This window comes from Henckelia pumila, chromosome 4 (assembly GCF_033568475.1).
Source record: "Henckelia pumila isolate YLH828 chromosome 4, ASM3356847v2, whole genome shotgun sequence".
In the NCBI taxonomy this organism is placed as follows: domain Eukaryota; kingdom Viridiplantae; phylum Streptophyta; class Magnoliopsida; order Lamiales; family Gesneriaceae; genus Henckelia; species Henckelia pumila.
This window is the reverse complement of record NC_133123.1, coordinates 109,168,397-109,240,485: the sequence shown is the minus strand read 5'-3', so window position 1 is coordinate 109,240,485 and position 72,089 is coordinate 109,168,397. Positions and strand designations below refer to the sequence as shown.

General features: G+C 38.9%; 2 protein-coding genes and 2 long non-coding RNA genes across 8 annotated transcripts; 2 read left to right on the top strand and 2 right to left on the bottom strand.

The window, feature by feature from the left end:
• Positions 1–25,151: 25,151 nt before the first annotated feature.
• On the bottom strand, positions 25,152–28,227 carry LOC140867113 (uncharacterized). Of its 2 annotated transcripts, XR_012145045.1 has the most exons (5): positions 27,894–28,227; positions 27,166–27,258; positions 26,260–26,367; positions 25,660–25,782; positions 25,152–25,409 (listed from the first exon to the last, which is right to left on the bottom strand). It is a non-coding gene; the product is annotated as an uncharacterized lncRNA (long non-coding RNA). The 2 variants fall into 2 exon arrangements; XR_012145044.1 differs by having other exon boundaries at positions 25,152–25,782.
• Positions 28,228–58,976: 30,749 nt separating this feature from the next.
• Positions 58,977–60,212, top strand: LOC140865226 (uncharacterized). Its single transcript, XR_012144513.1, has 3 exons — positions 58,977–59,077; positions 59,195–60,007; positions 60,103–60,212. It is a non-coding gene; the product is annotated as an uncharacterized lncRNA (long non-coding RNA).
• Positions 60,213–60,464: 252 nt separating this feature from the next.
• Positions 60,465–63,506, top strand: LOC140866966 (uncharacterized). Of its 2 annotated transcripts, XM_073272032.1 has the most exons (6): positions 60,465–60,549; positions 61,107–61,181; positions 61,276–61,473; positions 61,555–61,656; positions 62,482–62,516; positions 62,891–63,506. In XM_073272032.1, the coding sequence occupies exons 2-6, from the start codon at positions 61,179–61,181 to the stop codon at positions 63,189–63,191; spliced, it is 639 nt and encodes a 212-aa protein (XP_073128133.1). In that variant the 5' UTR covers positions 60,465–60,549; positions 61,107–61,178; the 3' UTR covers positions 63,192–63,506. The 2 variants fall into 2 exon arrangements, with proteins under 2 accessions (XP_073128133.1, XP_073128134.1); XM_073272033.1 differs by lacking the exon at positions 62,482–62,516 and having other exon boundaries at positions 61,555–61,640.
• A 5,158-nt stretch (positions 63,507–68,664) lies between these two features.
• On the bottom strand, positions 68,665–71,671 carry LOC140866842 (uncharacterized). Of its 3 annotated transcripts, none has more exons than XM_073271896.1 (6): positions 71,570–71,671; positions 70,938–71,012; positions 70,646–70,843; positions 70,467–70,564; positions 69,604–69,642; positions 68,665–69,229 (listed from the first exon to the last, which is right to left on the bottom strand). In XM_073271896.1, the coding sequence occupies exons 2-6, from the start codon at positions 70,938–70,940 to the stop codon at positions 68,929–68,931; spliced, it is 639 nt and encodes a 212-aa protein (XP_073127997.1). In that variant the 5' UTR covers positions 70,941–71,012; positions 71,570–71,671; the 3' UTR covers positions 68,665–68,928. The 3 variants fall into 3 exon arrangements, with proteins under 3 accessions (XP_073127997.1, XP_073127999.1, XP_073127998.1); XM_073271898.1 differs by having other exon boundaries at positions 70,646–70,818; XM_073271897.1 differs by lacking the exon at positions 69,604–69,642 and having other exon boundaries at positions 70,479–70,564.
• Positions 71,672–72,089: the final 418 nt, after the last annotated feature.

The following is a 72,089-nucleotide window of genomic DNA, read 5'->3' as shown; positions in this document are numbered from 1 at the left end:
TAGCGATTCCAAAGGGCTAACTACGGACGAAGGTATGGTCCGAGAATCTATTTAAGTTTTGGGAGTACTTATTAGCTTAGTTAAGGCTTATAGAATTTATGTAGTGATACGGTGAACTTTTGAATATAGACTTGGAACCTAGGATCCTACTTTACTTGAACTAGCCTAGAGGTACGTACACATTGACTGAGATTGCCAGCGAGTATACATGTTTATATGTTGCATTTATTTGGCATTATTATATGGCATGATGTATGCTTTACCGTCTTCTATACTCATATGTCATGTGCATATACACGTTGAGCCTATACCTTATTATACCTGAATATAGAGCCGCTCAGCTCTATACTCGATAGTCTGTCACTGAGAGTACCGCGACGGCGGGGGCATTTATGTCTGTCTACTCTGGTGTACTGGACGAGTGTGGTTGCACCCAGAGGTTGATCCGTGCGGTGGCAGCACTCATGTGGCGCCGGTTCTGAGCATGACTTTTCAGATGACCCTGTACCAGTCATCATGTTGCATGCATTATATACATATGTTTACTCATGTCTCTGTACTGGGCGTTAGCGCTCACGTCCTAGTTGTTATCTTGGACATCCTATTTCATGGGGCAGGTCGCAGGATGGACGGAGCTGGTAGTTCAAGGCAAGACTAGGGAGTAGGAGCCTTGAGGATTTTATTATACAGGATTCGATATAGCTGTATAATGTTTAAGTTTTCGATTTGGTTGTATCACTACAGTATTTAAGCCTGGATTTTATTACTAAGCTGATATGTAAATTATGGTTTTATTTCCGCATGTTTTACTCTGTTAAGTTATTTTGCTGTATTAAGTTTAATGCATGCTATTAGTTGCCAGTTAGTAGGTGATACCATGCAGGGTCACTACACTTCACATACACTTCCTCATTTAAAACACCATTTAGAAACGCACTCTTCACATCCATTTTGTAAAGTTTATACCCATGTGACATGCAATTTCTAGCAATAGTCGGACTGACTCAATGCGGGCAACAGGAGCGAAGGTCTCATCAAAATCAACCCCCTCAACCTGCGCATACCCTTGAGCAACCAACCTTGCTTTGTTCCTAATAATGTTTCCTGATGCATCGGTTTTATTTTTGAAAATCCATTTTGTACCAATGACATTACCATGATCAGGAGGTCGAAATAAAAACCAAACATCATTTCGGACAAATTGTTTGTAGTAACCCGTATCCAAAATTAACGATTTACAAGTAATTAATAATATGATCATGTTTAGATGTAATAAAACATGATTAAGGGAGTCCCAGATGGATTAACAAAGTTCGGAAATGGATTCAGAATGCTCGATAATGGTTAGAGGGTCGTCGGGTTCGGAGGCTCCGTTGGTGAGTTCGGACGGTCCGAAGTCAGGGTTCGGACGATCCGAAGTGTGGTTCGGACGCTAATCGAGCAAATACTACCACGAAAAATCAACGTAAATATATCTATCAATTAAGCTCGAATAAATCGCAAGTGCACGAGTCAAGTAATAATATAGTGTACAAAGTACGAGTATCGTCCCACAGAGATTGATTTATGACAAGATTACCTCAAATATGATTCTTTAATTAATTAAAATGAGAGAGAGAATAAATTAATAAACTAAAATAAAAAGATAAATTAAAAGCAAAACAATAAATTAAGTTCAGAAAATAAATAAACGATTGTTAGGATCTCGGTTCACCTACCCCTTTTCTCCTCTAATGATTGAATTTTAATTCTCAAGTCATGCTTTTGACGGAATTCCCTAATCTATCAATATACTCTCTCGAGCTATATTAATCTAATTAACGAATTGTAATAACCAAGTCTCCTTGTGTTATTTAACAACTGCAATTGCATTAACGATTTTTGGAATCCTCTAGCTTTCACCCTGGTGGACTATGACTATCAACATGTATCCAACCTCATATCTCTATGTAAGTTGTAGATCCATGGATTATATTACCCTATCATGTCATAAAATCTCCTCTCGGTATCAATTATAACACATAAAATCAATAATAAGTTGATCAATCTCCAAAATTGCAATAAACACAATAATATAATCAAGAATCCTTAAAAACTAATTTCAATCTTCAAGAAGAAATCAAAACATAAGTTTTGGGGGTAGGATCCCCTAAATCCCAACAAATAAAAGAAAAGGAAAAGAGAAAACTAGTTTGTGGTTCTTGAGTTCTTCACGTGCTTCTCCCTCTTTTCGTTCTTCTCCTTGGATGGCCGCCTTTCTCCTACGTTTCTGATGTGTGGAACCCTTAAAACGTCAGATTTTTATCTATTTATAGTGCCCAAGAGTTCTTCACTGGTTGTTCAGCTGGAGCTTCGTTTATGTTTTTATTCTGTTGTTTTGGGGTTTATACAGCTATTCGATTTGGTTGTATATTTTAAATATTTACAGATTCTTTTTCTTGGGATTGTATAAATGTTATGGTTTCTGCAGGTTTATTCTGATTTCTGTCTAATTAAGTTAATTGTATGTCTAAGTTCTGTTTAGTATGTGATCCGGGTAAGGGTCACTACATTTATGGTATCAGAGCATGCATAGTATTCTTGGGAAATTAGATTCTGCATAAGATAATCGTGAGGTACTTTTGTAGATGGCGAACTATGATGACCAGAGTAGCCATGGTAGTGGAGGTGGACGCTGGGGAGATGACGATCGTGAGCGTCGTCGGGACCGTCATCATCATCGTCGTGATGAGGACCGTTTTAGCGTGCGCCGATTCTTGCAGATGGGTCCTAAGCCCTTGGTTGGAGGTGAGTCTCCGGAGGATGCGGAGAACTGGTTAGACCGTATGGAGACGGCTTTTCAGACTTTCCATTGCACCGAGGAGTAGAAGATGGATACCCTTGGCTATCTTCTGGATGGGCGAGCCCGTAGGTGGTGGAGGTTTACTTCTGCACCCTTTGTTACGGCGAGAGGAGTGTCCACCTAGGCAGAGTTCCGCACAGCTTTTCAAAAGCTGTATTTTCCTTCTGCACTCCGTCAGTCGAAGGCGGGTGAGCTACTGAGTCTGCGACAGGGAGCCATGTCTATTGACGAGTATCAGCAGAAGTTCTTTGATCTGCTATCCTATTGCCCCGAGATTGTTGACAGATCTGGGATGAAGTATAATCTGTTTCTTCAGGGCCTTAACCCTGAGATCCACGAGTGTGTGGCGGTCGGCGATGACATGTCCTACGACGGTTTGGTGAGCCGTTGTCACCAGGCAGAGGACAGCATTCGGCGGAACAGGTCTTTCTCTCAGTCGAGGCCTGCTAGTTCTTTGGGTCCCCATGCCCAATCATTCAAGAAGTCTGGATCTACTTCTTCCTCTGGTTCTGGAGGTGTTGTTTGCTTTGGGAAGAAGGACAAGTCCGACCATTGCGGGAAGAACCATCCGTCATACAAGTTCCGTAGAGCTTCTGGAGCTTGTTTTCGATGTGGAGAGGTTGGTCATATCCGGAGGAATTGTCCACTATCTGGGAGAGGCGGTCCTGGTTCAGGATCAGGTTCTCAGGCCACCGTTCAGCAGAGGTCGCAGGGACAGTCTGCTGGGAGTTCTCATTTGAGGCCGCGGGCTTTTGGTCAGGTGTTTGTCTTGAGGCATGATCAGGCTGTGGAGGAGAATGAGAAGGTCATCGCAGATACATTTCCACTTTATGGTATACCTGCTATCGTACTTATTGACACTGGTGCATCTCATTCCTTCATTTCTGCACGTTTTGTTAAGAGGCATAAGTTACCATGCATTGTACTAGACGTAGTAGTTTCTGTTTCTACTCCGACGGGTCAATCTGCTTTGGCCAAGCGTCTAGTGATGGGTTGCCCTTTAGAGTTCGAAGGGAACATTCTGTTGGCGAATCTCATGGTCCTTGCGATGGACGATTTCGATTGTATTATGGGGATAGACATGCTGACTACCTATCGAGCTTCAGTGGACTGCTATCAGAGATTAGTACGCTTTCATCCGGATGGGAGTGATAGCTGGTTTTTCTATGGTGAGGGAGCGCGACCCCCAATGCCTTTGGTATTAGCTTTGAGAGCCTGTCGAGCTCTAGAGTCTGGCGGGAAAGGCTACCTTATCTATGCAGTTGATTTGTCCGCTGAGAGTATTGGGATAGAGAGTATTCCTGTTGTGGATGAATTCCCAGATGTATTTCCAGATGAGATTCCGGATTTTCCTCCTGCTAGGGAAGTTGAGTTTGGCATAGAGTTGATGCCGGATACTTCGCCTATTTCTCGAGCACCATATCGTCTGGCTCCGTCAGAGATGCGAGAGTTGAAGAATCAGTTACAGGATATTTTGGACAAGGGGTACATCCGTCCTAGTGTATCTCCTTGGGGAGCTCCTGTTCTTTTTGTGAAGAAGAAGGATGGGTCAATGCGGTTGTGCATTGACTATCGGCAGCTGAATCGAGTTACTGTGAAGAACAAGTATCCGTTGCCTCGTATTGATGAATTATTTGATCAGCTGCAGGGTACTTCGGTTTACTCCAAGATTGACTTGAGATCTGGGTATCATCAGTTGAGAGTCCAAGATCAGGACGTAGCCAAAACTGCATTCCGTACTCGCTATGGGCATTACGAGTTTCTATTGATGCCATTTGGTTTGACTAACGCGCCGGCTATATTTATGGATCTGATGAACCGTGTCTTCAGGGAGTATTTAGACAAGTTTGTCGTGGTCTTCATTGATGACATCTTGGTATATTCGCGTAATGCGGAGGAGCATATTTCTCACTTGCGAGTGGTACTGCAGACTCTTCGGGACGAGCAGTTGTACGCCAAACTGAGAAAGTGTGAGTTCTGGATGGATCGAATGGTCTTTCTTGGCCATATCATATCCAGGGAAGGGATTTATGTTGATCCGAGCAAGATTGAGGCTGTGCTGAATTGGTCGCGTCCAACGACGGTTGCTGAGATTCATAGTTTTCTGGGTCTAGCAGGATATTATCGACGCTTCCTTCTGAACTTCTCTCAGCTAGCTTGACCATTGACGCAGCTTACCCGCAAGGGTCTTGATTTTGAGTGGTCCTCCGAGTGCGAGGAGAATTTCTGTGAGCTTCGACGTCAGTTGACTTCTGCGCCGGTGTTGGCATTACTGTCAGGATCTGGAGGGTATGTGGTATACACTGATGCTTCTCTTCAAGGGTTAGGTTGTGTCCTGACTCAGAATGTGCATGTGATTGCATACGCTTCTAGACAGCTGAAGCTTCATGAGGACAACTATCCAGTCCATGATTTGGAATTGGCAGCCATTGTGTTCGCTTTAAAGATCTGGCATCATTATCTGTATGGCGAGAAATTTGAGATCTTCACCAACCACAAGAGTCTCAAGTATTTGTTCACTCAGGCGGAGTTGAACATGAGGCAGAGACGTTGGATGGACTTGCTTAAGGACTATGATTGCAAGATTAAGTACCATCCGGGAGCTGCTAATCTCACCGCTGATGCTTTGAGTCGCAAGGTACGACTATCCGCGTTGCAGACTTGTTCGATGTCTAGTGCGATCAGTGACTGTTGTACTTCAGGGTATACCTTCAAGCATAAGAAGGGTATGCAGAGTATCCAGATGTTTGCGATACTATCTGAGCCAGCTTTGTATTCGAGGATTCGGGATGATCAGATGTCTGATTCGAAGACCCAGCGTTTAGCTCGCCTAGCTAACGAGGGTAGCTCGTCTGGATTTCACTATCAGTCAGATGGTTTTCTGTGTTTGTCTGGTAGACTTGTGATTCCGCAGGATGAAGAGTTGCGAGAGGAGATCTTGTCTCAGGCACATCGCACCAAGTTGAGTATTCATCCGGGAAGTAACAAGATGTACAAAGATCTACGTACTCGGTTTTGGTGGAAGGGAATGAAACGCAGCGTGTATCAGTATGTCTCGAGATGTTTGGTGTGTCAGCAGGTCTAGGCAGAACACCGACGACCCGGAGGTTTGCTTCACAGTTTGCCTATTCCTGAGTGGAAATGGGAGTTTATCATGATGGATTTTGTGACCCATTTGCCGATGTGCTCGAGGAATTGTGATGCTATCTGGGTTGTGGTGGACCGACTCACCAAGTCAGCGCATTTCATCGCCTATAGTCGAGAGTACTCTGTGGATCGCATGGCACGTTTGTATGTTCAGGAGATCGTTCGACTTCATGGAGTGCCTGTGAGCATTGTCAGCGATCGAGACCCCAGGTTCACTTCTAGGTTCTGAGGGAGTGTTCAGCGTGCGATGGGTGCTACTCTCAGTTTGAGTACTGCCTATCATCCGGAGACAGATGGTCAGTCAGAGCGCACTATCCGTACTTTGGAGGATATGTTTCGAGCTTGCACTATGGATTTTGGTTCAGCCTGGCAGGATCATTTGCCATTGATCGAGTTCGCGTACAACAACAGCTATCATACTAGCATTGGGATGGCACCTTTTGAGGCGTTGTACGGGCGACGTTGTCATACTCCACTCTTCTGGAAGAAGTGGGGGAGAGACAGGCTGAGGGACCGGAGTTTATCCAGCAGGCAGTAGATATTGTTGATCAGATCAAGAAGCGGATTAAGACTGCACAGGATCGTCAGGCCAGCTATGCTAACACTAAGCGTAGGCCTTTGCAGTTTGATGTCAGGGAGAAAGTGTTTCTGAGAGTATCATCTTTCCGCAAGATTCTAAGATTTGGCCTTAAGGGCAAGTTGTCTCCCAGGTTTATCGGTCCGTTTGAGATCTTGGAGAATATTGGCAATTTGGCTTATCGTTTGGCTTTGCCACCATATCTATCCAGTATTCACAACGTATTCCACGTATCTCTGTTGCGACAGTATGTGGCAGATCCGTCTCATATTCTACAGCGGTCTGAAGTTCAAGTGGATAAGGATTTGACCTATGTTGAAAGACCTATTCGTATCCTGGATCATAAGGATAAGGTCTTGCGGAACAAGGCCATTCCTTTGGTTTTAGTACAGTGGCAGCGCCGAGGCGCTGAGGAAGCTACTTGGGAGCTCGAAAGCAGGATGCGTAAAGAACATCCTGAGTTGTTTTGATTTCATTTTGAGTTGTAATCAGTTGTGAACTCTGTAATCGTTTAGTTGAATGAAGAATGTTTTGGATTGTTGTTTTACATTCAGTACTTAAGATCGGATTTCGAGGACGAAATATCTTAAGTGGGGGAGAATGTAGTAACCCGTATCCAGAATTAACGATTTACAAGTAATTAATAATACGATCATGTTTAGATGTAATAAAACATGGTTAAGGGAGTCCCAGATGGATTAACAGAGTTCGGAAATGGATTCAGAACGGTCGATAATGGTTAGAGGGTCGTCGGGTTCGGAGGCTCCGTTGGTGAGTTCGGACGGTCCGAAGTCAGAGTTCGAATGATCCGAGGAGTGGTTCGGACGCTCCGAACGTGCTGCCGACAATCGTCATGGATGATGTCATTATGATGACATAAGCAATGACGTAATATTGGGTTCGAACGATCCGAACGTGTTCGGAGGCTCCGAAGTCCAGTTCGGACGATCCGAACTCCGTCTATAAATAGGGGGTGCCGAGCTCACATTTGAGTGCACCAATTTCTCTTCTCTCTCGATTTCTTAGCCTTCCAGCTCAGATCTAGGGAATTCTAGGCGTCCCGTTGGGAATCCGGAAGTGGAATAGCAGTCCAGGCATTGTAGCGAAGCTGTGGCCTAGTTTTGAGGCATTCGACAGCAAAGGGCTAACGACGGATGAAGGTGTAGCTTTTGCTTCCTAAAAATATTTAGGACTATGCTTTAGCTTAGTTAAGGCTTTTAGAGCGCTATAATGATAGTAGTATCATTTGACAGTGTAGCGCAGATTATAGGCATGGACCTAGGGCTGATAGCACTTGCCTAGTATTTGAGGTACGAAAGTACTGTTCGAGATATCCTGACTGAGTATGCATGTATTATGTGACTGCATGATTTATATGTCATTGATTTATGCTGCATTCATTTGCATATTGAGCTATCTCGTTTGAGATGTCTGTTAGTAGGGTTTTTCCCTATCCTGTTAGTGGTTGGACTTCCATCGATTTGGGTCCGGCATATCCACTGGTATTTTGGTATGGGAGCCACCTCCTGCAGCGATGACACAGCATGCTACATACCAGGGCCCGGTCTATCTCTGTTATCTGATCCTTGACCTCGAGTTTATAGGGAGTTCACTTTACATGCATGTATACTCATACTATCGTGCTGAGCGTTTTATGCTCACGTCTCGTACTCTGTGTTTCTGGACACCCTATTCCATGGGGCAGGTTTGCGATTAGACGAGGCGGGTGGATCCAAGAGGGGCTAGGCAGTGGTTGTTCAACTAGAGCTTAGTTTAGGTTTTATTCTATTGTTTTGGGGTTTACACAACTATTCGATTTGGTTGTATATTTTGGATATTTACAGATTCCTTTTCTTGGGATTGTATAAATGTTATGGTTTCCGCAGTTGTATTCTGATTTCTGTTTAATTGAGTTAATTGCATGCCTAAGTTCTGTTTAGTAGGTGATCCGGATAAGGGTCACTACATTGTTCAAGTTCTTCATGCATGATATTTACCCAAAATTCATCATTCAAATCATTATTGACATTCTTAGGTTCAATATTGGAGACAAAACAGGAATGCATTACCTGTGAGTACACAGAGCTCATGCATACTAACCCAACCATCTTGCGGTAGTCAACTTTGTCCTTACCTCGGGTTTGCCTTGTTCCATGAACATCTGCAATAATATGTGATGATGGATGATTCTTTTGTATCTTGCTTGAAATGTCCTTTTCAGTAGATACCTCAGTTTCCTCATTATTTTGAGATATTTTTTGAGCTCATCATCATCCTAGCCATCTCCTGCAACGTCCTATTCTTCCTTTTGGAAATTCCATTCTGTTTAGGAGTTTTTGGAGCCGAGAACTCTTGTGAGATGCCCTTCTTATCACACAAAGAAGAAAAAGATGAGTTCTCAAATTCCTTTTCATGATCAGTTCTGATCCTTGCTACTGTCAAAGTATGTAGGTTAGTAATCTTGGTAAACAACTTCTTAAAAACATCAAAAGTGTCTGATTTTTCTCTAAGAAATCTCACCCATGTAAAACGAGAAAAATCATCAACACAAACCAAAGAGTATTTTTTACCTCCATAACTTTCGACTTCCATAGGACCCATCAAATCCATATGTAAAAGTTCAAGACACCGTGTTGTCCCACAGTATTGAAACACGGGGTGCAAAACACGGGTTTGCTTACCTTTTTGGCATGCACCACAAACATATGGAACACCAGACTTTAGATTTGGAAGACCTCTGATAGCTTCAAACTTACTCAAATTATTTAAAGTCTTGAAATTCACATGTCCAAGCTTTTGGTGCCATAGACTAAACTCATAAACCTTTGAGTGTCTACATGCCAATTTCTCACCAAGTTGGTAGCAATTATCAACTGATCTTGTCCCTGTCATAACACAATGATTAGTATTATCAAAAACTTCACAAGTATTTTTATCAAACTTCACATGTAAGTCATCATCACACAGTTGACTAATTGAAATTAAATTTGCATTAAGTCCTTCAACGCGTAAGACGTTATGAAGTTTTGGAAACCCTTCCACATTGAGTGTTCCTTTGCCAACGATTTTTCCTTTTGCACCACTTCCATAAGTCACTCTACCACCATTTTGTTCAATGTAGTCCGTGAGGTGATCTTTCAAACCAGTCATGTGCCGAGAGCTTCCACTATGAAAGTACCAATTACCTGCAGCGTTAGCTTTCAAGGAAGTATAAATAACAAAACTTTTAACATCAGATTTTTGTGTCCATACTTTCTTCACAGTGGGTCCTTTTCTGCCAGTGTTGCGCTTGGTGTTGGGCAACACGGGAGGCAACACATGCTTAGATTTCCACAAAATATATTCATTTTTAAGCTTATGACAAAAAGTCCTGATTTGATCAGGTTTGAGACAATAATGACATACAAAAGGACGCTTTCATTGTTTTGCCTTTGGGACAGAAACATTCTTCTCAACAATGAGTTTCTTACCTTTATAAGCGGTTGAAGGATGGTTCAAGGAATCACTACCTTCCTTACAAACACTGGTGTTTTGGAAGATTCACAAGTTTCAAAAACGCTTTCTTTAAAACCAAGACCAAACTTATCATTCTTACCCATAGTCAAAAGAGAATCAAGTTTGCTTGAACTGGAATTAAATTTAGCAAGTGTTGTTTTTGCTCTTTCAAGTTCCGAATTCAGCAATCCTAATTCCAGATCTTTCTTACTCATGAGAACTTTCAGCCTAGCCACAATAGCTTTTAATTCAGTATTCTCTTTGGTGAGAGTTGTGTTCAACTGATTTCTCTTGATCCAATCACAGTACAACTCCTCATAGAGTTTCTGTATTCCTTCCAGAGTGTAAGCATCAGCTACATGTTCTTCATGATCATTTCCATCAAGGTAGTAAAGGATATAAGATCTGCCTGCTCAGCCTTTTCCTGTTCTCCTTCAGAATCATCATCGCTCAGAAAAACATTCATACCTTTTCGAAGGCGATTGGCACACTCATATGCATAGTGTCCATATCCCTTACATTCCCTGCATTGAACATTATCAAAAATTTTACTTGAGAACTGACTCTTACCTTCATACCTTTGACGAGGTCCTCGAGTATTAGCAGGCTTTTGAGGTATCTCTGAGGTATGCAATTTAGGAAAATTCGAAGGTTGTGAACCTTTCACATCCTTATTTTCTTTCATTACCTTGAGATAATCAGTGAATTTCTTCGAAATCAGGGCAATAGAATTTTCTTCAAGATCAGAATCCTTCACTTCCTGTTGAACTTCAAAAAAATCATTGTAAACATCATTATATACTTGAAAGGCAATAGACTTACCTTTAGTGTCATCTTAGGCTTCCATCTCTATCTCATATGTTTGAAGAGAACTTATCAACTCATCCAAACCCATTATAGATGTATCTTTAGATTCATCTATAACACAAACCTTGGTGTGAAATTTTTTAGGAACATAACGAAGAACTTTGGATACAAGTCTCTCGTTCGAAATAGGATCACCAAGAATATATGCTTTATTTGCAAGACTCTTAAATCTTCCATTATATTTCATGATGGTCTCTGATTCCTCCATTCTCAATTTCTCAAATTTTGAAGTTATGAGACGCATCCTTGTCTTCTTGACACTTGCCGAGCCTTCACAGTGGGTTTGTAGTTTCTCCCAAGCATCTCTTGCATAAGTACATGTACCAATTAGATTAAACATATTCATATAAACAGAAACAAACATAGCATTAAGAGCTTTTGCATTATAAATAGCCGCAGTATTTTCATCGGCTGTCCATTGTGCTCTTGGCTTTGGTCCAAGCACATCATCATCTCTCATAGGTGGTGTCCAACCATCAAGAAGACGTTGCCAAGCCCTGGATTCAATGGATTGAATGTACATGCTCATCTTCAATTTCCAAGGGCCGTAATTTGTTCCATCCAAAATAGGTGGACGAATTGCACTTGTGTACGGAGTATCCATAACTAACCTGTAACACAAACCAGGAACTCACTTAGTAAAGTCAAGTGGTGGCTCTGATGCTACGTGAAAGAAACAGTGTACGTGGTTGGTTAAATAAAATAGGCCGTGTTATACTTCGTGTTATAATACCACATACAACACAGTACAGTGGAAATTTAAAGCGTAAATAAAACATAAGTGATTAATTTTGCACGAGTATAAAAACTCGTGCGGGTGCCTTAGGACTAAATATCACTAGTAAACGTAAGATCAGTCTTACAAAGATAATCCTAGTGATTTTACGAAAAGTCAGTAAATCCTAAATTTCTCAACAAGTTGAGAAATCAAACTTGCATCCTAAATAATCAGGGTATAAAAGAAATCAGATGCAACTCCCGTAGCCTAAATTGAAGAAGTAAAGATCTTCAACAACACAGTTCCCATAGTGTTGTCTCTGATATCTTCAATACGAACGGCAACACGGGGACATGCAACAACGAAGGTTGCAAACCTTGCTTCAGAATTCTTCAAATTCTTCAACAGAATTCTTCAATGGTTACGCAGCGGTTTGTACGTCTGAAGCCTTGTTAATCTTGTGCGTGAAAACCCCCTTTTATAGATTAGCATCCAAGTCTTGAAGGTTTCCTTAGATAGAGTTCTACATGAATAAGAAAACATGTTTAAGTAGGAATAAAACTCTATCAAATCTATTAAATCAAATCTTGATAATATCGAATAATATTATATCAAATAATCATCTTATCAAGACAAGATTTTAACATGACAAATATATATCTTAACATATTCGAGATATACACAAGATATTTATCAAATATTTGTTCTTGTCTAGAAAGCATAATCTTATAATATTCAATTTATAAAGGGCCGAAATATTCAAGGAATAATATTCCTTTCAAATAATATAACATGCATTCTCCAATTATATTGTCGAAAATCTCTTGCATTACATATAGTCATTAAAACGCAATAGGATCTAAACATATGTATATAATGGATTAGAGGCATTCAGAAATAATCCAAAATGAGTAGGATTGTTTTGTTCTTATATTACGTGCCTTTAATATATATATATATATATATATATATATATATATATATATATATATATATATAGAGGAATGTTCCCCTGCACCCTAGGGGTACAGGAAAACTGGGCTGGCAGCCCAACTGGCGCCCACATAATTTTTTTTTTGATTTATTTTAAATTTTTTATTAAAAAAAACTGGGCCCCATTTTTTAATATTCAATCGTCTTCTTCCCTTCTTATTCCCTTTTTCAAATCCCCCACCGCCATCACCTCAACCCACGGTCACCCCGGGCACCACCACGACCACCACCTCCACCTCCACCCAATCTTCCACCAGCACCACCGTCCACCTCCACCAGCACCACCAACACCACAACTGAGACCAGCACCTCCAACAGCACCACCTCACCCCCACCCGGCCAACCCTAACCACCATCATCTCTGCCCACCCGTCACTCCTGGCCAACCCTCACCACCACCGCGGCGCTGATATCACCGCCACCAAGTCCACTACCGTGACCAATTCCACCACCTCTTAATACACCGCCAGCACCACCACCGAGACCTCCACCTCAGCTGTTGCCCAAGCCCGACCACCCACGCTAGTCCGACCACCATCACCACCACAAATCATCCCGGGCAGCCACCCCTATCCCCTATCACCACAAATCTCCCGATCTCAGATCGCGCCTTGACAAAAGAGAGAAATGGATTTTCTGAAAATGAAAAATGGCCATATGAAAAGAAGAAAAAGGATTCTTCATAAATTGGGCCCAAAATTTGGGCTCAATTTTAGTTTTAAAAAAAATTAAAAAAAAATATAATACACAAAGTGCGCCGGCTAAGTTGGTGCATAAATTCCCCTGCACACTGGTGTGTAGGCAGGGGCGGATGGAGGGGGTGGCAGTCTTGGGCTGTAGCGCAGGCCTGCTTTGGCCCATGTAGATATATATCTTATTTTTTCAACCAAATTTTTTTATGTCTTTAGCCCAAATTGATTATAGTCCAACCCATATTAATTTATTATTTTTGATATATTATATAAATTTTATAAATACATTGATATTTCAAAAAATTTAGTCACCCCTTACTTTATTTCTGGCTTTGTCCCTGTGTGCAGGGGAAATATATATATATATATATATATATATATATATAGATAGATAGATTATTTCATGTGCCCAACTATTCATTCAAAGTAGCACGACTGCACGAGGTGCATGATCAACAGAGAAAGATATATACAAAAACGATATGTAAAATTTAAAAATCATGCATAAAATTCAAGTTAAAATTAATTCGTAGTTAAAAAGATATGTAATTACCGTTTTGAAGAAAAATACAAACTACATTGCAAGTTAAGAGCCTTATGAGATTCTTCTTGTCTCAAGTATTTCCAAACATGGAAAATATTGTGTAGGAAATGATACAATATATAAAAATGAGAAATATTTTGACCTCATATCCTACTCTTTCATCTAGTTTCACAAAATTAAACTCATGCAAGTATTTCAAATTAAAATTGTAACTTTTTAATGTATATATAATATTATTAAAATATATATACATTTGAATTTGATAAGAAATGGAAACTTGTCGCTGTTCTGTTATTTATAAACGATGATTGGGCTATTTGAGGAGTTATATTGTCTCATTAATCAAGTATTCAAGTCGTCTATGTCTTCCCATCAACAATTAAACACAACTTTTCTATAAACTCACTATTTCAGATTATATAAATAATTTAATTTCTGGAATATGAGAGTAAAAAAGGGCTCTTGCGGCCAAAAAATTTAGTCCAAGACTTCTAACGTGATAAAAAAAAAGAGATTTGTAGTGACCCTTACCGAGATCACCTACTAAACAGAACTTATGCATGCAATTAACTTAATCAAATAGTAAATCAGAATTGAGCTGCGGAAACAATAAACAATATACAATCCCAAGAAAAGGAATCTGTAAATACCCAAATATTTATACAACCAAATCGAACAGCTGTATCAACCCAAATACAACAGAATAAAAACCTAGACGAAGCTCCAGCTGGCCAACCACTGCCTAGCCCCTCTTGGATCCACTCGCCTCATCCAATCGCAAACCTGCCCCATGAAATAGGGTGTCCAGAAATACAGAGTACAAGACGTGAGCATAAAATGCTCAGCACGAGAGTATGAGTATACATGAATGCAAGTGAACCGCCTACTGACTAGAGATCAAGAATCAGATAACAAAGACAGATCGGGCCCTGGTATGTAGCACGTTGTCCCGTCGCTTCAAGAGGTGGCTCACATACCGAAATACCAGTGGATACGCCGGACCAAATTCGATGGAAGTCCACCCACTAACAGGATAGGGTAAAACCCTACTAACAGACTGATGTGATGGTATTTTCCTATGTTTTATTGAGTTAATTTGTGATGATTAGGTGATTTTGATTGATTAAATTCATGTTATAGTTCCTAATAATGGTATGTGATTTGATATAGGAAAAAAGAAGAAATGGAGCTAAAGATGGAGGAAAGAGCCGAGATAAGAGAAGAATTTCAAAGCAGCAATGATCAGAAAATCATATTTAATTTTAGAAAAGTTAGAATCCGATCCTTACTATCCAGAATGAAGTTCAAGATGTTTTGAAGTATCTGTCCAAATTTCAGCTAAATCCGACGGCTAGATATCCGGATATGAATTTTTCTGAATCGCTGCTTGCTGGAAAAAAGTCGTGCTCAATCCTGTGAACTCGTGCGCCCTAGCGCGCCTATTGAAAAATCGGGATAGTAAGTTAGAGTTTTTTTGTGCACTTGATCCGCCCAACTCGTCAGATCGATCATGCGAGACAAAAAGTCGGGAATTTATATTTTAAATCGAAAAATGTCTTGGGAATGACTCTATACTTTAAATATCATCTAGATATCAAAAATATGAGAGATTTGACGGCTTGGAACGCGAAGAACGCTCTGGCGGCTAGGTTTTATCTTTCCAATTCTTAGATTTAGTTTCTTTATCAACTCTTTCTTAGTTTTTGTACTTGGTTAAGGAAGACGAAACTCTTGATTTTATTATATTTGTGAGATTCAGGTTTTTAGTGTTTAATTCAATTTGAGTATCAAGAGTTGTTCTGATTTATTTCATTCTTGTGTGTTTGATTATTAGATTGATCACCTGATAATTCTTTCGTACAATCTACCACTAAATTATAATTCAAATTCGTAATTGTTTGAATCAACAAAAAATATTAAACGCAGTTGCTTCACAAATTATAATTCAAATTCGTAATTGTTTGAATCATCTAATTTGTGAAGCAACTGCGTTTAATATTTTTTGTTGTTGAATTTGTTAAATCGTAGGAACAACAATTGACTAGGCTAAATACAATCGCTGGTATTGTGTTGTCTAGATTCATCAGTTTTACTCATATGAATGCTACCATAGATTTAAATCTAGATCGCTGGTATCTGGGTTGATTTATTGGTAAAGGGTTAATCTAGAACGCTGGTGTCTAATTAACTAGGATTAAGGTAAAATATGAATTAAATTTCCAATGGTGAATATTCAATGAGAATTAATTATTTTTAGGAAATCGATGATCGAATGAATAATTTAAAGGGTGTAGTCGACCGATACCAAGTCTCGTTAATTTATTTGATCTTTCTTATTTTAATTCTTATATAGTAGTTTTTGAAATCCCAAAATTCCCTTTTAATTATTTTCAGTATTTTTAAGAACACAAATAAATTTTATTTTCTTCGTGGAAACGATCCCTACTCTCGCTACTACATGTTTATTTAGTTAATCTGAGTTGGGTTAATTTGGGCGCGACACGACTAAGCGTTAACAAATTTTGGCGCCGTTGCTGGGGGAAGACGTTTAATTTATTTGTGTTTTTGTTTTTATTTATTTTATTTTATTATTCCTCCTAGTGCTACTTTGGTTTGTTCGTGCGTGCAGGTGAATCTTTGGAAGAATAAGAATTTCCATACGACCCAGAGATAGAAAGAATTTGGCATATGCGAAGGGGGATTCTTGCGGTGTGATACTTCGAGATGTCAAATCGACAAGTATTAGTAAGTTTTATCCAGCAACACGGAGAGCCATTCTACGCAGCATGGAAGAGATTCAAAGATTTGGAAACCATCTTCCGGTATCATTATTTTTCTAATTATTATCTCCTTACATATTTTCTTAATGGTTTGGATGCAGTGACAAGAAGATGGGTAATTGATGGAGCTTTCACAACCGGTATTTCAATATTTTTCCGAGATGATGATACCATGAGACATCTGTTGGATGATATGGCAGAGTTTGACTATTACCGGTATTCGCAATCTCAATACCCGAATTTTACAGACCAACCATTTGAGCTTCAAAAGGAGGAGGGAAGTTGTTCGCAATTGATCTTACATCCGCTGGAGGATATCATGAGCAAGCTTGTGGCATCGATTGTGGAAACTGTAGAAGATCTAAAAAATTCTAGATGTCACCTTGTGGAGCACATGGAGAATATCAAGAGATCAATTCCCCAGGAACACCAAGAACAAGAAGTGAAGCAAGATACTCAAGCAGTGACCAACCCGATTTGGTTCGATGATGATGACTCAGAGAACCAGGATTGGGAGTGTAAATCAAATCATGATTAATATTTAGAGTTGCTTGAGTCTTCTCTTCTTATTGAACCTCAGTCGAAAGATGTTATGGAAGAAATAAGGTATGATGGAAATATTTTGCCACTCAAGTTTGAGGATGACGGAGTTCAAGAGTCTATCGATATGAGCTCATCGATAGTATTATCATACAAACATCCCCAAGATCCTTCTTTTCCATTAGTACCAGTTTCAAAAGATGTTAGCTTCCGAGAGCCCGCAGAGATGTTCTTTTCCCATGTTTATCAGCTACTTTGGAGTGTTGTTGAGGTGACGAGCTTAAACTGTTTACATCTAGCCAAGCTTGAGGGCACATGGAACAAAGACCCATTTGTGGTGTCATATGACACTTATTTTGGGCGTCAGCCGTTCTTTGAGGAGTGCTTTTGAGGGTCAAGCTGAAGACTGAAAATCAAGCGCTTCTTGGGAGGCAACCCAAGGGGAGTATTTTCTTCCATATATTTTATTTGTTTTTCTTTAGTTTTTGTTTTTATTTTGCATTTTTACTTACATTTGGGACAATGTAAGATTTTAAGTATGGGGGAGAGGACTTAGCCAGTCAGTTAGAGTCTTTAGCCGTATTTTTGAAAATTTTTAGAGCTTATAGTTAGGAATGAATATAACTGTTGAAATTCACTAGCCTATGATGATGAAGTTTTGTAAAATTATTTTTGATGAAAATTTGCTCTTGATTGGATATGAGAAACTTGAGGTTGAGTAGTGAATAATTTTAAGCACACATGTTTGACCAGTGAACTGAAGCGATGTATTAGATGATATTTGTGTCTGTTGGACCATTGCACGACAATAGGTATTTGTGGAGCCTGATAGTGTGTTTTGAACCCTGATGATTTTTTTTGACTTGACATAAAAGATCTTGGGCGCACCTAGAAAAAAAAATTTACAACTCCATCCGGGCCTAGAAAGGATTGAAATCCTAATCCTCAAAGATTAAATTCAAGGCTAAGTATGCGGATTAAATGGGGTTGATGCTCCATCTGGGCTATAGACGAGGGGATTGAAATTCTAATCCTTTCTTAGTTATAGCTAAGTTAGCGGGTAATTATTGGGGCTAAAGCAATATCGGGTGCAAAATCCGAAGGTGCGTAATTTTATCTCAAGAGAGTTGTGTTTTTGTTTGAAGATTGTTGGGAGGAAAGAGCTCTTGATGGGGATACTGACACTGATTTGTCATAGGTCGGCGAACAGTCTTAAAACTGACTCTTTTGAAGTTACATGTAGCTGGAATAACATGACACACACACACGTTTACGCTTGACTGATAGTGTATTATGGAAAATCGAAAGTATTCATAATTTTGTTTTGTATGTGAAAACTTCTTTGAGGCTGTGATTTCATTATTTTGTGTTTATGTTTTGTGTTGCTCGAGGGCGAGCAAGGTTTAAGTAGGGGGGAGTTTAATGTGATGGTATTTTCCTATGTTTTATTGAGTTAATTTGTGATGATTAGGTGTATTTTGATTGATTAAATTCATGTTATAGTTCCTAATCATGGTATGTGATTTGATATATGAAAAGAAAATAAATGGAGCTAAAGATGGAGGAAAGATACGAGATAAGAGAAGAATTTTGAAGCAGCAATGATCAGAAAATCATATTTAATTTTATAGAAGTTAAAATCCGATCTCACTGTCCAGAATGAAGTTCAAGATATTTTGAAGCAGCTGTCCAAATTTCAGCTCAATCCGACGGTTAGATCTTCGGATATGAATTTTTCAAAAATTTCTGCTCGCTGGAAAAAAGTCGTGCTCGATCCTACGAACTCGTGCGCCCTAGCGCGCCTATTGAAAAATCGGGACAGTAAGTTGGAGTTTTTTTGTGTGCTCGATCCGCCCAACTCGTCAGATCGAGCGCGCGAGACGAAAAGTCGGGAATTTATATTTTAAATAGGAAACTTTCTTGGGAAGGACTCTATACTTTAAATATCATCTAGAAATAAAAAATATGAGAGATTTGACGGATTGGAACGCGAAGAACGCTCTGGCGGCTAGGTTTTATCTTTCCAATTCTTAGATTTAGTTTCTTCTTCAACTCTTTCTTAGTTTTAGTACTTGGTTAAGGAAGACGAAACCCTTGATTTTATTATATTTGTGAGATTCAGTTTTTTAGTGTTTAATTCAATTTGAGTATCAAGAGTTGTTCTGATTTATTTCATGCTTGTGTGTTTGATTATTAGATTGATCACCTGATAATTCTTTCGTACAATCTACCGCTAAATTAGAATTCAAATCCGTAATTGTTTGAATCATCTAATTTTTGAAGTAACTGCGTTTAATATTTTCTGCTGTTGAATTTGTTAAATCGTTGTAACAACAATTAACTAGGCTAAATACAATCGCTGGTATTGTGTTGTCTAGATTCATCAGTTTTACTCATATGAATGCTACCATAGATTTAAATCTAGATCGCTGGTATCTGGGTTGATTTATTGGTAAGGGTTAATCTAGAACGCTGGTGTCTAATTAACTAGGATTAAGGTGAAAAAGGAATTAAATTTCCAATGGTGAATATTCAATGAGAATTAATTATTTTTTGGGAATCGATGATCGAATGAATAATTTCAAGGGTGTAGTCGACCGATACCAAGTCTCGTTAATTTATTTGATCTTTCTTATGTTAATTCTTGCATAGTAGTTTTTGAAATCCCAAAATTCCCTTTTAATTATTTTTAGTATTTTTAGAACACAAATAAATTTCACTTTCCTCATGGGAACGATTCCTACTCTCGCTACTACATGTTTATTTAGTTAATCTGAGTTGGGTTAATTTGGGCGCGACACGACTATTACCACAGACATCTTAAAAGAGATAGCTCAATATGCAAATGTATGCAACATATAATCATGTCATATAAATCATGCAGTCACATAATACATGCATACTCAGTCAGGATATCTCGAACAGTACTTTCGTACCTCAAATACTAGGCAAGCTCTACCAGCTCTAGGTCCATGCCTATAGTCCGCACTACACTGCGAAATGATACTATTATCATTAAAGTGCTCTAAAAGCCTTAACTAAGCTATTGCATACTCCTAAATATTTTTAGGAAGCAAAATCTATACATTCGTCCGTCGTTAGCCCTTTGTTGTCGATTGCCTCAAAAATAGGCCACAGCTCCGCTACGACGCCTGGATCGCTACGCCACTTCCGGATTCCCAATGGGACGCCTAGAATTCCCTAGATCTAAGCTAGAAGACTAAGGAATCGAGAGAGAAGAGGTGATTGGTGCATCTGAAACTGAGGCTCGGCACCTCTATTTATAGACAACGAATGGAACGTCTGTTCCTCATCGTCCATTTGTCCGACGAACGTTGCGTCCGTTCCCCTTCGTTGCTTCTGATGTCACATCAAGTGCGTAAGCAATGACGCATTCTGATGGCACGAACGTTGCGTCCGATCCCCGAACGTTGAGTCTGTTCCGCCTGACCCTCTGGACCATTTCTGATCATTCTAGGTCTATTCCCGGACCCCGTTAATCCATTAGAAGTCTCTAAATCACGTTTAATCTAAAATAACATGATTTGTTGGATTAATAACAATTACTCACTAATTCTGGGTACGGGCTACTACATTCTCCCCCACTTAAGATATTTCGTCCTCAAAATCAGATCTTAAGTACTAAATGTAAAACAACATGCAGAAACATTCTTTATTCAAATTAAACGTTTACAAGGTACAGCTGTACAATACTGAAATAACAATTAGAATAACTCGGGATGTTCTGAACACATCCTGCTCTCAAGCTCCCAAGTGGCTTCTTCAGTGCCTCGACGCTGCCACTGAACTAAAACCAGAGGAATGACTTCATTCCGCAAGACCTTATCCTTATGATCCAGGATACGAATAGGTCTCTCAACATAGGTCAAACCCGAATCCACCTGAACTTCAGACGGCTGCAGAATATGATACTGATCTACCACATATCATCGCAATAGAGATACGTGGAACACGTCATGAATACTGGATAGATACGGTGGCAAAGCTAGCCGATAAGCCAAATCGCCGATGCTCTCCAAGATCTCAAACGGACCGATAAATCTGGGAGACAACTTGCCCTTAAGGCCAAATCTGAGAATCCTGCGGAAAGGTGAAACTCTCAGAAACACTTTCTCCCCAACATCAAACTGCAAAGGTCTACGCTTGGTATTAGAATAGATGGTCTGACGATACTGTGCAGTCTTAATCCATTTTTTGATCTGATCAACAACATCTGCTGCCTGCTGGATTAACTCCGGTCCCTCAGCCTGTCTCTCCCCCACTTCTTTCCAAAAGAGTGGAGTGCGACAAAGTCGTCCGTACAACGCCTCAAAAGGTTCCATACCAATGCTACAATGATAGCTGTTGTTGTACGCGAACTCAATCAATGACAAATGATCCTGCTAGGCTGAACCAAAATCCATAATGCGCGCTCGAAGCACATCCTCCAAAGTACGGATAGTGCGCTCTGACTGACCATCTGTCTCCGGATGATAGACAGTACTCAAACTGAGAGTAGTTCCCATCGCATGCTGAACACTCCCCCAGAACCTAGAAGTAAACCTGGGATCTCGATCACTGACAATGCTCATAGGCACTCCATGAAATCGAACGATCTCCTGAATGTACAACCGAGCCATACGATCCACATTGTATGCTTGGCTGTAGGAAATGAAATGAGCTGACTTGGTGAGTCGGTCCACCACAACCCAAATTGCATCACAGTTCCTCGAGGATACCGGCAATTGGGTCACAAAATCCATCGTGATAAACTCCCATTTCCACTCAGGAATAGGCAGACTGTGAAGCAATCCTCCAGGTCGTCGATGCTCTGACTTGACCTGCTGACACACCAAACATCTCGAAACAAACTGATAAACATTGCGTTTCATTCCCTTCCACCAAAACCGATTACGTAGATCCTTGTATATCTTGTTGCTCCCCGGATGAATACTCAACTTAGTGTGATGTGCCTGAGACAAGATCTCCTCTCGCAACTCTTCATCCTCCGGAATCACAAGCCTACCAGACAAACACAGAAATCCATCTGACTGATAGTGAAATCCAGACGTGCTACCCTCGTTATCTAGACGAGCCAAACGTTGGGTCTTCGATTCAGACATCTGAGCATTCCGAATTCGCGAATACAAAGCTGGCTCAAATAATATCGCAAACATCTGGATACTTTGCATACCTTTCTTGTGATTGAAGGTATACCCTGATGAACAACAGTCACCGATCGCACTAGACATCGAACAAATCTGAAGTGCGGATAGTCGCACCTTGCGACTCAATGCATCAGCAGTGAGATTAGCAGCTCCCGAATGGTACTTTATCTCGCAATCATAGTTCTTAAGCAAATCCAACCAACGTATCTGCCTCATGTTCAACTCCGCCTGAGTGAACAAATACTTGAGACTCTTGTGGTCGGTAAAGATCTCAAATTTCTCGCCATACAGATAATGACGCCAGATCTTCAAAGCAAACACAATGGCTGCCAACTCCAAGTCATTAACTGGATAATTGTCTTCATGCAACTTCAACTGTCTAGAAGCGTATGCGATCACATGCCCATTCTGAGTCAGGACACAACCTAAACCCTGAAGAGAAGCATCTGTGTAAACCACATACCCTCCAGATCCTGACGGTAATGCCAACACCGACGCAGAAGTCAACCACCGTCGAAGTTCACAAAAATTCTCCTCACACTCGGAGGACCACTCGAAATCAACACCCTTGCGGGTAAGCTGCGTCAACGGTCGAGCTAACTGAGAGAAGTTCAAAATGAAGCGACTATAATATCCTTCTAGACCCAGAAAACTACGGATCTCAGCAACCGTTGTCGGGCGCGACCAATTAAGCACAACCTCAATCTTGCTTGGATCAACATAAATTCCCTCCCTGGATATGATATGGCCAAGAAAGACCACTCGATCCATCCAGAACTCACACTTACTCAGTTTGGCGTACAACTGCTCATCCCGAAGAGTCTGCAGTACCAACCGCAAGTGAGAAACATGCTTGTACGCATCACGCGAATACACCAGAATATCGTCAATGAAGACCATGACAAACTTGTGCAAATACTCCCTGAAGACACGGTTCATCAGATTCATAAATATAGCCGGCGCATTAGTCAATCCAAATGGCATCACTAGAAACTCGTAATGCCCATAGAGAGTACGGAATGTAGTCTTGGCTATGTCCTGATCTCGGACTCACATCTGATGATACCCAGATCTCAAGTCGATCTTGAAGGAAACCGAAGTACCCTGCAGATGATCAAACAAGTCATTAATCCGAGGTAAAGGATACTTGTTCTTCACAGTAACTCGGTTCAGCTGTCGGTAGTCAATGCACAGCCGCATAGACCCATCCTTCTTCTGTACAAAAAGAACAGGAGCTCCCCAAGGAGATACACTAGGACGAATGTACCCCTTGTCCAAAAGATCCTGTAACTAATTCTTCAACTCTCGCATCTCTGATGGAGCCAGACGATACGGTGCTCGAGAAATAGGAGAAGTACCTGGCATCAACTCTATGTCAAACTCAACTTCTCTAACAGGAGGAAAACCAGGAATCTCATCTGAAAATACATCTGGGAATTCATCCACAACCGGAATGCTCTCTATCCCAACGCTCTCAGCGGTCAGATCAACTGTATAGATAAGGTAGCCTTCCCCGCCAGACTCTAGAGCTCGATAGGCTCTCAAAGCTGATACCAAAGGCATCGGGGGTCGCGCTCCCTCACCATAGAAAAACCAGCTCTCACTCCCATCCGGATGACAGCGTACTAATCTCTGATAGCAGTCCACTAAAGCTCGATAGGTAGTCAGCATGTCTATCCCCAGAATGCAATCAAAATTGTAGCGACCCTACCCGGATCCACTACCTAATCAGAGTTAAGAGCATAATTAAACATGCATTAAATAAATCGCTGCGGAAGACTTTAAATAAAAACAGACCGGCAGAATACAACCGGTTAAATAAATTCGATTTATACAACCAAATCGAATAAATAGCCTAAAGGCAAAACCTACAGCTAACCCTGCTGTCTTCACTGATCACTGGCTACTCTAAGCTCCGAGTGCTCAATCCTGCACCTACACCTGCCCCGTCGAATGGGGTGTCCAGATACACAGAAAAGACTGAACGTGAGCTCTAAGCTCAATACGAAAGCACTGGGTAAAACATACAAATATGATGCATGCAAATGATAGGGTATCCATATCTGGGATAACTGTATATAACTGCTCAGTAATGGCGCCTAGGACATGAGTGGTACAACCCGGGGAGCAAACCCTACGTACACTGCTCATTCCTATAAGACGTGGACCGTGTCCCTCGATGCTAGCCACCCATGACCCGTCAGTCAATAGGCCCTAGACATCAACCGTCCAGACAGGGCTGAGCGGCCCTACGTGGCTCATCTCACAAGATGGATAGGCACAATATGATATTCACATGCTGCATAATAAATGACATACAAAATGCAACATATAAGCATGCAAAACCCGCTGGCAATCTCAGTCTGTACTTGCGTACCTTACTACAGGCAGTTCCTAGCAGTCTCACTCTAGGTTCCAAGCCTACATCAGCTCTACAATGCAAATATCCATGCATCATTCATTAAGCTCTCACTACAAGAAAAATGCTCATCAACAACAGCTAAAAACCGTTGTCGTAGGCCCCTAAAAACTGTTGTTAAAAGCAGTGTTAAATGTGGCGCTCATAGACAACGGTGAAAAACTGTTGTCTTTTGGTCTATGACAAGGGTTTTGCAACATTTTTTCACCGTTGTGTTTTGCGCATTCGACAACAGTTTGACAACAAATAAAAACCGTTGTCTTTTTTTAGATAAAAAACAAAAAAAAATAAAATTAAATACAAAATTTTTCTGTAATATAGATCATTTAAAATATAAAAATTCAAAAATAAAATTTAATACACAATTATCCAACATTTGGAAATAATATTTACAACATTCTAAAGTTGAATCATTTAAATTTGTTGGAACATTTTTCAAATCTTCCTGAACTTGGAACTTATCCTCTATGGATTCTATGTTCTCTGGCAGCCACCTCCTCTTCAAGATCCCCCCTCATGTGGCCGCATCATTTGGGGACTTTTCTTCCTTATTTTGATGTGTTTCAGCAATTGCTTCATGCTTCTCTGGAAACCTTCGTTGGCAAATCCGAATCAATATTCCTGAATCTGTAAAATAGTAAAATAATCAAAGGAAAGAGAGGAAAAAAATTTTACGAGCATTAGCAGCATAGAGTCTGCCCATTAAGATCTGCCACCCAATGACAACAATACTTAAATCAAAATGCGATTGTTACTTTACAGAAAATATTGCCAAACAATATACATGTAACAAATCACTCATAAACAAAGCCAACCACATCATAAACACCAAGGAACTACATAATAAATTAAAGTTACAAGGAACCTTCACTCTTACCTTTAGTTACAAGGGACTAATAGAAAAACTCCCAGAAATCTGAGCTTATAAGTTCCCAAGATATCCATTAGCTATTAATTAACTGCATTCCCCTCAAAGAATGCAAATTACCATGTTCAAGACCTATTCAATACCAGATACGTAAGATCAGCAGGTCAACAAAGATGGGGCCAAAAAACTCATCCAGCAAGACTAAATCAACATTCCCAATAGCTAAGACTAGACATTCAGGTTTTCCTACTATTATTTTCCATGTGCTAGACACAATGAAAAGTAGAAAGGAAATATATGAGATTAATTCTCCCAAGACATGTAAATTTAACTTTTCTGTCGCATGTCCAATGACTCATCAACTCCCAAAATTAAAAAAAGAAAACATGGAACAGAGAAAGAAGTCCATCAACGTGGCCATAAATTTATGGGAAAAGACTGCTCCAAATTGAGTAAACTTAAACCTAGTACAAATATTTATCATCTATCTTGACATTATCTCTCCCCCAACGGTTGTTCAGAATATGTTCGCAGTTCAAAAATATGTTCGCATAAACACCAAAACGTAATATCAAAATTAGAGCTTAAGATAAGATTTTGTCCATATACCTTCATAGATTTCACGACATGATGTTGAAACAACAAGAATTGCTCGACACTAGTAAACTTCTGCACCAAACTTGGTTGTCTTGCCGAAAAGCTTCAATATCCGACCGTCTAACACAAATAACATAATTAAGACGATTAACTTTAAACGCAAATAAGTAACAAATTGTAGTGAATCACACAAGAACTTCTCTCAACTCGCATTTGGAACATATTATCTGAATTTGAAACAAGAACATTGAATTCCTAATTTTAACTGAAGAATGAATTAAATGGCTTTATATATACTGACCATCATATGATGAAAAAGAAACCAATTTCAAAGAATACTAGCATGATATTTCCCTTCAACAAAACAAGAGCTATACATGGTAAACAATTAATTAATGGAAATTAAAGTCGTGATGATGAGTTTGAAAAGGATTATCTGTTTTAAAAAACAATAATAAATATAATAAAACAATAATAAATATAATGGTCTTACTGTATGTTTGTCAGCAATCATGGTCAGAATTCCAGTCCCATCTATATATATATACATGTATGGTTGAAAAATTTCGAAGAGAACAAATTTGAAAGCTAAAGATTGAACTTCGTAGAAAAATTGCATACTGTATTCTCTATATACACCTATGGTAACTTAGAATATTCAAAGTTTCATTTGACAAATATATTCATGTGCCTCCTATCTACCATGCCAAATGCAACAACTTAGATGCACATTTTCATATAGGTTGGTTAGCCTCCTTTAAAATGACATGCTTTATTGTTATTTTAAAAAATGCATCAGAAGCACAAAATCAATCAAGAAGTAGAATCTACAAAAGTAGGCAGCTAGCTTATCATCAAGGAACAAGTTCGTTACATAAATCATAGTAGAAAATAAAAGAAACTGCTTTAGTTTATAACCTCTATGTGTTTGGCTAACTTGGCCACGTACACATTTTTCTCATGTGCTGAATAAGCTGGAGACATGTTTTGTGAGATAAATTGAATTCAAACCTGCGCAAATTCCAGGAATTCTTACATTATTACAAATAAAAAAGAAAATTTTCAAGGTTGTCTTATGTTATAAAATACAAGTAAAAAATTAAACCATTTGCAAATTCAAGGTTCAACCCACATCTCAAAACCCATAACAGTGCATATCACATTTTTAAAATACAAACAGTAATCCAAACTTCTATATATTTCTCAAATTCCAAATGCATGGACAAAAACCCCATGGAGGCACAAACAGAACCATGATTTAAAAGGCCTCAATTGACACAAATATTTAACGATGTAGTGATATATAACCCAAAAACACTCTTTACCCTCATACTTCCGTCAGCGATCCATTTATTAAAAAAAGCCTTAAAATCCGACTACATCATCACCCTTTTCCAGATTATCACCCAACAAAAATAAAGTCAAAACATTCTTAGAAAGTTACAACAAAATGATAACAAATCCAAATCACCGCCTAATTCCTCTAAACCAATAATAATAATAATAATAACAATAACATTAATATGAATACGACAAAAGGAAAACAAAAAATTTAGAGAAAGTTCAGATCCGAAACCGAGAATCGACGAGAAACCCATAATATAAACACAAAATCCAGTGTAATGAAAGAAAAAAAAGGAACGTACCTCTTTGGATCTAGCTTGGCTCGAGAAAAGGGAGTTCCTTGCAGATTCAAAGGTAGAATTTACGCAGTTCTGATTCAGGCCATATTTGAAATATTTTGTGGTTGTATTACAAGCCAAGGTGGCTGTCGGCCCTTCTCCGGCGAAGTACGATGGATGCGATGCTGACAACACAAAATCTGGAGGAAACGGGTTGGGGCTAGTTTTTGGAAGGGATGTGTCTTGGGGTTTCTCCATCGATCGATCTAAAAAAAATCAGGTTAGTTTTTGGCTCGATTCTGACAGTAGAGAGATTTGGGAGGAGACGGCAGCGAAGAATGGAGGAGGAGGAAGAGAGGAGAAAGGCTAGGGCTCGGGCTTAATTCTCTCTCTCTCTCTCTATATAAATATAAATATAAATATAAATATAAATATAAATATAAATATAAATATAAATATAAATATAAATATAAATATAAATAAAAATAAATACATAAAAAAATAAAAAATAAAATAATCTAAAAAAACGCACATAGACAACAGTCTATAAAAACCGTTGTCGTAAGCCCAAAATAAACGCTCATAGACAACGATTTTAAAAAATTGTTGTCTTATACCCCCAAAAGACAACGGTTTTTTAAAAATTGTTGTCTTTTTTTATTGAGAAAACGCCCAAAGACAACAGTTTTAATTAAAACCGTTGTTATTGGGTGAAATACAACGGTTTTGGCATAAAACCGTTGTCGATTGAGTGTTGTTGATTAGCATTTTTCTTGTAGTGTCTAAAAGCCTTAACTAAGCTATTGCATACTCCTAAATAATTTAAGGAGACCATAGCTATACCTGCGTCTGTCGTCAGTCCGCTGATGGCGACTATCTCGCAACTAGAGGTACACCCCTGCTGCAGCTCCACAGCCTCGAGCACTGCTCCGCTACACGAGCACTGCTCCGCTACTATGTCAGACACTGTCTGACTATCCTAAAATATGTTCCTTACTCCAACTCTAAAATAAGAGTACCCAAAGCCCAAAATAGAGCTACTAAGGCGAAGGAGAGGAATTCGGAATTGGCAAGAAATGAGGAGCTCGGACCCTATATTTATAGACGTCGATCGGAAGTTCCGTTCCTCGATCGGACGTTCCGTTCCGGCAGATCGGAAGCTCCGTTCCTACGATCGGAAGCTCCAATGCCACGTGTCAATCTCAACCACATGCAACCACACACTTGTCACCGACAGTCGATCGGAAGCTCCGATTGCTTATCGGAAGTTCCGATCTCCATGCTTCCGATATGCTTCCGATTTGGTTCCGATGTCACCAAGATCGGAAGCTCCAATCCTGGATCGGTGGTTCCGATCCCACTCGAGTCTTGGGGTCTTCCAAGCCATTTTCGAGTATCCTGGATCCATTTTTGAACTCCGTTAACCCATTTGGAATTTCTTTAATCATTTTTTACTTAATCTAAACATGATTACATGATTAATATACTCATTAATCGCTAATTCTGGATACGGGTTACTACATTCTCCCCTCCTTAAAAGATTTCGTCCTCGAAATCTAGGGTAAAACCTCGAGAACGTACAAGAAACCCTTGCTCGATTGTCTGGTCGAAATATCCTCCGACACACTCAGACTCCCGTCGAATTCTCTGCAAGCTTCATTAATGTTGAACTGCATTAACATTTTCCCAGCTGAAAATTACTGCGCTACTGGTCGACAATTGAACCTCCCTTGTGCTAGCGTATCGTAACACTGATACATCTTTCACTCAGACCATGATCTTCCTGACCACGAAGGATACAATACCCGCTTGATCAATATCATCGTCCCAAAGTAATTTTAGACTAACGAAGACCAAGTCATAACTTGACTTGCTTACGACAATCGCCGAATCACTAATCAAATTAACCATCTAATGGTTCCAAAAGTTCTCGGTGCTCAACACCTCTAGTCAGAAAACACTAATCCCAACAATGTGTTCACACATTCTAACATGAATCTCACTTTAAGATAATCCAGTGGATTCAAGTCTATACTTCAACGTAACTGCTCACAATGTTCCCTAGACTGGTTACCCTCCCCACTCTCCCAGAAGCACAACCGGCTTTCCAAGAAATACTGGGAACTTAAACCATCATGTCTAGTACATTCTGCTGACCACGTTTCTCAGTATAGCCTCAACACTGTGCCCTGATGATAACTATCATCACTTGCAATTCATGACGCTACGTCATCTCCTAGCCATTGGCCTACGAAATCACGCATACATTGTAATGGAAGTCATTACACCTCTGATGATCTGCATCATCTCAACCATAGTTTATTCACCCATGAATCTCAATCGTTAGACATCCTCCTGATAGTTATACATACTCTCAATCACTGTACACACATCAAGACTAAGGCAAGCTCCCACCAATATGCTCGACTGGGACATTCCACAGTGCACAGACATATGGAAATGCTTCCTATTCCGTCTCTAAAATCGACAGTCATTGCACCTGGTATAACTCAACTCAGAGTCTCTGATAATACCATCAGCTCAAACCAATCTCCCAAGGTTGAACATACTGATCCTGGAACTAAATCCCAATGGATTCTCAATAGTCAAATCGCTCCCTTGCCGAATGCATCAGTCTCAGCACTGAACGATCTAATTCGTCGATTCCCTAGTCAATCTTGGGAAACACTTGTGCTCGAAGTAACTTGCCACACAATGCGTCTCTGATTGTCGTTCATTGCTAACGTGCAATATCTTTGACAAATAGTCCGCACGGATGTGACTCACGGCTTGAAAGAAATAACTTGATTCGTCACGATCTTGTGAAATCTTCTATCCCAAAGGCAAACCTCGTTGGCTACTAAGTCGATCCTTGACTATTTCAATCACATATCGCACATCACTCGCTGGAAGATTAGTGACACAACCTGCTGGATCTCGAGAATTAGATCCCAACTAATGTCACACAGATCAGACAACTGATGTCTCCTTGCTAATGTCCATTAACATTCCCAACTACTCGTCGGATCCAAATACAAGGGTAAACATAGATGCCCTCACTTAACCGAAATGTCCGGTCAACAATCTCCACTATTGTTGTTCAATGGAACACTCTCACATGAAACAATAACATGATCCTTTCCTGACCTATTGCTATCACTAAGCAATTGATTGGATCAATATCAGCTTCCTTCTTAACAAGAATGCACTATACTGAAAACTACCAACTCACTTGCTTGTCTCCACTGTCAAGTTAGCACCTAACTTGATTATACAAGTCTACTTGCAATCGTTCCCGATTACAACAATCCCAGAAGATTCATCTCTGACGATCATTGAGACCAAATAACTCAAATCTCCGATTTCTCTGAGATGATATTCAGTACTCATCCTATAAGAATTTACTCGACAAAATACTATCCCAAGTATTTCTTAATTGCTACATCCTGATCATCCCTGATTGGCTCAACCAATCGAATTCGTCGATCTACTTAAGCTCGCACACATCTGGTCAGACGACCATTGATCATTCAACCTGTATGGCTCGATCAATAACTATGACTCGGCTGCCACAAAGAACCATTTCCAAACGGTATCAGATCACAGTACATAAGTAGTTTACTTGGCACAAGTCCTGCGCCTTTTTAGCACTACTAACCGCTGCTTCGTATTCTGAACTTAATCATCCTAACTCTGTCAGAGTTAGCCAATAACCACTAGTAGTCACTAGCACAGATCCCGTGCTATCTTAGCACTACTAATCGTTGTCTTGTTCACCCAAGGCAAACATCAAGATAGACTAAGCCCATTTCCATCCCATGGAAAATCTTATGCTCAACCTCTGAATATCAGACAGTACTTAGCGCAACCACTGGACTCACTATCCTTGCCTCGTTCATGCAGGATGAACATTGCGATTCGTCAAGTCCAAATTTATACCTAAGGAATTCCAAAGATTCGCAACATTCCCGGTCATGCTCCTGATTATATCCCACACAAAGATTGTGCAACAAATTAAGACTAAGGTAGCTTACCTCAATAACCCACCTGGACAATCACCAAGTTTTCACGGGTATAGGCCACGCTTCCCTCTCATCTCAATTAATGCTTATACAATCCTTAGCATACGGTATAAACCATCACAGATGAAGTCCATCATCATGAAGTAATTCTCCTACTCGAGTTGAAGTGTTAGAACAACATCCTATCCAAGTTCTTGGATAATTCCTATCACATGGAAATTCTAACCACAATTCTGGTGACAACCCCTAGTCATTGCTGGTAGAAATCCGTCCACTTACTAGATCCACACGTCTAGCAGTAACCCAAAGGTTAAATCCTATTTGCTCAGAGTACACACTCGTCAAGGAATTCCCTCCAAGACTGGTTCCTACAATAGAATACTCAAACTATATCTCTGACACACCAGACGATATCGAACCATCGATATCAAACCTGATATCTAATCCAAGGTCATACCCTGTCATGACTGTCACCAAATCCCTAGACTGAGTAGCCTTCCCACCGCCAATCCTGAAGTACCAAGGCTCCCAGATAACCTCTGAAGTACAAGGACTCCCAGAGTAACACTGGCATAGGGTCGCGCCTCATCACGTCTAGTCATGGTCATAGTCCACAACTCTTGGCATATACTGGACCTGGTATCCCGATGAAAACCCATCATCACAAGTCTCAACCTAACAAAGGTCAGACAGCCTACTATTCTCAAGGAAACAACCTAGAACAAAGCCCAAATGTTCTAAACCGAACAATACCCTTAATGCCTCTAGATGAGTCCACTCATTGCTGGCACTAACATAGTCCACTGGCCAACTAGGTCAATCCTAGGAAAACGCCCAGACTAACCGCAAGTCAAACAGTCACAGTCGGCCCACTCAAATCCCATGAGCTACTATAGTTGAACACTAATCAACTAAAACCAAGCCAACCTTAGCAAAAACATGCAATCATCCACGAATTGCAAAATAAATAATACACGCATCATTGTTTCAAGTTATGTACAATTTCTCTTTTTTAGAATCTCAGGTAGTACATACAGTATTCAAAATACAATGAAATGTACAATCGAACTCGAAATGATACAACTAAAGTATGATGATTCATTACAACTGAAATACTGTTTACAACTACAACGATACAATATTTAAAATCATCGTACAAGTCTTCGTTTCTTGAGCATGAAGCTTCTAATCGACACACGCATCGATACAAGCATACTCCCGACCAAGTCTCTCTACATGTCCTCCTACGAAGAATTCCGGAGAAATGGCTCGTGATAGCTAATCAGCTATACTCTGCGTCAGTGCATGTCAGTCGACCCCTCTTGCTCACGATCTACCATCAGCGTTCTTCTTGTATTCATACCATGCTTTTGAACATTAAGTTTCCCGTGTGCCTACCGAACGTATCGATATCAGCATACCGGCAAAACCATGTTCTGCATGAGGTTAAAGACCTCACTCTCGAAACCTATCATGCTTTAGGCACTCGAGACATTCTTTGGTGAAGGTCTATCTGACAATCTCTCCAACTACTAGTGGAGAATCTTCAGAGTAGTGTCTTCATGGTATGGACTGTACAGATGCAAGCATCAAGTGCGTCCCATCCAATGCTCAGCCACTGCCTCTGGCATCCGGTACTTGATCCAAAACTAGGATCCACATGAGTAGAAATCTTGAAAACTCGGACACGATACATCACTCTTGTCCGCACTTGCTGGAATCCCATAAGCCAAATCTTCAGAAATCCTGCCGATGATGATAGTCTCTGGGCAAACTAATTGCCGCATCATCACTTCTTCCAAGGTTTTATCCATCCTATAAGGATAACCCAAAGTCTTATTACTATATCCCAAGTCTCTTGCATGCATATGCTCTGATACCAATAAATGTAGCGACCCTACCCGGATCCACTACCTAATCAGAGTTAAGGGCATAATTAAACATGCATTAAATAAATTGCTGCAGAAGACTTTAAATAAAAACAGACCGGCAGAATACAACCGGTTAAATAAATTCGATTTATACAACCAAATCGAATAAATAGCCTAAAGGCAAAACCTACAGCTAACCCTGCTGTCTTCACTGATCACTGGCTACTCCAAGCTCTGGGTGCTCAATCCTGCACCTACACCTGCCCCGTCGAATGGGGTGTCCAGATACACAGAAAAGACTGAACGTGAGCTCTAAGCTCAATACGAAAGCACTGGGTAAAACATACAAATATGATGCATGCAAATGATAGGGTATCCATATCTGGGATAACTGTATATAACTGCTCAGTAATGGCGCCTAGGACATGAGTGTTACAACCCGGGAAGCAAACCCTACGTACACTGCTCATTCCTACAGGACGTGGACCGTGTCCCCCGATGCTAGCCACCCATGACCCATCAATCAATAGGCCCTAGACATCAACCGTCCAGACAGGGCTGAACGGCCCTACGTGGCTCATCTTATAAGATGAATAGGCACAATATGATATGCACATGCTGCATAATAAATGACATACAAAATGCAACATATAAGCATGCAAAACCCGCTGGCAATCTCAGTCTGTACTTGCGTACCTTACTACAGGCAGTTCCTAGCAGTCCCACTCTAGGTTCCAAGCCTACATCAGCTCTACAATGCAAATATCCATGCATCATTCATTAAGCTCTAAAAGCCTTAACTAAGCTATTGCATACTCCTAAATAATTTAAGGAGACCATAGCTATACCTGTGTCCGTCGTCAGTCCGCTGATGGCGACTATCTCGCAACTAGGGGTACACCCCTGCTGCAGCTCCACAGCCTCGAGCACTGCTCCGCTACATGAGCACTGCTCCGCTACTATGTCAGACACTGTCTGACTATCCTAAAATATGTTCCTTACTCCAACTCTAAAATAAGAGTACCCAAAGCCCAAAATAGAGCTACTAGGGAGAAGGAGAGGAATTCGGAATTGGCAAGAAATGAGGAGCTCGGACCCTATATTTATAGACGTCGATCGGAAGTTCCGTTCCTCGATCGGACGTTCCGTTCCGGCAGATCGAAAGCTCCGTTCCTCCGATCGAAAGCTCCGATGCCACGTGTCAATCTCAACCACATGCAACCACACAGCTGTCACCGACAGTCGATCGGAAGCTCCGATTGCTTATCGGAAGTTCCGATATCCATGCTTTCGATATGCTTCCGATTTGGTTCCGATGTCACCAAGATCGGAAGCTCCGATCCTGGATCGGTGGTTCCGATCCCACTCGAGTCTTGGGGTCTTCCAAGCCATTTTCGAGTGTCCTGGATCCATTTCTGAACTCCGTTAACCCATTTGGAATTTCCTTAATCATGTTTTACTTAATATAAACATGATTACATGATTAATATACTCATTAATCGCTAATTCTGGATATGGGTTACTACAGAAATCGTCCATCGCAAGAACCATGAGATTCGATATCAAAATGTTCCTTTCGAACTCTGAAGGACAACCCATAACTAGACGCTTAGCCAAAGCAGATTGACCTGTCGGAGTAGAAATAGAAACTACTACGTCTAGTGCAATGCATGGTAACTTATACCTCTTAACAAAACGTGCAGAAATGAAGGAATGAGATGCACCAGTATCAATAAGTACAAGAGCAGGTATACCATATAACAGAAATGTACCTGCGATGACCTTCTCATTCTCCTACACAACCTGATTGTTCTCAAGGCAAACACCTGGCCAGAAGACCACGGCCTCAAATGAGAACTCCCAGCACACTGTCCCTGCGACCTCTGCTAAACGGTGGCCTGAGAACCCGAGCCTGAACCAGAATTAGAACCGCCTCCCCCAGATAATGGACAATCCCTCCAAAGATGACCAACCTCTCCACATTGGAAACATGCTCCAGAAGCCTTAAGGCATCGGTCGGTCGGATGATTCTTCCCGGAATGGTCGCACTTCTCCTTCTTCCCAAAACGAACAACACCACCAGAACCAAAGGAAGAAGAAGTAGATCCGGACTTCTTGAAGGACTGAGCACGGGGACCCAAAGAACTTGCAGGCCTAGACTGAGAGAAAGACCTGTTTCGCCGAATGCTATCCTCCGCCTGGTGACAACGGCTCACCAAACCCTCGTAGGACATGTCATCACCGACCGCCACATGCTCATGGATCTCAGGGTTAATGTAGTGACCCGCATCATGATCACCTACTAATCAGAAGTTTAAGCATGCATTTAACTTAATCAAACATAATCAGAGAAATAACAGCGAAAAATCTTAAAAATAAACAATTCCAAGATAAATAAATCTTGATACAACCAAATCGAATATATACCGAATAAAATCTTAATCTAGAAATCCTCTGATGACCCTTGCTACCAAGCCCTAGTCACCGATCAACTACTGATCTCGCTCCTGGTCCACCTGCAAAACCTGCCCCGTCGAATGGGGTGTTCGAGATAAAAGCAGGGACGTGAGCGCTAACGCCCAGTACGTAAAGTATTGAATATACAGGTCTATATGATGCATGCAACATGAAATATGAATGATCTGGGTAACTGGGATCATATCTGGAAAATCATGCTCAGTTCATAGGCACCTCCAGTATGCGCACGCTGCTCCGAGGATCCAGTGGGTGCCACACATACTGAACCCGATCTTGGACTATCACCGTCCTGGGTAAAAACCGTACACGCTGCCCCGTCGGTCCAGTGGGTGTCACACGGTACCCGATCGTATAATAACAACAACCCTATGGCTGAGCGACCCTAGAACAAATGGTTATCTCAAAAGGATAACAGGCTCAACATGGTATGCAAATGCCGCATACAAATCATGAACAGTAAATCATGCATATTATGACAGATAATAATGCAACACATAATTATGCAACACATAAACATGTATATTCAGCTGGCTATCTCAGTCTGTACTTACGTACCTTAGTTCTACTAGGCAAGCTATACCAGCTCTAAAGTCCAAGCCTATAATCCGCACTACAATGCAAAATACTCATGCATTATAACAATATTCTAAAAGCCTTAACTGCGCTATAGCATACTCCCTATTTACTATAAGGAGCTAGAGCTATACATGCGTCCGTCGTCAGCCCACTGATGATGATTGCCCCAGAACTTGGGCACCACTCCACCGTAACCCTGGAGTGCCTCACCAACCTCCGGACCAAGCCTAGGAAGGCTAGAATCATTCCTAAACTCCTAAAACTAGGCTGAAACCGAGAGAGAAAGATAGGAATTGGTGTGAAATTGTGGCCCTCGGAACCCATATTTATAGGCCACGATCGGAAGCTCCGATCGTAGGATCGGAAGCTCCGATCTCCACCTGCAGCTACGTGTTCAATCCTCGAAGACACTTGGCACTGGACAGGGATCGGAAGCTCCGAACGGGGATCGGAAGCTCCGAACTGGTTCGGAAGCTCCGATCGAACAGCTTCTTCCAAACTGCTTCCAGGTGCTTCCGAACTGGTTTTGGACTCCCGGGACCTACCTTACCATTTTCGGACGTTTCGGATCTGATTTGCCACTTATTTTAACCAAATAAGGACTCCTTAAACATGTTTTGACACTTTTAAAATTATATGTCATTTTCTAACATGTTTAAAATCACCTAATCTTGTAAAAATGGAACCGGACTACTACAGTTAAGGCCCTGAAGGAACATATTGTACTTCATCTCGGAACTATCAGCAATCTCGGGGCAATAAGACAACAGATCAAAGAACTTCTGCTGATACTCCTCAATAGACATAGGTCCCTGACGTAAGCTCAGTAACTCACCCGCCTTCGTCTGACGGAGTGCAGGAGAAAAATACAGCTTCTGAAAAGTTGTGCGGAACTCGGCCCAGGTGGCCACTCTTCTCGCCACAATAAAGGGTGCAGAAGTAAACCTCCACCACCTACGGGCTCGCCCATCCAGAAGATAACCAAGTGTCTCCATTTTCTGCTCCTTAGTACAGTGGAACGTCTGAAAAGTCTTCTCCATGCGATCTAGCCAGTTCTCCGCATCCTCCGGAGTCTCGCCTCCAACCAAGGGCTTATGACCCATAGATAAGAATCGGCGCACACTGAAACGCTGATCATCATGACGACGTTGATGACGTTCTCGACGACGCTCCCGGTCAACATCTCCCCAACGTCCACCTATACTGCCATGGCTACTCTGATCATCACGATCCACCATCTACAAAATTAACCTCGCGGTTATCTTTATGCGGAATCTAAATCCCAAGAATACTATGCATCTCTGATACCATAAATTTAGTGACCCTTATCGAGATCACCTACTAAATAGAACTTAGGCATGCAATTAACTTAATCAAATAGTAAACCAGAATTAAGCTGCGGAAACAATAAACAATATACAATCCCAAGGAAAGGAATATGTAAATACCCAAATAGTTATAAAACCAAATCGAACAGCTGTATCAACCCAAATACAATAGAATAAAAACCTAGACGAAGCTCCAACTGGCCAACCACTGCCTAGCCCTCTTGTATCCACCCGCTTCATCCAATCGCAAACCTGCCCCATGGAATAGGGTGTCCAGAAATATAGAGTACGAGACGTGAGCATAAAACGCTCAGCACGAGAGTATGAGTATACATGAATGCAAGTGAACCGCCTACTGACTAGAGATCAAGAATCAGATAACAAAGACAGACCGGGCCATGGTATGTAGCACGCTGTGCCGTCGCTTCAGGAGGTGGCTCACATACCGAAATACCAATGGATACGCCAGATCCAATTCGATGGAAGTCCATCCACTAACAGGATAGGGTAAAACCCTACTAACAGACATCTCAAAAGAGATAGCTCAATATGCAAATGTATGCAGCATATAATCATGTCATATAAATCATACAGTCACATAATACATGCATACTCAGTCAGGATATCTCGAACAGTAATTTCGTACCTCAAATACTAGGCAAGATCTACCAGCTCTAGGTCCACGCCTATAGTCCGCACTACACTGCAAAATGATACTATTATCATTAAAGTGCTCTAAAAGCCTTAACTAAGCTATTGCATACTCCTAAATATTTTTAGGAAGCAAAAGCTATATCGTCCTTCGTTAGCTCTTTGCTGTCGGTTGCCTCAAAACTAGGCCACAGCTCCGCTACGACGCCTGGATCGCTACGCCACTTTCGGATTCCCAATGGAATGCCTAGAATTCCCTAGATCTAAGCTAGAAGACTAAGGAATAGAGAGAGAAGAGGTGATTGGTGCATCTGAAACTGAAGCTCGGCACCTCTATTTATAGACAACGAACGGAACGTCCATTCCGCATCGTTGCATCTGTTCGTCCGACGAACGTTGCGTCTGTTCCCCTTCGTTGCTTCCGATGTCACATCAAGTGCGTAAGAAATGATGCATTCTGATGGCACGAACGTTGCGTCCAATACCCGGACGTTGCGTCCTTTCCGCCTGACCCTCCGGACCATTCTGATCATTTTGGGTCTATTCCCGGACCCCGTTAATCCATTAGAAGTCTCTAAATCACGTTTAATCTAAACTAACATGATTAGTTGGATTAATAACAATTACTCACTAATTCTGGGTACGGACTACTACAAGATTGGACAAAGCTTTATATATATCTTAGTTCTTACATATCAACTTTTTTCCTTAAAAAATTAATAGAAAAATATAAATTAAATTATTATTTTCTTGAGGTCCATCTGTTTTAATTTGTTCCCACATTTTGTGTTAATAATTCTTTTTTTTTCATTTCTCTCTTGCACATGTGATATAGTGCAGATAAATACAGGTTGGTGCCCATTTTTTTCTTCCAATTTAATTATTTAGAAACATTTTATATTACCCATTCAAGTTAGCTCTAGTCTTGAATGGATTTTTATGAATAAGCATGCTTGAAATAACTAGTTTTGCTTTCTAGTTACACATATTCATAAACCAATTATCGAGAAACTATTCGTGTTAATTATAAGAAAAGATAACATTTCTCCGTAAATTTTAATTTATATAATTCAAAGGGGTTTCTGATTTTGGGCCTTGATTTTACTATTTTTAGCTCGTTGTTGGACCATTGAGGATAATACAAATGATAATAAAAATTGTGTAATAACAATTGAAAGCCCGATTACCTATTTAGTAGTTGGATTGATGGCAAGCCTTTAAAGTTAAGGCCATGGCCAATTTATGCATGTATTCGAACACGAACTTCCTTCCACATATTCTGGCTAAAATAATTTATTCATTTATATTATACATAAATCTCAATATACAAAACATTGACACCTGGAATCTATTCCCTTATTCTGTTATAACAAATTTGATAAGAATTTATATATGATTTTTACTTGGCTTTTGTCATGTATCGAGTGGATTTTATGCATATTTGTTGTTGTTTTTGTGAGATGCAAGGATTAGAATAAAAGTAGCGAGAAGAAGGGGAATGATGAATTATGAAGCAGCAACTTCAGAAACTTACTAGGCTTTTTTGAGACATCTAAATTCGATCTTCACCGTTCATAATAATTTTAGGATGTTTTGAAGGTGCTGTAAAAATTTCAGCTTGATCCGACGGCTAGAACTCCGGATATGAGTTTTTCAAGAATGCTGCGTGCTGGACACAAGCTGCACCGCCCCCGCGCCAAAAAACTGGCGCTCCAGTTCCTGACGTTTCATTTCCGAGATTTTTGATGCCAAGCAGTGCCCTAGCGCCAGAAATAGGCGCTCCAGGGGAAAAAGCGGCACCCAAACAAGAGAACCACACACAACTACACATTCAAGTAGGTTTGGGACACGGATTTGAGACGTGGGAGCGAACGACAAAGGATAATCGAATCACACGACAGAGGAAATTCATCTGGGACGGACTGTGATTTTTATTATCTTCCTTGATTTATTATGAGATTTTTGAATATGTCTATGTGTTTAATTATTTCATTTTAAACTTATTAGTTGTTTCTAGAGATTGACGGATCTTGATTGGAGTTTCATGTTTTGACTATTATTTTGCTTACTATTATTTATTCTTAACAATTTATTTGTGTATTCCTATTTTGATTGTCTTTCAATTACTTGATCAACAATTAAATTGTTATATTTATTTGAAATCTAGCACTCGAGAGAGGCAATTTTGATTAGGATCATAGGAAAACACAACCTAGGATTTTTGTAGAGTTCGAGAAGCTTACAAGTTCCTTTGAGGTCACTGAAAGAGAACCATAGAACTTGATTAAATTAATTTTTTATTTGATTTCTAATAGGGATATCGAAATTAGCATTAGAATAATAATATTTACTCGGCTCTCGAGAGAGGCAGTAAATAACAATTAAGGGTTATTGGCCTATAAATTGGAATAAATGATATAATAAATTAATATGACTTGCATGAATGAAAATCGAGTGATATCTTGTATCTAGAACCCGTCTCAGATCGTGTACCCAAAGCCATCCTTCAAATTCTAGATTCTTTATTTTATTTAGTTTATTGAAATTTAAAACTTTGATTCTAAACAAAGTTGAGATTATTTTAATTACAGTACTTGTTGTGAATATAAATTTTCAATCCTCGTGGGAACGATACTCTACTCATCATATATTAAAACTTGACACTGTGCACTTGCGGGCACAAAATTACGCAACAAGTTTTTGGCTCCGTTGCCGGGGATTGATTCAATTTATTGTTCACTAATACTGTTACCAAGTGATCTTAATTTTGATTTAGAATTATTATTTTTATTGTCTATTTATTATTATCATTATTTTTTGGATTAATTTTTTTTTGTCTATGTCTGCAGTTTATTCACAGATCTTAAAATATTGAAAGTGCAGACACAGTCGGGCCGAGGACTATAAACTATGCGCTTCTTGGGAGGCAACCCAAGAGTTTTTAGTATTATTTATTTATTTATTTATTTATTTATTTATTTTTATGTATTTACTTCTTAAATTTTTGTCCCTTGAATTTTTTTTATTGGATGTGTGGAGATGAAGTTTGGTGGTGTCACCCCTATTATATCCCAATGCGCTGCAAATGATGATGAAAAGGATGACGACTACTGATGGTCGTTGTCAAAGGTACGTGTCCTTGTTTTAATTTAATCTTGTACATTGATGACAATGCACATTTTAAGTTTGGGGGGGTGTTTAAAATTTTTGAAAATTGTGAAATTTTTGATGAGTTAGTTTGTGTTAGCATGTTGTGTAATTATGTTGGTTTATGATAAAAATAATTTTTGGTGTTAAAAGTGTTAATGTTAAATATATTTTATCTTGAGTTCTCACTCATATTCACTATGTCTTGATTGTTGACACTCTAGTGATTAGAGAAGCTTTGTGATTTTGTGAGTGAATTTGATGATTTGATTCTTAAATTTGGTGATTTATACTTGAAACCGAGGTAGACTTCTATAAGTTTAGAAATGATTTAGGCAAAATTTTTATTGAATGATGAAAAGTTGCCAAAGCAGCAAATAAATTTTTTTTACAGCTCCATCCGGGTCTGGAAAGGCATTGAAATCCTAATTACCAATCCATGGCTTAGTTTGCGGATAAAATGGGGTTGATTCTCCATCCGGGCTATAGACGAGGGGATTGAAATCCGAATCCTATCTTTAGTTATAGCTAAGTCTGCAGGTAATTATTGGGGCTAAATAAAAATTGGGTGTAAAATCCGGTGATTTTATGAAAAAGCTGTGATATAAATTGAAAATTCCTTTTGATCTTTGTGAGTAGAAGTTGAACTTGGTGGAGAGTGTTTTGAAACTAGAGAGCGCATTTGATGATTCTATGAAACAAACTTGTTGCATTAGTGTATCGCGAGAAGGGTAGACAAGATTGGTAAATCACACACACACGAGAACTCTTGAGAAAATTAGCGAACATGTGTATTGAATCTTGAAATGTAAAAATTCGGAGGCCGACTATATTGCTTATTATTGTTTTGCTCGGGACTAGCAAAAGTCTAAGTTTGGGGGAATTTAATAAGTGAAATTTATGCACTTAATTTATATATGATTTACTTGGATTTTTTCATGTATCAAGTGGATTTTATGCATATTTGTTCTTGTTTTTGTGAGATGCAAGGATTAGAAGAAAAGTAGTGAGAAGAAGGGGAATGATGAACTATGGAGCAGCAACATCATAAACTTACAAGGCATTTTTTAAACAATTAAATCTGATCTCCACCGTTCATAATAAATTGAGGATGTTTTCAAGGTGCTGTAAAAATTTCAGCTCGATCCGATGGCTATAACTTTGGAAATGAGTTTTTCAAGAATGCTGCGCGCTGGACACAAGCTACAGCGCCCCAGCGCCCGACGTTTCATTTCCGAGAATTTATTATGCCGAGCAGCGCCCCATCGCCATAAATAGGCGCTCCAGCACTGCTGCTGCATGATAGAAAGTGCAGAATTTTGGAAATTCAAAAGACTCGATTGTCGGGCTTTATTTGACGGGCTTCGAGGAGCAATAAAAGGGGAGAACATACGCACACAACGAGAGGGAGCCGCACAAATCAGCCGCACGTTTTGAAGAGAATCGAGAGGGGAAAAAGCGGCACCCAAACAAGAGAACCACACACAACTACACATTCAAGTAGGCTTGAGACACGGATTTGAGACGTGGGAGCGAACGACAAGGGATAATCAAATCACACGACAGAAGAAATTCATCTGGGGACGGACTGTGATTTTTATTATCTGCCTTGATTTATTACGAGATTTTTGAATATGTCTATGTGTTTAATTATTTCATTATAAACTTATTAGTTGTTTCTAGATATTGACGGATTTTGATTGGAGTTTCATGTTTTGACTATTATTTTGCCTACTATTATTTATTCTTAACAATTTGTTTGTGTAGTAGCCCGTACCCAATTAAGGTGATTAAAAGATTAATTAAGCAAATTGGGAATCAACCAGAACGAAAGCTCCGTTGGCAGGAACGGAAGCTCCGATGGAGATCGGAAGCTCCGGTGTGCAACGGAAGCTCCGGTAGTATTACATCATGCATGACGTGTGAGACATCGGAAACTCCGGTTCATAACGGAGGTTCCGATCGCCCCTATCCTTTTGCAACCAATCAGATTTTGACACGTGGCAGATAAGTGAGAACGGAAGCTCCGATGGCAAATCGGAGGTTTCGTTTGTATCCTATAAATATAGGGCCGAGGATTCAGATTTCTTCACCAATTCCGCGAGTTCTCTCTCTATTCTAGGCTTATTTTAGTAGTTCTAGCCTTCCTAGGCTTGACCTCGAGGTCGACAAGGCGCTCGGAGACGCAACAGAGTTGTGCCCAAGTTCTGGAGGCATCGATATCAAAGGGCTAATGACGGACGAATGTATAGCTTTTACTTTCTAAAAATATTTAGGAGTATGCAATAGCTTAGTTAAGGCTTTTAGAGCACTATAATGATATTAGTATCATTTGGTAGTGTAGTGCGGATTATAGGTGTGGACCTAGAGCTGTTAGAGCTTGCCTAGTAATTGAGGTACGAAAGTACTGTTCGAGATATCCTGACTGAGTATTCATGTATTATGTGACTGCATGATTTATATGACATAATTTTATGCTGCATACATTTGCATCTTGAGCTATCTCTTTCGAGATGTCTGTTAGTAGGGTTCTACCCTATCCTGTTAATGGATGGACTTCCATCAATTTGGGTCCGGAGTATCCGCTGGTTTTCGGTATGTGACCCACCTCCTGAAGTGACGGCACTGCGTGCTACCTACCAGGGACCGGTCTGTCTCTATTATATGTTCCTTGGACTCTAGTCAGTAGGCGGTACACTTGCATTCATGTATACTCATACTCTCGTGTTGAGCGTTTCATGCTCACGTCTCGTACTCTGTGTTTCTGGAGACCCTATTCCATTGGGCAGGTTTGCGATTGGATGAGGCGGGTGGATCCAAGAGGGGCTAGACAGTGGTTGGCCAGCTGAAGCTTCGCCTAGGGTTTATTTCTGTTGTACTTGGGTTGATACAACTTTCGATTTGGTTGTATAACTATTTGGGTATTTGCAGATTCCTTTCCTTGGGATTTTATTTTTTTTATTGTTTTCGCAGCTTGTTTCTGATATCTATTCAATAAAGTTAATTGCATGCCTAAGTTTTGTTTAGTAGGTGATCTCAGTAAGGGTCACTACATTTATGGTATCAGAGCATGCATAGTATTCTTGGGATTTAGATTCTGCATAAGGTAACCGTGAAGTAATTTTATAGATGACAGATTGCGATGATCAGAGTAGCCATGGCAGTATTGGTGGTCATTGGGGCGATGCCGATCGGGAGCGTCGTCGAGAACGCCATCATCGTTGCCATGATGATCAGCGTTTCAGTGTGCGCCGGTTCTTGCAGATGAGTCCTAAACCCTTGGTTGGAGGCGAGTCTCCGAAGGATGCGGAGAACTGACTAGACCGTATGGAGATGACTTTTCAGATGTTTCGCTATACTGAGGAGAACAAGATGGAGACGCTTGGTTATCTTCTGGATGGGCGAGCCCGGAAGTGGTGGAGATTCACTTCTGCACCTTTTGTTGCGGCGAGAGAAGTGGCCACCGGGGCCGAGTTCCGCAGAGCTTTTCAGAAGCTGTATTTTCCTCCTGCACTCCGTTAGGCGAAGGCGGGTGAGCTACTGAGTCTGCGTCAGGGAGCCATGTCTATTTACGAGTATCAATAGAAGTTCTTTGATCTATTGTCCTATTGCCCCGAGATTACTGACAGCTCTGAGATAAAGTACAATCTGTTCCTTCAGGGCCTTAACCCGGAGATTCATGACCGTGTGGCGGTCGGTGATGACATGACCTATGAGGGTTTGGTGAGCCGTTGTCACCAGGCGGAGGATAGCATTTGGCAGAACAAGTCTTTCTCTTAGTCGAGGCCTGCGAGTTCTTTGGGTCCCCGTGCTTAGTCTTTCAAGAAGTCCGGATCTACTTCTTCTTCCTCTGGTTCCGCTGGTGTTGTTCGTTTTGGGAAGAAGGAGAAGTGCGACCATTGTGGAAAGAACCATCCGACCGACAGATTCCGTAAAGCTTCTGGAGCTTGTTTCCGTTGTGGAGAGGTGGGTCATCTCCGGAGGGATTGTCCACTATCTGGGAGAGGCGGTTCTAGTTTTGGTTCGGGATCGGGTTCTCAGGCTACTGTTCAGCAGAGGTCACAGGGACAGTCTGCTGGGAGTTCTCACTTGAAGCCGCGGGCTTCTAGCGAGGTGTTTGCCTTGAGACATGATCAGGCAGTGGAGGAGAATGAGAAGGTCATCGCAGGTAATTTCTGTTATATGGCATACCTGCTCTTGTACTTATTGACACTGGTGCATCTCATTCCTTCATTTCTTCATGATTTGTTAAGAGGCATAAGTTACCATGCATTGCACTAGACGTAGTAGTTTCTGTTTCTGCTCCGACGGGTCAATCTGCTTTGGCTAAGCGTCTAGTGATGGGTTAACCTCTAGAATTCGAAGGGAAATTTTGATAGCAAATCTCATGGTTCTTTCGATGGATGACTTCGATTGTATTCTGGGAATAGACATGCTGACTACCTATCGAGCTTCAGTGGACTGCTATCAGAGATTAGTAAGCTTTCATCCGGATGAGAGTGATAGCTGGTTTTTCTATGGTGAGGGAGCGCGACCCCCAATGCCGTTGTTATCAGCCTTGAGAGCCTGTCGAGCTCTAGAGTCTGGCGGGGAAGGTTACCTCATCTATGCAGTTGATCTGTCCGCTGAGAGCGTTGGGATAGAGAGTATTTCGGTTGTGAATGAATTCCCAGATGTATTTCCAGATGAGATTCTGGGTTTTCCTCCTGCTAGGGAAGTCGAGTTTGGCATAGATTTGATGCCGGGTACTTCGCCTATTTCTCGAGCACCATATCGTCTGGCTCCGTCAGAGATGCGAGAGTTGAAGAATCAATTACATGATCTTTTGGACAAGGGGTACATTCGTCCTAGTGTATCTCCTTGGGGAGCTCCGGTTCTCTTTGTGAAGAAGAAGGATGAGTCTATGCAATTGTGCATTGACTACCGACAGCTGAATCGGGTTACTGTGAAGAACAAGTATCCTTTGCCTCGTATTGATGACTTGTTTGATGAGCTGCAAGGTACTTCGGTTTACTCCAAGATGGACTTGAGATCTGGATATCATCAGATGAGAGTCCGAGATCAGGACATAGCCAAGACTGCATTTCGTACTCGCTATGGGCATTACAAGTTTCTAGTGATGCTATTTAGATTGACTAATGCGCCGACTATATTTATGGATCTGATGAATCGTGTCTTTAGGAAGTATTTGGACATGTTTTTCGTGGTCTTCATTGACGACATTCTGGTGTATTCGCGTAATGAAGACGAGCATGTTTCTCACTTGCGGTTGGTACTGCAGACTCTTCGGGATGAGCAGTTGTACGCCAAACTGAGCAAGTGTGAATTTTGGATGGATCGAGTGGTCTTTCTTGGCCATATCATATCCAGGGAGGGGATTTCTGTTGATCCGAGCAATATTGAGGTTGTGCTTAATTGGTCGCACCCGACGACGGTTGTTGAGATCCGTAGTTTTCTGGGTCTAGCAGGTTATTATTGTCGCTTCATTCTGAACTTCTCTCAGCTAGCTCGACCATTGACGCAGCTTACCCGCAAGGGTGTTGATTTTGAGTGGTCCTCAGAGTGTGAAGAGAATTTTTGTGAGCTTCGTAGACGGTTGACTTCTGCGCCGGTGTTGGATTTACCGTCAGGATCTGGAGGGTACGTGGTTTACACAGATGCTTCTCTACAGGGGTTAGGTTGTATCCTGACTCAGAATAAGCATGTGATCGCATACGCTTCTAGAAAGTTTAAGTTGCACGAAGATAATTATCCAGTTCATGATTTGGAGTTGGCAGCCAATGTGTTCGCTTTGAAGATCTGGTGTCATTATCTGTATGACGAAAAATTTGAGATCTTCACCAACCACAAGAGTCTCAATTATTTGTTCACTCAGGCGGAGTTGAACATGAGGCAGAGACGTTGGATGGATTTCCTTAAGGACTATGATTGCGAGATAAAGTACCATCCGAGAGCTGTTAATCTTACTGCTGATGCCTTAAGTCGCAAGGTGCGACTATCTGCACTTCAGACTTGTTCGATGTCTAGTGCGATTGGAGATTGTTGTTCTTCAGGGTATACCTTCAAGCACAAGAAAGGAATGCAGAGTATTCAGATGTTTGCAATACTATCTGAACCAGCTTTGTATTCGCGGATTCGGGATGCTCAGATGTCTGATTCGAAGACCCAGCGTTTGGCTTGTCTAGCCATTGAGGGTAGTACGTCTGGATTTCACTATCAGTCGGATGGATTTCTGTGTTTGTCTGATAAGCTTGTGATTCCGAAGGATGAAGAGTTGCGAGAGGAGATCTTGTCTCAGGCACATCGCACTAAGTTGAGTATTCATCCGGGGAGCAACGAGATGTATAAGGATCTATGTACTCGGTTTTGGTGGAAGGAAATGAAACGCAGCGTGTATCAGTATGCTTCGAGATGCTTGGTTTGCCAGCAGGTCAAGGCAAAACACCGACGAACTGGAGGTTTGCTTCACAGTCTGCCTATTCCTGAGTGTAAATGGGAGCTTATCACGATTGATTTTGTGACCCATTTGCTGGTATCCTCGAGGAATTGTGATGCTATCTGGGTTGTGGTGGACCGACTCACCAAGTCAGCGCATTTCATTGCCTATAGCCGAGAGTACTCTGTGGATTTCATGGCGCGGTTGTACATTCAGGAGATCGTTCGACTTCATGGAGTGCCTCTGAGCATTGTCAGCGATCGAGACCCAAGGTTTACTTCTAGGTTCTGGGGGAGTGTTCAGCGTGCGATGGACACTACTCTCAGTTTGAGCACTGCCTATCATCCGGAGACCGATGGTCAGTCAAAGCGCACTATCCGTACTTTGGAGGATATGCTTCGAGCTTGCACTATGGATTTCGGTTCAGCCTGGCAGGATCATTTGCCATTGATTGAGTTCGCGTACAACAATAGCTATCGTACTAGCATTGGGATGAAACCTTTTGAGGCGTTGTACGGACGACGTTGTCGTACTCCACTTTTTTGGGTAGAAGTGGGGGAGAGACAGGCTGAGGGACCGGAACTAGTTCAGCAGACAGCAGATGTTGTTGATCAGATCAAGAAAATGATTAAGACTGCACAGGATCGTCAGGCCAGCTATGCTAATACCAAGCGTAGGCCTTTGCAGTTTGATGTTGGGGAGAAAGTGTTTCTGAGGGTTTCACCTTTCCGCAGAATTCTCAGATTTGGCCTTAAGGGCAAGTTGTCTACCAGATTTATCGGTCCATTTGAGATTTTGGAGAGCATTGGCGATTTGGCTTATCGGATAGCCTTTCCAACGTATCTGTCCAGTATTCACGACGTGTTCCACGTATCTCTGTTTTGAAGGTATGTGGCAGATCAGTCTCATATTCTGCAGCCGTCTGAAGTTCAGATGGATACTGACTTGAATTACGTAGAGAGACCTATTCGTATACTGGATCATAAGGATAAGGTCTAGCGAAATAAAGTTATTCCTCTAGTTTTAGTTCAGTGGCAGCGTCGAGGCACTGAAGAAGCCACTTGGGAGCTGGAAAACAGGATGCGTTCAGAACATCCTGAGTTGTTTTGATTTTATTTTCGAGTTGTATTCAGTTGTAAACTCTGAAAACATTTGATTTGAATAAAGAAGGTTTATGCATGTTGTTTTACATTCAGTACTTAAGATCTGATTTCGAGGACGAAATATATTAAGTGGGGGAGAATCTAGTAGCCCGTACCCAATTAAGGTGATTAAAAGATTAACTAAGCAAATTGGGAATCAACCAGAACAGAAGCTCCGATGGAGATCGGAAGCTCCGGTGTGAAACGGAAGCTCCGGTAGTATTACTTCATGCATGACGTGTGAGACATCGGAACTTCGGTTCAGAATGGAGGTACCGATCGCCCCTATCCATTGGCAGCCAATCATATTTTGACACGTGGCGGATAAGTGAGAACAGAAGCTCCGATGGCGCATCGGAGGTTCCGTTTGTGTCCTATAAATATAGGGCCGAGGATTCAGATTTTTTCACCAATTCCGCGAGTTCTCTCTCTATTCTAGGCTTATTTTAGTAGTTCTAGCCTTCCTAGGCTTGATCCGGAGGTCGAAAAGGCGCTCGGGAGACGCAACAGAGTTGTGCCCAAGTTCTGGAGGCATCGACATTAAAGGGCTAACGACGGACGAAGGTATAACGTTTGCTTCCTAAATTATTTAGGAGTATGCAATAGCTTAGTTAAGGCTTTTAGAGCACTATAATGATATTAGTATCATTTGGCAGTGTAGTGCGGATTATAGGTGTGGACCTAGAGCCGGTAGAGCTTGCCTAGTAATTGAGGTACGAAAATACTGTTCGAGATATCCTGACTGAGTATGCATGTATTATGTGACTGCATGATTTATTAGACATGATTTTATGCTGCATACATTTTCATCTTGAGCTATCTCTTTCGAGATGTCTGTTAGTAGGGTTCTACCCTATCCTGTTAGTGGATGGATTTCCATCGATTTGGGTCCGGAGTATCCGCTGGTTTTCGGTATATGAGCCACCTCTTGAAGCGACGACACAGCGTGCTACATACCAGGGCACAATCTGTCTCTGTTATCTGTTCCTTGGACTCTAGTCAGTAGGCGGTACACTTGCATTCATGTATACTCATACTCTCGTGCTGAGCGTTTTATGCTCACGTCTCGTACTCTGTGTTTCTGGACACCCTATTCCATGGGGCAGGTTTGCGATTGGATGAGGTGGGTGGATCCAAGAGGGGCTAGACAGTGGTTGGCCAGCTGAAGCTTCGCCTAGGGTTTATTTCTGTTGTACTTGGGTTGATACAGCTTTCGATTTGGTTGTATAACTATTTGGGTATTTGCAGATTCCTTTCCTTGAGATTGTATTTTGTTTATTGTTTCCGCAGCTTGTTTCTGATATCTGTTCAATTAAGTTAATTGCATGCCTAAGTTCTGTTTAGTAGGTGATCTCGGTAAGGGTCACTACAGTTTGTGTATTCCTGTTTTGATTGTCTTTCAATTACTTGATCAACAATTGAATTGTTATATTTATTTGAAATCTAGCACTTGAGAGAGGCGATTTTGAATAGGATCATAGGAAAACACAACCTAGGATTTTTGTAGAGTTCGAGAGGCTTACAAGTTCCTTTGAGGTCATTGAAAGAGAACCATAGAACTTTATTAAATTATTTTGTTGTTTGATTTCTGATAGGGATATCAAAATTAGCATTAGAATAATAACATTTACTCGACGCTCGAGAGAGGCAGTAAATAACAATTAAGGGTTCTTGGCCTATAAATTGGAATAGATGATATAATCAATTGATATGACTTGCATGAATGAAAATCGAGTGATATCTTGTATCTAGAACCCATATCAGATCGTGTACCCAAAGCCATCCTTCAAATTCTAGATTCTTTATTTTATTTTAGTTTATTGAAATTTAAAACTTTGATTTTCTAAACAAATTTGAGATTATTTTAATTACAGGACTTCGTGTGAATATAAATTTTCAATCCTCGTGGGAACGATACTCTACTCATCATATATTAAAACTTGACATCGTGCACTTGCGGGCATAAAATTACGCAACAAAATTCAACTATGAATTCCTCCAAATTCACTGGACCAAAACCATGGGCTTGTCATTTATCATTGGGCTTCGAGATTCCTCAGGTTATGGGCTTTGACACTCTAAGCTTCTCCAATTCATCGAGCTACACTTTTGAGGACAAAAATATTGAATCGATGACACGTTATGTGGTTATAATAACTAACTTTTAGGTTGTGATTGGATATATTTCAATATATTTTTGTTGTTTATAGAAGTAACACCATGAATTTCAATACATAATTTTTATGTTTATTAGGATGAATTTCAAGTCCAACTAATAATAACAGTGTCATTTAAAATATATTATGCTTTGTATTATATAATGTATAAATAAGAAGTATATTGATTTAATATATTCATTATTAACCATAAAATATTATTGAAATCAAAGCGCAACCTTATATCAATCTTCTTTCTCATAATAATAAATGAGGATGGGCGTAATTGGCTGCAATGCAAGTAGGTAGCCGAAGTTTTTGGGATTCGTGAAGCTCTAAGGAAGTGTTTGCACTCACTAAAAATAAGTGATTATTAGATTTTAGTTTTAAAAAAATCATATTTGTGTGTTTTTTAAAGTCAGATTTTGTGTTAGCTTGTGCTTATATTAATTAGAATCTTAAAGCTGGTCATGAGGTGATTTTTATTGTCCAAAAGTAATTATACTATTTTGATAAATAAATAAAACTCTCTTTCGGACCATTTTACCCCTCTCATTTTTCCCAAACATGAAACCCTCTCGCTCAATTCTCTCCTTCGACGGCCTCGTTTCTTTCATTTTTCTGATTTGAGTTATCATCTCTTTGGGAGAAATCATTGAATAAGAGATTCAATTCTTGAGTAATTTGCACTTGAAGGTAAAATCTCCTGGAATTCATTGTTTTTCATTTGATTTAACCTACAATTTTGTATCATGTTTTAAAATTTTCTATACCAAATGCGTTTTGAATGTCGTATATTGGATTATGAAACAAAAAATTGCGAAATGGACTGTGATTTTTTAGGAACACAAACTTATATAGTGTGTGAATGATTTACGTTGCATATTAGCTGCTTTGTTTTGAATGGTATATGTTGGGTTGTAGGATGTTTTTCTGATTTCAATCGTTTTTGTTGTGATTTTCGGTTGGTATGTTTTGATTTCCGTTTAATTTTACCATTCACGAGCAAACCTTTATAGATTTGAGATGTTTTTTTTTTACATTTTTATCACTTTAGGTATGCATTCGAGAAATTATGTCTTTTAAACTGAGGTCAGAAACTTGCTTGTATCTTTTGGATTTTGTTTGTTGAATGATGATTAAAATTAATGTGAGTCCAATGGCTTCTAGATTTTGTTGTTGAATGAAGATTTGTTGGTAATTTTAGGGCATGGGGTTGGGGATTTTATTAAGCATTCATTGCCTCAAAACATAGAGCAGGAACAACGCCTGAGTGCAAGATAAGGGGTGTGTGAACCACCCTTTAAACCAGCATCCGTTTTTGAAAATATTGAGTCATTTGTGTAGCCAAGTTTCCATTGTTTTCGAATCTTGTTCTTGGCAACAAGTTAGCAGATCTATAGGTTTATTTTGATATTTAGGCATATAGAACAGAGAGATTGCAAAACAGAGCATCCCCTTCTTCTTTTCTTTTTCTACTACATTACCATGTGTCTTGATTTTTGGAAAACTGCAACAACAAAAAAAGTAAATGGCTGAAGTCTCCGAGAACAGTTTTATACGAGAATCGTTCCCTGGATACACGGCAGACATGGCGGGGCAGATTTGTCTTTTTGGGGAGCTAATCAAAGCGACATTGATTGTTCCATTGCTGAGAATCTCTGTGTACATCTACTTATTTGGAATAAATTAAGAAAAGTTTTTAGAGATTGTGCTTTTAGAGAAGTGATTAAATTAATAGATTATGGTGAAATGAGAAAAAAGCATAATTGGGTGGTGTTTGAAATCAAAAGCCAAAAGCTGAAACTTTTTTATGGTAATGTGTTTGGTAAACAAGTGATTATCATATTAGCATTTTAATAAAATGACAAAATAACCATATTGAGGAACACATCTATATTTTTTTTTTCAGCTTTTAATAATTGTGCAAGTGTGAAAATAGTGTACTGGTATCAACTCGTTTTTTATTTGTTTTGTTTGTTCTATTTTATTTCCAGTATTTTGAGGATTATTTTTTTTTTTTTGTAAACTATATATGAAATTGGATTTTATCTTATGAATTTGGCGATCTAAATCTTATGTTTAAATAATTAACTTTGATTAGAGTAAATTTACCAAATATATGTTCTACATATATGGTTAATCAAATATATATCTATGTATCTATGTATATATATATATATATATATATATATATATATATATTATTTGTTCAAGTATATGAATTATATGCATACTTTATCAACAAAAAAATGAGTAAATATAATTCCTTCAACTGTGATATAAAGTTTCAAACAGTGATGTTAGGAAGCAAACATCCATAAAACGAAATTCTTTTCTTCCGATCTTTACATCTCGAGAAAGTGTCGGGAACACATCTTTATTCGCCAGTCTTAGATCCTCGTCCACTACTGCCGCCTCATCACCGGCGGTGGCTTCCACCACGACCGCATTGCCTTCGATTTCTTGTTGAACCTGACCACCATCAGCGCCACCAGCTTTGACAATTTCTTGTTGAACCTCATGACCAGCATCAGCACCACCTTCGATGACTTCTTGTTGAACCTCATGATCACCGTCAGCGCCTTCGAGTACTTGTTCATGAACCTGACCATCAGCGTCGCCTTCGATTTCTTGTTGAACCTGATCATGACCATCAGCGCCAGCTTTGAGTACTTGTTGTTGTTCTTGACTCTGATTATCACCATCATTGTTGTTGATCTGTACTTCAGTTTTCTCATAATATATCGCTGCCCCAACCATAATAGCATGAATATATCTTTTTTTTCTTTGTACTGAATATGTTTGGACCGGTACCTTCGCTCTCTGCTTCGCTTATTCCGTCTCATCTAAAGTGTCAATGCTCGATGATTCAACTGGATTGTCCAACCTGCTTTCTGGTGATGAATCTGACATACTGCATACATTTTAAAAAATATACTGTAACGAAACACATATACATAGCATCAATGTAAATATGTAATACTCACACCTCGTTTAACAAAAAACTTAAACAACATAAAGACTTCACAAACCAAAAATTTCGTATGCTTACTCATTGAAAGAGCAAACCACAATTAAAAACAGAAATAAAAAACACAATGCCATTTCATGACTATCCATTAGTTCGCAAAGTTAACAGTTGATGGCCATGGATAGTTATTTGCTGATTCTGAGGAATTACCCATTTCCAGATTCAAATTTCCGCGAAGCTTCCTTCAATCAATGGTAATAATAAAAACTTTTCTTAATCTATTCCAAATAAGCAGATGTACACAGAGATTCTCAGCAATGGAACAAACAATGTCGCTTTGATTAGCTCCCAAAAAAGACAAATCTGCCCCGCCATGTCTGCCGTGTTTCCAGGGAACGATTCTCGTATAAAACTGTTCTCGGAGACTTCAGCCATTTACTTTTTTTTTTTGTTGCAATTTTCCAAAAATCAAGACACAGGGGAATGTAGTAGAAAAAGAAAAGAAGAAGGGGATGCTCTGTTTTTCAATCTCTCTGTTCTATATGCCTAAATATCAAAATAAACCTATAGATCTGCTAACTTGTTGCCAAGAACAAGATTCGAAAACAATGGAAACTTGGCTACACAAATGACTCAAGATTTTCAAAAACCGATGCTGGTTTAAAGGGTGGTTCACACACCCCTTATCTTGCACTCAGACGTTGTTCATGCTCTATTTTTTGAGGCAATGAATGCTTAATAAAATCCTCAACCCCATGCCCTAAAATTACCAACAAATCTTCATTCAACAACAAAATCTAGAAGCCATTGGACTCACATTAATTTTAATCATCATTCAACAAACAAAATCCAAAAGATACAAGCAAGTTTCTGACCTCAATTTAAAAGGCATAATTTCTCGAATGCATACCTAAAGTGATAAAAATGTAAAAAAAAACATCTCAAATCTATAAAGGTTTGCTCGTGAATGGTGAAATTAAACGAAAATCAAAACATACCAACCAAAAATCAAAACAAAAATGATTGAAACCAGAAAAACATCCTACAACCCAACATATACCATTCAAAACAAAGCAGCTAATATGCAACGTAAATCATTCACACACTATATAAGTTTGTGTTCCTAAAAAATCACAGTCCATTTCGCAATTTTTTGTTTCATAATCCAATATACGACATTCAAAACGCATTTGGTATAGAAAATTTTAAAACATGATACAAAATTGTAGGTTAAATCAAATGAAAAACAATGAATTCCAGGAGATTTTACCTTCAAGTGCAAATTACTCAAGAATTGAATCTCTTATTCAATGATTTCTCCCAAAGAGATGATAACTCAAATCAGAAAAACGAAAGAAACGAGGCTGTCAAAGGAGAGAAATGAGCGAGAGGGTTTCATGTTTTGGGAAAAATGAGAGGGGTAAAATGGTCCGAAAGAGAGTTTTATTTATTTATCAAAATAGTATAATCACTTTTGGACAATAAAAATCACCTCATGACCAGCTTTAAGATTTTAATTAATATAAGCACAAGCTAACACAAAATCTGACTTTAAAAAATACACAAATATGATTTTTTTTAAGCTAAAATCTAATAATCACTTATTTTTAGTGAGTGCAAACACTCCCTTAATGTTTCAGAAGGAATTCTGGGCAAATCAAATGAATCCAAATTTTTCCTCATGCTTTCTAACATATCACTAACAATTTGTAAGGTTTCAAATTTTATAAGATCAATTTTATGAGGAAATTTTTTTTACGTAGATCTTATGACATTGTATTAACATAAGTATCCCAAAATGCATGGACTCGAGACTTGCAAATTATTCTCTTGGTTGAGAACATTTTTCAGGTAGATATTTTGACATTGCATCAACATAAAAATCATGCATAAAATTCAAGTTATAATAAATTCGTAGTTAAAAAGATATGTAATTACCGTTTTTAAGAAAAATACAAACCAATATTGCAAGCTAAGAGCCTTATGAGATTCTTGTCTCAAGTATTTCCAAACATGGAAAATCTTGGAAACAAACGTATGGTGTAGGAAATAATACAATATATGTAAATGGCAAATATTTTGACCACATATCCTACTCTGTAATTTTGAACATTTTACTACTGATCGATGCATCAGACGGAATATACAATGACTAAATAAATATTAATGAAGACATGGACCAAAGACATGTATTTTTTTCCTGCTCAAGAGATTTGCAAAAAAAAAAAAAAAAATACATAAGAAGTGAGATCATCATTTTATAATAATAATTCTGAAATAAACTTTTCAACATAAGTAAAAGTAGACATTATTGAACTAACAAAATATTACTAAATTTTAGAGATCTTTATTGGTTATTGGAAATCTCGACAAGCTAAAATTATAATCTACAATAATGTATAAAAATTTGTCTTATAAAAATTCATTTTCTTTATTTTGCCATCTCCGGAAAAGATCATTTTATAAGTAAAAAAAATATTAATAAATTTTAGAGATCTTTATTGGTTATTGGAAATCTCGACAAGCTAAAATTATAATCTACAATAATGTATAAAAATTTGTCTTTTAAAAATTCATTTTCTTTATTTTGCCATCTCCGGAAAAGATCATTTTATAGATAAAAAATACGTGTCGAGTTTATCTTTATTTCCATTCTGAAATTTTCTTTTTTTAAGAAAGTTTCCAAAAAAACATATCTTTTTTAATTTAAGCGAAATGAAGTCGCAAGCAGCAAGCTGTCTCGTTATTTAACGTTTGAGAAATTATATTGGCTCACTCACGTCGTCCATGATGTCCCATAAACAGTTAAAACACTACTTTTTTTAAAAAAATATTATGTGTTGTGTGTATATTATATAACATTATTTTTAAAAGTGTTTGATTTTAATTAATATGATGTGCATTTTTTTTTATTTGACACTTTTTATGGGATTTTTTTAAAAATAAATTATCGCACTTAGACGAATAATTAATAATGTATTTTAATAATTAACATTTCCGCTTACAAATGTCGATAATTTCCGGTCATATTTATATATATAAATATATATATATATATGTATATATGTATTTTATCTTTAATTGTAAGATACTTATTCACATGATATTATATTCATTAAAATTAATAAATGTAATTGTCTTGAGCGAGACATCTGCTAAAGGAAAATAAAAGACGTTGGGCAGGCCATATATGCATGTATACGCAACTTAATTCAACCATATCTCAAATAAGAGTAATGCTAGATGTACACCTCGATATACACCTTGGTTTACATCCTTCCTTATTAATGATAAAACTTTTCTTGATTAACTAGATATGTATTTCTTATCATGAGTATTTTGCAATTAATGAGGAAAATTAGGAAAATTTAAGTAAGGGTGTAAACCAAGGTGTACACTACAAGGTGTACATCTAGTATTTTTCCTCAAGTAATATGTTAATCAGGAGAAGCTTAGCTTAACCCCCTTTTTTAAACTTTAATCCTATAGATATTTTTTAAGGATTAATAACCAAATAGATAATTGTATTCAATTTTAAATAGATCCTTTATTTTAATTTATTCATATTACATGTGGTTCAAATGTATATCCAAAACAAAAGTACTAGAATGGGAGACGACTGCCGGAATATTTTTTTTATGCCTAGCTGAATGAAGGTTAGAGCTAGTTCAGGAGAAGACCCCATGTTTTTAGCCAATAATAGCTTATATAAAACCTCGAATCTTCTAATTTGCTTTAATAGAATTGATTTCAATGATTGTGTTTTAAAATATGATCTCATGTCATGTGAATTATAAGTATATTATAGATAACTTAAGATAAAATATTCATAATTAATTAATAAATATATTCATATACAATTTATCTTTATGATTTTATTACCAACGGATATTTTCATTTGTATCCGATATTATATATCAAGTATCCGAAAATTCTGATAATTATCGGAAATGCTTGTGTAAATATATTCTTGTATACAATAAAGAAATGTATAAATTTCAAATCAAAAAAAATATAGGAAAAGCACCACTTCTCATTCAAATCTCTTTAGAGAAGTGTTTTTTCTAGTGTTTAATGTCTATCCTACTCTTTATATAAGATCAAAAAAAATTTTATATCGTGAATGTATTGTTTATTTAGGCTGTGTTTGATAGCCTTGATAAAATTAGGATAAGCCAATAGTCCGTCGTTTGGTTGCATTTGTAGTGGAAATTTCTTATCCCAAGAGCCCGATATTAACCACTATTCACGCAGGAAAACGTTGTATTCTAGTCTGGGCTATTTAGGTAGTATTATTAAGCCCAACCATGTACAGTAACTCGGATTGGGGATTTTATGACTCTTCTACCCTTTGCCCTAGCGTTCTTTCACGATATCAGCCTTTTGTTTTTCTCTTCTCTTCTCCTCCAACTTTCCCCGCTCCACAGGTAACTTCATTGATTCAGCTCTCGGATTTTTTTTTAACCATGTATTTCTTTTCTCGTAACGATCTTTAGCTCTCGTCTTTGATTTTCAATTATTTATGAGTTGGCGTTTTTTGACAGTGGATACTTCCAAGTTTGAAGGTTTCTTACTAATTATTTTTGTAAGTCATCTCCATTATTCTTACTACAGCATTTTTTCGGTCTCGATAACAAGTTATTGTGTGCTCTTCTCCCCTGAATTTTATAATTTTTCAGCTCCTAATTCTTAATTGCTTCATAGTTCGATTACTTATTCTATGTAATGTTTGCTGTGTGCTCCTATTTTTATTGTTGTTGTTTTGTTTACTCAATTCATAAGAAATAAGTATTAACTTGGAAATATTTTTGGGGTTGTTGAGATTTGTTGCACTATGGAGAGTAGACGTAGGAAACTTCTACTATTTCTCGTGGTACATCAACTACTTTGTCAGAATATTTTGTTGATAAGTCTTCTAATACGCCAAAGCTCGAGAATTTTGAAAAAGAGACGTCGTGTCAGTCAAAGAGAAAACCAGTCTTACACTATGATGAGTAGGATCCCTGTTCAAATAAGCCATTTGCGTAGGACTATTGACGTCGGAGATGTTCAATGTGTACTCAACCTAAGAATGAATCGCAACGCGTTTGGAAGGCTTTGTTACCTCGTAAGTAATATAGGAGGAGTAGCCGATTCCAGATATGTCACAGTGGAGGAAAAAGTAGCGATGTTCTTGTCCATTTTGGCGCACCATAAAAATTCGGGTTGTGGGGCACGATTATATACGTAGTAATCAAACCATCAGCTCTTACTTCCATGAAGTGCTTCACTCTGTTCTGAAGTTACATCTTCTTCTTCTTATCAAGCCAAGCGTGGTTGATGAAAACTGCACAAACGACAACTGGAAATGGTTCAAAGTAGAACTTCATTCTCAGTTATTTATTTTAACAAAATGGTGGTTAATCCATATTTCTGTTTTTTGCATTATGACATTGTTTCCTTCCAATTATAGGGATGTCTTGGTGCATTGGATGGAACACATATTCCAGTTTATGTACCTACACAAGAAAAAGCGAAGTATCGAACTAGAAAAGGAATATTAGCTGTGAACGTCCTCGGGGTGCATTTGGTATCTGAGATGAGATAACTGAAGGATTGATAATTTGGTGGATAATAAATGGATAATTTAAATATGAGATTAATAGCGTGTTGTTTGGTATAAATGATTAGTATTGAAAAATAATATTTATCCATGTTTGGTTCTCATGATAAATGGGTGGACAAATAATCGAAAATATTTATTGACCAAAAAACCCTCCACTTATTTATTAAAACAATTCACACGCGTATGTGGCCCATTAATTCTCTCGTACACTACCTCATCTTCATTTCCACCTCATATGAACAAAGCTTCTGCGATTCACGGATGAAATGAATTTTTGACATTCTTCTATGCACGGTAATCTCTTCATTTTTCCATATATTGGCTGGAAAAATTATGATTTCATAGTGTATTCTGCTACAATCAATCGGAAATGATGTTCCCACGGTATTTATTTTTCTCTCGAGTCTAGTAGAATCAGTCCTATATATATGTAATCCATGGCAAATAATTTAATATATCTACCTCAGTTCATGTTAATTAAAGGTGGACATGTGATTCAGATGAATTACTGAGGTATATTCGGTTGCCTTCACAACTTTGATGACCTAATTCCCAATAAATGTGTTTGAGTTAATTTGCAAAAATTCCCAAATTTTCTTATGATGTGATAATGTGTCGTCAATTGACTTCATTATTGATCGTCTATGTTATAGTTCTTGTAGTAAATTAAATCTAATATGTCTGTGCCCCCATTTAACGGCTCCCTTCATCAAACTTTTGAGCATAATTATTACTGTTGGTGATAAACAAAAAATGAATATAGGCAACTCTAGTGATTTTGTACATAACCAAAACAATGATTTGAAAATTTATGGTTTGTTCGTACATTGAAACCAATATTTTGGATGCAGGATTGTTGACAAAGGTTTGTAAATCTTCTGTCTTTCAGATAAAAATAAACTTTAGTGCAGCGGTTATTTGAAATGGTATCGTTCTCAACATCCATTTGCTTGTAATGTTCTTAGAAAGTTAGCTTTTATATGTTTGGTAAATTGGATAATTTCCTTACTGACTTCACAGGGAAAATCATATGTTGTGTTCAAAGGACGGAACCCTGGAATATATAGTACATGGGAGGAGACAGATGCACAAGTGACCGGATTTAGGCTCGCGGAGCACAAGTCTTATCATACTAGAGATGACGCTGTTAAGGCTTATACTAAGTACATAGAGAAGAACCACTCAACACAAGAATCCCCATATGCACCGAAAAAGAAGGTATCATTTCCAATAACCATCTGCGTGCATTTTACACTACACTATGACTTTATTGTCTAATCTTTTTTACCATCTTGACAGGGCAAGACATATGTTGTTTACAAGGGATTGAACCCCGGAATCTATGATACTTGGGAGGAGACTGATGCAGAAGTGATCGGATTTAGGTGCGCGGTGCATAAGTCTTATCAGACTGGAGATGAAGCTGTAAAGGCTTATACCACGTACATGGAGAAGAGCCACTCAACACAAGCATCCCCATGTGCACCGACAAAAAAAGTATCAGATATAATACCCATATGCTTGCAATTTCTCCTGCGCTATGACTTCGTTATTAATTTTTTTACTCTCTTGACAGGGCAAGACATATGCTGTTTTTAAAGGATTGAACCATGGAATCTATAATACTTGGGAGGAGGCAGCCTTACAAGTTACCGGATTTAAAGGCGTAGTGCACAAGTCCTATCATACTAGAGATGAAGCATATAAAGCTTATACAAAGTACATGGAGAAGAATCACCCCACAGAAGCCCCTTGTGCACCCAACAATGAGGGATCTAGTTCAAGGGCAAGCTCAAGTTCAGTTGAAATTAATGAGTCTATCAATTTGAGCCAACTTATAGAAGCCCAGTTACAGTTGGCACACGAGCAGCAACAACATTCATTAAGGGTTGCAAAGATATACGAGGGAATCGAGAAAAAGTTGCGATCATTTAGTTTGAAAGATGATGCTAAATTGATCGGGATCACATATCGTGGCTATGTGGATTTCAGAGAATGTACTTTTTGGATTTCGATTTCTGGAAACAGTTCTTGTGTATTTTCATTTTGGAAAGTTTGTATGGCCAACATAATTTAACAAATTTGGTACCGTTTGTAAATGAATTGTGTCAATGTTTTGTTTTGTATCAAACTGAGTTTCTGATGTTTAATTTCCAGTAACCGTGTTATCTATTGATTTACATTTTCAAATCTGTAGCTGTAGTTTAGAAAGCAGAAGCATTTAAGGCTTTTAATATTGCATTCAACCACAATCTGCAGGCGTAAGACACAACTGTGTGAATGATTTCTTGTGCAGATCATGATTCAGAACTTAATTTGACAACTTCTGAGATTTTTCATAACACCATATTTCTTTGATTGACTATGGAAGTGATGCACAACCACCTACCTGTGTGGATAAATATGTAATCAATGACAGTGTTAAGTTATTTGTTTCCACAACTCTTTTATGTATTGGTAGTTGGCTTCATTAAATAATGTTCCCATTTGTAATATAGAGAGATATATATTTATGTATGTCTTCAACTTCATTGTTTCTCACGAAAATGGCTGACTCTCCAATCTCATCTTCCTCCAAACCAGCTGCATCCGACGACATAGATGAGTTCCCTACTGAAATTATTCTTATATCCAGTGACTCAGAAGATGAAAATGTTGACATTGTCCACCTACTCTCCGACGATGAGGACGATGATGCACCACCAACTGCTGACAATACTAGTACTCCAGTAGAAGATGTGTTCGATGTTGTCAATGGCAGCAAGGAAACAAATCCAAATCTATCAGCTACTCCATGCACGATTTCTGGAGGAGAAAAACCAGACGCTAACGAAGCTGTTACCAATAGCACCGATGCTACTATTTTGATCAGTGATGATACCACAAGTGACTCCTACTACCCACACAGCTCTCAGTCGTCGAACTCACTCTCTTAAGTTGAGTTAATGGCTTATGGTGTCCCATAATCGTCAGTATGGTTTGGTGTTTGTGCCTCCTCTTTTGTACCATTTTCAATGGTTTTGCATCACGATTACAACGTCTAAGTTATTATCCGTTGTAACTAAGTATATCCTACTATTTTGGGCATAACAATGCACTAGTGGCTACGAAAATATGTAAATGTCGGTGTCCGAATTATCGGTAGGGCAATCACCAAACTATCTTGTATTTATTGTGTAATATGTATGTCAAATGTGTTTGTGCTATGAAGAAAATATATTTTTCATGCTTCCTCGATTGATGTACCAGACATTTTTTGGCAACATAATTTCGTGTTTTTGCTGCGACAAAAACATATTTAACAACACTTTGTGTGTATGCAAGCTCAGTGGCACCGATGTGTCAAAAAAACGCCTGGCTTATGACGTTCACCCCAAATGTCGAGAACCGAGTGAATATAGCAGGGCCAGCCACAACCCACATTTTTTTGCTTACAATCCAGATCTTCTGTTTAAGATTGACATCCTCATTCCCATTATTTTCGGCTTCTACCTTTTTAAACACTGTCTCACTACTAGTGCTTTCCATTAACTGTCCTTAGAGTTTACAAATTTGTGATTTCCTTGAGGATTATGGTTTTCGATAACATAGTAGACTTTATATAATCAGATTCTTCATGTGAATATACATGGAAGAACATATTTAACAACACTTTGTCTTCTCCTATCATTCAAGCAATGAGTATTAAAAGTGGCAGAAGCGATATGAAATTGATCATAAAACAAAACCAAAATGTTAAAGCGATTTCAAGAATCCAAAGAACACATATAACAAACTATGATCCACTTTCAAAAATGGCATCCACTCAACACAATAGTCAAACATATATATCCAAAAACAGAATTCGTACACAACCTCATGTAATTCAGTACGTTAACGGCACCATTCATTACACCATAAAATCCAACCAAAATGTAGGTTCATTTACCACCAGCATACAAGTTTCGATATGACTACGACAACATATGACACCACACACGGCAAAACTACATTAGTCGAGAAAAGAACTCAAAAATTGGGTGGTTATACCTTCAAAAACAGTTTGGATGGTGATAATAGCCAAAATCAGATTGGTGACATATCCCTTACTAATAATTCAACAGCTTATTCACAAAAGATATTCTTCCTTTCTCAGAAAGGCATTTGAAGAGGGCCAAATCATTGTGGTTGTTGAATAACAACTTCACAGCTTCAATCTTCTGGTCATCTGTGAATTCAACCATCCCCTCTAATGCCTCAAAAACCTTGTCTTGGGTAATTGAAATTTTCTCCACATCAACGAGTTCCTTCACCAACACCCCTAACGTATCTTTTGTGATATGAGAAATGTTGTTTAGTGCATTGAATACTGAGTCATCAACATCAACTGCCTGCTTTCATTTTTTTGCTTTTGAAGTAGCACATGCTGTTGGTTTGGAAGCTGGAGATTCATTTTCAGAAACTGAATCTTCAAAACCTGTTGGAATGTTCGAACATGGAATTTCAAGATTAACCACATCAGTTTGGTCCATTTGCAAAACCTCTTGCAGCACACGATGATAGCCCGTAGAGTGATCACCATCTGCTCGTTCGTAACCAAATATTTCACACCATTCGTCGTAAAGCGTCCATTGCTTGTGCCTCAATGTCTTAAATGTTGGGTCTGCCTACAGTAGTAATAAGTATACTTTAGTTTCAACTTGATGAAATTAATTTTACATTTTTTGAATAGAATACCTTAACGATTGACTCCCATGTTTCATCGCTAGCATCGATCATGTGGTTGGTTTCATTTCAACCAACACCAGAGCGACTTAAGATAGACACCAAGGAACTGTAAGTTTTCTTCCATACATGCATCTTCGAGTTGATATGTGGGCTTCCACGTAACATACAACCAGGAATAGCTTTTTGCATTTCTTGTTCGAGTACCGATAAATATCCTGCTCTGAATCCATTCTCACTTCTCCAGCCCTTTAGAACTAAGTCCTTAAAAGATTGGATCAAGCATTCTTATTCACGGGGACTCCAACTACGTCTCGTCTTGTCAGTTTTCTTCAGCACCCTGACCCCACTGGCTGAGCTCGCGCCACTGTCCATGTTCACCTATAATTAATATGTCAAGGAAACACACGAAATTGTCAAAATGATAAAGGCATGTTCACACGATTTTCTTGATAAACATTAAAGTTCAGTAATTGAACAATGGCATTTAAAAGAAGACATCATGTCACTTCACATAATCCAAAAACAGATTACATTGTCTTTTAAAAAAATACATGGTAAAAAAACAAACAACACACCAAACGACATCAACAATCAGATACAACATTAAATTTTAATTATTGGTGTTCCACATTGCAAGTGCGAGCTGCTCTCTCCAATCGTCCCACAGCTCAGTAGTTTGCTCGTGATACCTTACTCATCTATATGGAGTTAGGAATCCTCCACATTTGCATATCCATTATCGCAAAGATAATAACAACCTACATCATGAAAGAAGAAAAACAACTTACTTGTCTTTATGTCCAAATACTTGTCGGCATATATTTTTCTGTTTATGATTCAAAGTTCGAAGCTGGTATAATAAATAAACTACATTCTTTACCTATTGGAACCTTTAAAGCATCAACCTCTCGCGTTAAAGCATTTCTAAGAACTCGAGCATCAGCAGCGGAGCAAATGCTGATGCTCGAGTTCTTAGAAATGCTTTAACGCGAGAGGTTGATGCTTTAAAGGTTCCAATAGGTAAAGAATGTAGTTTATTTATTATACCAGCTTCGAACTTTGAATCATAAACAGAAAAATATATGCCGACAAGTATTTGGACATAAAGACAAGTAAGTTGTTTTTCTTCTTTCATGATGTAGGTTGTTATTATCTTTGCGATAATGGATATGCAAATGTGGAGGGATTCCTAACTCCATATAGATGAGTAAGGTATCACAGGGACGCTTGGGGTCATCGTGCTTGTGGACCAGAAAACTACAAAGAGTTATTTAATTGGAGGCACTCCCAAGCTCGGAATGTAATTGAAAGAGCTTTTGGTTTGTTGAAGAAAAGATGGGCCATCCTTCGAAGTCCTTCTTTTTATCCTTTGACTGTGCAGAACCAGATCATTCTTGCTTGTATTTTGTTGCATAATTTTTATCCGCTATCAAATGCCAGATGACCCATTGGAGGAAGTTGACGAAGAATATGAATGTGTGGCTGAAGAATCCCAACCTGGTTTCATCACAACAGTTCAAACTTCTGAGCTGTGGGACGATTGGAGAGAGCAGCTCGCACTTGCAATGTGGAACACCAATAATTAAAATTTAATGTTGTATCTGATTGTTGACGTCGTTTGGTGTGTTGTTTGTTTTTTTACCATGTATTTTTTTAAAAGACAATGCAATCTGTTTTTGGATTATGTGAAGTGACATGATGTCTTCTTTTAAATGCCATTGTTCAATTACTGAACTTTAATGTTTATCAAGAAAATCGTGTGAACATGCCTTTATCATTTTGACAATTTCGTGTGTTTCCTTGACATATTAATTATAGGTGAACATGGACAGTGGCGCGAGCTCAGCCAGTGGGGTCAGGGTGCTGAAGAAAACTGACAAGACGAGACGTAGTTGGAGTCCCCGTGAAGAAGAATGCTTGATCCAATCTCTGAAAGACTTAGTTCTAAAGGGCTGGAGAAGTGAGAATGGATTCAGAGCAGGATATTTATCGGTACTCGAACAAGAAATGCAAAAAGCTATTCCTGGTTGTATGTTACATGGAAGCCCACATATCAACTTGAAGATGCATGTATAGAAGAAAACTTACAGTTCCTTGGTGACTATCTTAAGTCGCTCTGGTGTTGGTTGGAATGAAACCAACCACATGATCGATGCTAACGATGAAACATGGGAGTCAATCGTTAAGTTATTCTATTCAAAAAATGTAAAATTAATTTCATCAAGTTGAAACTAAAGTATACTTATTACTACTGCAGGCAGACCCAAAATTTAAGACATTGAGGCACAAGCAATGGATGCTTTACGACGAATGGTGTGAAATATTCGGTTACGAATGAGCAGCTGGTGATCACTCTACGGGCTATCATCGTGCGCTGCAAGAGGTTTTGCAAATGGACCAAACTGATGTGGTCAATCTTGAAATTCCAAGTTCGAACATTCCAACAAGTTTTGAAGATTCAGTTTCTGAAAATGAATCTCCAGCTTCCAAACCAACAACATGTGCTACTTCTAAAGCAAAAAAATGAAAGCAGGCAGTTGATGTTGATGACTCAGTATTCAATGCACTAAACAACATTGCTCATATCAAAAAAGATACGTTAGGGGTGTTGGTGAAGGAACTCGTTGATGTGGAGAAAATTTCAATTACCCAAGACAAGGTGTTTGAGGCATTAGAGGGATGGTTGAATTCACAGATGACCAGAAGATTGAAGCTGCGAAGTTGTTATTCAACAACCACAATGATTTGGCCCTCTTCAAACGCCTTTCTGAGAAAGGAAGAATATCGTTTGTGAATAAGCTGTTGAATTATTAGTAAGGGATATGTCCCCAATCTGATTTTGGCCATTATCAACATCCAAACTGTTTTTGAAGGTATAACCACCCAATTGTCGAGTTCTTTTCTCGACTAATGTAGTTTTGTCGTGTGTGGTGTCATATTTTGCCGTAGTCAAATCGAAACTTGTATGTTGGTGGTAAATGAACCTACGTTTTGGTTGGATTTTATGGTGTAATGAATGTTGCCATTAACGTACTGAATTACATGAGGTTGTGTACGAATTCTGTTTTTGGATATATATTTTTGACTATTGTGTTGAGTGGATGCCATTTTTGAAAGTAAATCATAGTTTGTTATATGTGTTCTTTGGATTCTTGAAATCGCTTTAACATTTTGGCTGTGTTTTATGATCAATTTCATATCGCTTCTGCCACTTTTAATACTCATTGCTTGAATGATAGGAGAAGACAAAGTGTTGTTAAATATGTGCTTCCATGTATATTCAAATGAAGAATCTGATTATATAAAGTCTACTATGTTATCGAAAACCATAATCCTCAAGGAAATCACAAATTTGTAAACTCTAAGGACAGTTAATGGAAAGCACTAGTAGTGAGACAATGTTTAAAAAGGTAGAAGCCAAAAATAATGGGAATGAGGATGTCAATCTTAAACAGAAGATCTGGATTGAAAGCAAAAAAATGTGGGTTGTGGCTGGCCCTGCTATATTCACTCGGTTCTCGACATTTGGGGTGAACGTCATAAGCGAGGCATTTTTTTGACACATCGGTGCCACTGAGCTTGCATACACACAAAGTGTTGTTAAATATATTTTTGTCGCAGCAAAAACATGAAATTATGTTGCCAAAAAATGTCTGGTACATCAATCGAGGAAGCATGAAAAATATGTTTTCTTCATAGCACAAACATATTTGACATACATATTACACAATAAATACAAGATAGTTTGGCGATTTCCCTACCGATAATTCGGACACCGACATTTACATATTTTCGTAGCCACTAGTGCATTGTTATGCCCAAAACAGTAGGATATACTTAGTTACAACGGATAATAACTTAGACGTTGTAATCGTGATGAAAAACCATTGAAAATGGTACAAAAGAGGAGGCACAAACACCAAACCATACTGACGATTATGGGACACCATAAGCCATTAACTCAACTTAAGAGAGTGAGTTCGACGACTGAGAGCTGTGTGGGTAGTAGGAGTCACTTGTGGTATCATTACTGATCAAAATAGTAGCATCGGTGTTATTGGTAATAGCTTCGTTAGCATCTGGTTTTTCTCCTCCAGAAATCGTGCATGGAGCAGCTGATAGATTTGGATTTGTTTCCTTGCTGCCATTGACAACATCGAACACATCTTCTACTGGAGTACTAGTATTGTCAGCAGTTGGTGGTGCATCATCGTCCTCATCGTCGGAGAGTAGGTGGACAATGTCAACATTTTCATCTTCTGAGTCACTGGATAGAAGAATAATTTCAGTAGGGAACTCATCTATGTCGTCGGATGCAGCTGGTTTGGAGGAAGATGAGATTGGAGAGTCAGCCATTTTCGTGAGGAACAATGAAGTTGAAGACATACGTAAATATATATCTCTCTATATTACAAATGGGAACATTATTTAATGAAGCAAACTACCAATACGTAAAAGAGTTGTGGAAACAAATAACTTAACACTATCATTGATTACATATTTATCCACACAGGTAGGTGGTTGTGCATCACTTCCATAGTCAATCAAAGAAATATGGTGTTATGAAAAATCTCAGAAGTTGTCAAATTAAGTTCTGAATCATGATCTGCACAAGAAATCATTCACACAGTTGTGTCTTACGCCTGCAGATTGTGGTTGAATGCAATATTAAAAGCCTTAAATGCTTCTTCTTTCTAAACTACAGCTACAGATTTGAAAATGTAAATCAATAGATAACACGGTTACTGGAAATTAAACATCAGAAACTCAGTTTGATACAAAACAAAACATTGACACAATTCATTTACAAACGGTACCAAATTTGTTAAATTATGTTGGCCATACAAACTTTCCAAAATGAAAATACACAAGAACTGTTTCCAGAAATCGAAATCCAAAAAGTACATTCTCTGAAATCCACATAGCCACGATATGTGATCCCGATCAATTTAGCATCATCTTTCAAACTAAATGATCGCAACTTTTTCTCGATTCCCTCGTATATCTTTGCAACCCTTAATGAATGTTGTTGTTGCTCGTGTGCCAACTGTAACTGGCTTCTATAAGTTGGCTCAAATTGATAGACTCATTAATTTCAACTGAACTTGAGCTTGCCCTTGAACTAGATCTCTCATTGTTGGGTGCACAAGGGGCTTCTGTGGGGTGATTCTTCTCCATGTACTTTGTATAAGATTTATATGCTTCATCTCTAATATGATAGGACTTGTGCACTACGCCTTTAAATCCGGTAACTTGTAAGGCTGCCTCCTCCTAAGTATTATAGATTCCAGGGTTCAATCCCTTAAAAACAGCATATGTCTTGCCCTGTCAAGTGAGTAAAAAAATTAATAACAAAGTCATAGCGCAGGCAAAATTGCACGCATATGGGTATTATATCTGATACTTTTTTTGTCGGTGCACATGGGGATTCTTGTGTTAAGTGGCTCTTCTCCATGTACGTGGTATAAGCCTTTACAGCTTCATCTCTAGTCTGATAAGACTTATGCACCGCGCACCTAAATCCGGTCACTTGTGCATCAGTCTCCTCCCAAGTATCATAGATTCCGGGGTTCAATCCCTTGTAAACAACATATGTCTTGCCTTGTCAAGATGGTAAAAAAAATTAGGCAATAAAGTCATAGCGTAGTGTAAAATGCACGCAGATGGTTATTGGAAATGATACCTTCTTTTTCGGTGCACATGGGGATGCTTGTGTTGAGTGGTTCTTCTCCATGTACTTAGTATAAGCCTTAACAACATCTTCTCTAGTATGATAAGACTTGTGCTCCGCGAGCCTAAATCCGGTCACTTGTGCGTCTGTCTCCTCCCATGTACTATATATTCCAGGGTTCCGTCCTTTAAACACAACATATGATTTTCCCTGTGAAGTTAGTAAGGAAATTATCCAATTTACCAAACATATAAAAGCTAACTTTCTAAGAACATTACAAGCAAATGGATGTTGAGAACGATACCATTTCAAATAACCGCTGCACTAGAGTTTATTTTTATCTGGAAGACAGAAGATTTACAAACCTTTGTCAACAATCCTGCATCCAAAATATTCGTTTCAATGTACGAACAAACCATAAATTTTCAAATCATTGTTTTGGTTATGTACAGAATCACTAGAGTTGCCTATATTCCTTTTTTGTTTATCACCAACAGTAATAATTATGCTCAAAAGTTTGATGAAGGGAGCCGTTAAATGGGGGCACAGACATATTAGATTTAATTTACTACAAGAACTATAATATAGACGATCAATAATGAAGTCAATTGACGACACATTATCACATCATAAGGAAATTTGGGAATTTCTGAAAATTAACTCAAATACATTTATTGGGAATTAGGTCATCAAAGTTGTGAAGGCAACCGAATATACCTTAGTAATTCATCTGGATCGCATGTCCACCTTTAATTAACATAAACTGAGGTAGATATATTAAATTATTTGCCATGGATTACATATATATAGGACTGATTCTACTAGACTCGAGAGAAAAATAAATACCGTGGGAACATCATTTCCGATTGATTGTAGCAGAATACACTATGAAATCATAATTTTTCCAGCCAATGTATGGAAAAATGAAGAGATTACCGTGCATAGAAGAATGTCAAAAACTCATTTCATCCGTGAATCGCAGGAGCTTTGTTCATATGAAGTGGAAATGAAGATGAGGTAGTGTACGAGGGAATTAATGAGCCACATACGCGTGTGAATTGTTTTAATAAATAAGTGGAGGGTGTTTTGGTCAATAAATATTTTCGATTATTTGTCCACCCATTTATCATGAGAACCAAACATGAGATAAATATTATTTTTCAATACTAATCATTTATAACAAACAACACGCTATTAATCTCATATTTAAATTATCCATTTATTATCCACCAAATTATCAATCCTTCAGTTATCTCATCTCAGATACCAAACGCACCCTTAAGGGTTTGGTAATAATAAGTATTAATTTTAATTTGCTTTTGCAGTAGGCACTGGCTCAGACACTGACACGGCTCGTCTAATGTCTTTCTCCTACAGAATCAATCTGTGATGAGGTAAGCAGGATACATATATATGTCTATTTTTTAAATTAGCAATATCAATTCTTTTAGGTTGC

Coding starts and splice junctions, on each gene's coding strand:
- LOC140866966 (XM_073272032.1), top strand. Junction 61,474..61,554: donor CATATGCACCGAAAAAGAAG/GTATCATTTCCA, acceptor CCATCTTGACAG/GGCAAGACATATGTTGTTTA. Junction 62,517..62,890: donor TTCAACCACAATCTGCAGGC/GTAAGACACAAC, acceptor TCTTATATCCAG/TGACTCAGAAGATGAAAATG.
- LOC140866842 (XM_073271896.1), bottom strand. Junction 69,643..70,466: donor GGATTTAGGTGCGCGGTGCA/TAAGTCTTATCA, acceptor AGAAGAAGCATT/TAAGGCTTTTAATATTGCAT. Junction 69,230..69,603: donor TTCAACCACAATCTGCAGGC/GTAAGACACAAC, acceptor TCTTCTATCCAG/TGACTCAGAAGATGAAAATG.